This window comes from Argentina silus (genome assembly GCF_951799395.1).
Source record: "Argentina silus genome assembly, chromosome: 10".
NCBI classification, from domain to species: domain Eukaryota; kingdom Metazoa; phylum Chordata; class Actinopteri; order Argentiniformes; family Argentinidae; genus Argentina; species Argentina silus.
Genome location: NC_139664.1, coordinates 22610128 through 22682216, shown reverse-complemented (window position 1 = coordinate 22682216; position 72089 = coordinate 22610128). Strand labels below are relative to the sequence as shown.

Genomic DNA, 72089 nt, shown 5'->3' with positions numbered 1-72089 from the left:
AGGTCCTTGAAGCACCGTTTATTGTCTGTGTCAATAAATGTATAGAGATGTGCAGGATAGGCTACACATATACATGTATGAACATAGATATCATACATAGTTTGTGCATGTGGGTGAACAATTAACATGATGATGATTTTTATTTATTACGGTAATACTTATTACAGTACATTTGCCATTTACATTTTTGACATTTAGCAGATGCTTTTATCCAAAGCAACTTACAAAAAATCTATGCTAGGATCATGGGCCATTGGCAGTCACAATGCTAGAAGAAGGGGTAGTGGGGGTGAAGAGGTCTTTAGGAGGGACAGTTAAGATGTAGCCTGAAGAGATGGGTCTTCAATCTACCACGGAAGAGAGGTCCTGACTCTGCAGTCCTGACAGCAGTGGGAAGCTCATTCCACCAGCGGGGCGCCAAGACAGTGAAAAGCTGTGACCGAGTAGCGCGACTGCTGCATCCATGTAGAGGTGGCGGTGCCAGGCGGCCAGCCGAGGTGGAAGAACAGAGTTATCGGGCAGGGGTTTGGGGGCTGACCATCACTTGCAAGTAGGGAGGGGCTGTTCCCTTTGCCGCTCGGTAGGCGAGCACCAGGGTCTTGAATCTGATGCGAGCTGCTACCGGGAGCCATTGAAGGGAGCAAAGGAAGGGGACATGGGAGAAATTGGGGAGATTGAACACCAGACGGGCGGCAGCATTCTGGATGAGCTGCAGAGGTCTGATGGCGGAGGTGAGGAGCCCGGCCAAGAGTGCATTGCAGTAGTCAAGGTGACAGATCACAAGTGTCTGAGCCAAGAGTTGTGCTGCTTCTCTGGTGAGGAATGGACATATCCTTCTGATGTTGTGGAGGAAGAATCTACAGTAGCGTGCTGTCGCTGTGATGTTCGCCGCACACGATAAGTGGTTGTCAAGGATCACCCCAAGGTTCTTAGCTGTCTGGGAGGAGGTCATAGTAGAGTTCTCTCTAATGGAGAAGTCTTGGAGAGGGTAGGCTTTCCTCAGGAGGAAGAGCAGCTCAGACTTGTTAAGATTGAGCTAGAGGTGGTGGGCTGACATCAAAGCAGAAATGTCTGCAAGACACGCAGAGACACGTGTTGTCACCTGTGAGTCAGAGGGGGGGAAGGAGAGAAAGAGTTGAGTGTCATCTGCGTAGCAGTGGTGGGAGAAACCATGTGAGGAAATTACAGAGCCAAGAGATTTGGTATAGAGGGAGAACAGTAAGGGCCCTAGGACAGAGCCCTGGGGGACCCCAGTGGTGAGGGCTCGTGGACAGCAATGCTCTCCACGTCACCTGGTAAGAGCGATCGGCCAGGTAATGTACTTATGTAGTTCTGATAAAGTTAACAGCACTGATGCTAAATGCCTTTGTAGATCTGATCTGCGTTTATACAGTAGGCTACAGATCTGATATGGGTTGATGGGTATGGATGAGAACTGTCTTATGGTATTATAACACCATTCACTCGTTCCACTGCCCTGATAAGATGGCACAGCGCATTCAAGTCGCAACATGCTCTCTTCTCTAGTGTTGCATCTCCTGGCAGCATCGCTCCACTGGTTTTACGACATCATATCCCAGAGTCTACCTTTAAGGCTTTTCACATGAGAGGCAGCATGTGCTGCACTCAGTGTGGAGTCCAGCGCAGCAGCTGCTCAAAGTTAAATGTTATTGAACTCTGACCCATACCCCAAACGTCTGCAGAGCGCACCACCTAGTAGGGCGCAGCCATTTAGAAGAACAGAAGCCCCTCCATTGAAGAACGGCTTGCCCAGCACAATGCCATTCTGGCCGCAGCTTAGTGCTGTTTATTCAACCAACTATGATACGGGTATATACATACAGTATTAATAAAATATATGGTTTACATTATGAATTATTGCTCAATTTCATTATCACATATTCATAGGGCATAGATGCAAACTGCACAGGAGCAACTTTCCTACAGTGTTATAAGAACAAACCCAGAAAACTGATCTTTAATTCACATTAAACAACGGGTTGACCAAATTATGCATTGTGATTGGCCAGGAAGCATTTCAGCCATTCTGATATCCACAATACAGCACACACTCTCTTCTCCTGTGTTATTGCTTAGAGAATGAATGAATTTGTGAATGTGTCTACTATTGAATAATGAAAACAACAAATCCACTGGATTACAGGTTAAAATTCTGCTTTAAAATAGAAAATTGAACAGTGACAGTTGCAGCACAGTTTACACCAGAATGTAATAATTATGAATACGAATTAGGAAACAACATAACCCAAACCATAATTACATAACTATATTCCAGACATAGGTTCAAATAGTATTTTAAATCATTTCAAATACTTTGCAGTGCTTGATTGAGTTTGTCTTGCCTATATTTCCTCCATGGAACCAATGGAATTGCCCCACAAGTGCAAACCAGCTGGACCTCCAGGTAGACTGAAGTAGTCTATAGGGAGATTTAAGCAGTCTACTCCAGGCTCAAGCAGGCTACAGGGAGACTCAAGCAGGCTACTCCAGACTCAAGCAGGCTACAGGGAGACTCAAGCAGGCTACTCCAGGCTCAAGCAGGCTACTCCAGACTCAAGCAGGCTACTCCAGGCTCAAGCAGGCTACTTCAGACTCAAGCAGGCTACTCCAGGCTACTCCAGACTCAAGCAGGCTACTCCAGACTCAAGCAGGCTACTCCAGGCTCAATGCAGGCTACTCCAGGCTCAAGCAGGCTACTCCAGGCTCAAGCAGGCTACTCTAGACTGCATCAAATGCTCAAATACTATTTGACCCAGGTCTGCTACACTGATGGCAAAGACAGAATGAGTGAAAAACAAATGAACACACCTGTCAAATAACTTCATTAATATATACAGTTAGGTCCGGAAATATTTGGACAGTGACACAATTTTCATAATTTTGGCTCTGTACGCCACCACAATGGATTTGAAATGAAACAATCGAGATGCAATTGAAGGGCAGACTTTCAGCTTTAATTCAAGGGGTTGAACAAAAATATTGTATGAAACATTTAGGAATTGCAACCATTTTTATACACAGTCCTCCATTTTCAGGGACTCAAATGTAATTGGACAAATTAACATAATTATAAATAAAATGTTCATTTTTAATATTTTGTCGAGAACCCTTTGCAGGCAATGACTGCCTGAAGTCTGGAACCCATGGACACCACCAAATGCTGGGTTTCCTCCTTTGTGATGCTTTGCCAGGCCTTTACTGCAGCTGTCTTCAGTTGTTGTTTGTTCGTGGGTCTTTCTGCCTTTAGTTTTGTCTTCAGCAAGTGAAATGCATGCTCGATCGGGTTGAGATCAGGTGATTGACTCGGCCATTGCAGAGTATTCCACTTCTTTGCCTTAAAAAACTCATTTTCAAAAAAGTTCAATCTTAGTCTCGTCTGACCATAAAACCTTTTTCCACATGGCAACAGAATCTTCCAGGTGTGTTTTTGCATAGCACAAACGAGAGTGTGGCACTTTTTCAGAAAAGTCTTCTTTCTTGCTACCCTGCCATACAGGCCAGCTTTGTGTAAAGCTTGTGAGATTGTTGTCACATGCACAGACAGACCAGTCCCAGCCATAAAGACTTGTAAGTCCTTCAAAGTTGCCTTTGGCCTCTTGGTAGCTTCTCTGATCAATGTCCTCCTGGCTCGGTCATCCAGTTTGGACAGACGGCCTGATCTAGGCAAGGTGTTGGTGGTGCCATATGCCTTCCACTTCTTAATGATGCTCTGAACGGTACTCAGAGGGATAGCTAAAGCCTTCGAAATCTTTTTGTAGCCTTCATCTAACTTGTGCCTTCCTACAACTTTATCCCGGAGGCCTTTTGAAAGTACTTTTCCAACCATGGTGAATTCTTTGCAGAACCATGCACTTCTAGTAGTGGAATCTAGTGATGGCAGTGCGACACTGAAGCTTCGATACGTACTTCAAACCCTGAACAACAATTCCATAGAACCACTGCTTCAAAGCTTGCTTTGGTGCGAAAAAAATCACGTGACATATGACGTCCGAAGCAGCAACTGCTTCATTGCCTGAATGAATCACCTGACTGGTTCTGGCCTCGTCTCAATTCTGACAGGTGACAGGTTGCGACAGTTTTGAATTTGAGCGCCTCAACACTTTATAACCGCTCTAAACAATGCACAATTTGTGGGTTGTCGTAGTAGGTGCGTTGTTGCTGTTGTTGGTATTGCGTTTGTATTCTCTGAGTGTTCTTCTTGTAATCTTTCAGTGTTCCCCATCCCACATAATCACCCCCTGCCATAGTTACACAAGCACACCCAACCTATGCCATATTTTCCCCAGCACTCTCTCCTCAATAACACAATCCACACATTCATCAATCTTTATTTGTAAATAGAACATGATATTCAGTCTTAGTGTGTGTGTGCATCAAAGAATTTTCAAAGCAAAGATACTTTAAATCCAAGGGTGATCAAAGCAAAGATGCTTCAGAACAAAAGATCTTTTCTACAAAAGTAAAGTAGTTTCTCCAACACTGCTCATTGAGGTGTGTGTGTGTGTGTGTGTGTGTGTGTGTGTGTGTGTGTGCGTGCGTGCGTGCGTGTAATTAAAAGCCTTGTCCACCAACTAGCCTGCCTAATTTGACTGCAGCCTTGCACTTCACCAGGAGAGGTCACTGAAGCTTCGAGTAATGAACCCATTTTCGAAACAATTGGCTCAAGTGGTTCAGTGCTTCACAAAAGCTTAATTTGCCCATCAGTGGTGGAATCCTCAAGAAACAGCTGGTTTTATTCTGAAGTAATCAAAACCACTTCATTTGATGTCAGGTGGGGGGCAATTAGCCTGGTGTTCGATCTGGAAGTTGATTGGTTGCACCTGAGCAAGTTTATAATGATATACTCTAAGGGGCTGATCAATTAACCAAACCAGGTATTTAATTAATTAATTTTTAATAATTGTCCAGAATTTTTTAAATGTTTATTTTCACTTTGATGATGAGGGTTATAATGTGTACATACAGCTCAAAAAAGCTATATTTGATTTATTTTAATTTCCAATGTAATGTGACAAAAGGTAAAGATTTCACAGGGTATGATGACTTTCTATAGGCACTGCATATGGACCTAACTGTATGTAATGTAGGCTTACATTGTTTACACCTGAATTTCACAAAAAAACTCAAATAATAATAATAATAATAATAATAATAATAAATAATTTATCTGCTAAACACAAAATATGCACTTTGATCACAGACAAACATGTCTGGTGAGTAGTGTTTAAAGATGGAAACCTTTCTTTAACGTAATAGTTTCATTACATAGCCATGACATTTAGACATTATATTTAGATTACCTGAGTCGTAATGGTAACAAGTAGATTTCAGAAAGAGAGACCAGTTGACTTCACCAAAAAAATCCTGTGTATCATACCATACTGGAGCAAGGACCTGTGACACATACTGTATCTTCTCCCAGACATCTGATATGGTAAGATCAGTTCAGACAAAGAAAAGTTCTGCGGTGCATGGTTCATAGCCATAGACTGACATTTAATAATAATAAGACCACAACACACAAAATCTAAATACAACCCTGTATGTTTCCAGTGATGATCCTCTGGACTTCTTCTCCCATTTCAGAGCAAACAACACATGCAGTTTTTGAGCAAACATCTCAAGCCAGTCCAAGTGCATCAAGTTGTTACATGGATTCAATCTGCCTGCGGACCTTCTCAGAAGCATGCCGGTCCAGGGCTCGCTGCCGGACAGTGACCAGCAGGACAAATAGAACCATCAGACCCATCATGACACCTTCAAATCTCCAGAAGTGGCTTTTCTCCAGTTGAGAAGCGCGGCAACTAAAGTAAACATGGAATGAGAAAGTCTGATTTTATTATTGTACTCCTGTGAGCTTGCTTAACATATGTTAGATTACAATATTAAGATGAACAATGATTTAATAATGTATTGGCCTGGACCGGAAACCAAACCAAGCCCCTATCCCCGGCCCTGGGCACTTCATGTGGCCTAGATCTGAAAGAATCACATTTCAACTCATCCATGGCAGCAAGTGTATTTACTCTTTACAACTGAACTAAACACTTTGGTATCATGGGTACCTTTTGTATTCAATTGTGTTGGACATGGAGCAGTTGATCTTCTCAATGAATCCAGTTAGGTGGCATGTTGCCCGTGATTTCTAAAGGAGAGAACACTTGAAACATGACAGTGACACTAGGTTGTTGAAGAATCGTACAGGAAAATCAATCTGTGTAGAATATATGGGAGTGTATATGATGCATACAGTACCATGTGAAAGGGAGTGCACTGAGCACACTCTTCCAAAATAAAAAATTCCTCCTCTTGCCAGCAATGGATGGCTGTGGATCTCATTGCTGTAATTTAAGATGATGAAAATAAATTATTAAATATGACTATGTGCAAGTAACACAATACATCAATAGTAGGTTATTTGTACTTTATTTGCAGTTGAATAATCTAGGATCAACTGCTTAATTATATATTATATATATTTTTTGTATTGCATGCAGGATTATTTTAGCCTACCTGTGGCATAATTTTTTCCTGAAACTGCAGCACCATAGACACTGGAAGAAACGATCGTTTAGTTTGGCAGTTGGACACATTAATACATTTGCAGTACGAGGTATGGCTGTGTTTACCTGACTAGATCTACTAGGGAGAACAGTGCGTAGACTGGGAGTGCGGCTAGTCGGACAGCTGTACAACAGCGCATCCTGCTGGGTGAGGGCTCCAAAATTCGAGCTCCAAAATTCAACTTTGAATGAGATGACACGTACAATGCTATGTTACATAACTTCTGAACTAGTTACAGAGCGAATTACTTGGATATAACTGGCTAGACAACTTTATTAGTACATGCACCTTAACGCATCCTGGCTCTTACGTCGCTCAGCTAGCAAGTTGGCAGACTTTCAGGTACGCTGGAAGATGTAGTAACTGTAGTACTTACCCGAAAATTAAATTTGTCACTGAATCATTCTTTGGTTAGTATGGTAGATAATTCAAACACGTGTAACTATTTGGGTCGTTGATCCACTTAGTAAAAATTGCTCCAATGCAAGTGTGAAGTAGTGACAGTATCGTATCAGCCATCTTGAATTCCCACCTTAGGTCAGCTGACTATTTAGCATTTCAGGAACGTGGAAGTCTCAAGCGAGTATGTCAGGCCAGTTATTAAAGGTATTTGGTCATGTTATCCTTACAATTGCGTTAAGGCCACAACAAATCCTCCTTACACTACTGATACTTGCTCCAAACATGGCAGAAGGAATGCAGGTGGATCCCCAGAGTTAAAGATGAGCAGCCAATGGCGTTATTAAACCAGTGAATGAATGATTGCAGCATTCCATCAAGATACAGAAACGTTTGGGATAGGCTACTGGTAATAAGAACTGATTTGAGTAAACACCAATGACACGACCACTTTTAAAATTATGGTTTTATTACAATACAGAACTCGCATTAGCAAATCTTTGTAAACAAAAATAAGGCAAACCTATTAAGTATATTCAAAACAGTTGTCACTTTTCTTTCCAAAACATTCACTTACTCTCACTAGAAGAATGGCAAAACCAGGCAATTATTTCCCAGCTAAAACAAATGTATAGAGAAATGGTAAACCGACACAATATTTCCCTCAATCAAATGTCCAAAACTGCTGGCAAAAGACTGTTGTCTTGCACAAACAAAAACATGACAAAAACATAACATTTAATGCATCCTATAAAAAACCTCTATAATCTAATAACAAATTGACAAAATGTCTTTGGTCTGAAATAGCCCTTTATAACATTTTCATCCTGAAATTATATCTAATATCTTCTTATGAAAGTCTTCTTGGATGAGTAAAGCATTAGACAGTGCTGCCCATGACTGACAGCATAAATCAATAAATAAGGAAGAAATAAACAACTCAAAGTCATGTAAATAATATGATGAAAAGAATGTGATTAAATCACACAATTTCTAGTTTTTTGGTTGACAGTCTCTTATGAGAGTATTTCTTTTCAAAGTCACATTTACAAATTGTACACAATATACTGTTCAAAAAGTTATTATCTTCAAACAGCCCTGAGTAAGTCAAAGACCCTTGGTGGTATGTCACATGGTACACGTGAACGCTGTCGCGATAATCTGCTATTGTTAAACAGTTCATATGTTAAACAGTGACCTACTGGAGAAACAATTAACTAGCCAGCAAACTTTGATAAACTTACAGAAAAAACTCTTAACAAACCCATTTTGAGTTTCTTTTTTTAAATGGGAAATAACTTAAACTAGGGAAGTGCTCAGGGTATTTTGGACAGTTAATCAATTGGGTTGGTAAAATACCTCCCTGGTATTTAAGCTGGAAGTGCAGTCAGTCAGTTTGTATGTCAATCAGTCAACCTCTCCATACAATCAAGTTAATTTCCAGTGAGGGGCAATTCTACCTATTAATGGTCCCTGGATAGTCTCAGTGTCTCTTCCCCCCTCATCTTGCAGAGATCCTAGTACACCATGTAGTCCGACCCTGCCATCGCCATGTAAGCATCTAGCTCTGCATCTAGTTGTCTCTTGGACTTGGACATGTAGTCGTCCAGCTGGTTGTCCAGCTCCTCTTTGGTGACTGTGATGGGAGGACTCCTGCCCCAGAAAGATCCTCTGGTGCTCAGGCCCAGAGCTACTCCTCTCCTGCCTGGCGAGGGACAGCAGCATGAGGGCAGGGGGAGAGTGTGTACACAGAGTTAAGAGTGGAAACTAAATAAATAAATTTATTTTTTTAAATAAAAAAATAAATAAAAAAACTATGCCAATTCCCTTATATAACTTATTTGTAAACGTACAAATTAAAGAAACTAATCTTGTTGAAACTAAAGTGCTGTAGCTCTATGAAACATGTAATTCGATAATAGGCCCACGTCAGTGAAAATCATGCATCCTATCAAAAGCTTAGAGCGCAGATACAGTATATATCTACAGTAATAGAGCAGACAAATTGTTTCCAAATTGTTTAAGTGAACAATACCATAAAGCCTTCTTTATGCTACTGAACATTTCTATCCCCATCTTCTGAACTCTTCACCCCAGTCAAGTCCCAGTTCCAGGTTGAAGCTCTAAAGAGCTGTTTTACCAGTCCTGGTGCCCTCACCTCTCCCTCCTCCCAGTCCGTTCCTGGCCCCATGGCTGACCAGACCTCCAGACCTGTTGGCCTCGCCGCCGTACATCCTCAGGCCCCAGCGCTGGCCCAGCCTGGCTACACTTCCCCGGCCTCGCATCTGACCCAGCCCTGAAAGGACAGGACACTTCAATGAACTCATGAAAAAACACACTTCATTTAGCTTAAGCTTCCTATGTTGTTTTACATCCTAAATGCAGTGCACTCCTTTTTAGACGGACCACATTCATGTCAGACTATTTGATTCTAATAACCAATAGGTTCATGGAGGGAATGTTGGCCTATATTAAAAGCATACTTTTTTTGTTGTCGTATAGGCCAACACATACGCCGTTCTGTTCGGCCGTTACTACTATTTTGATATTTGTGATTCTACAACAAACTGATAGATCCCAAAACTCACTTCTAAAAGCAAAGCGTGTCCTATGGAAGCCCCCTCTGGCTCGATGCACACAGAATCCTCTTCTGATTGTCCCTCTTAGCCCCCCAGCCACCAAGCCTCTGCCGCCGCGCTGCATCATCGCTCCCCTGGGCCGGCCAAGACGGGCCAGGACCCCCAGGCGCTGTTTCAAGCTCTGTACAGAACACACCATTAAAGAGGATACAGAGAGGTGTTACAACTGTAGCAGTTCCTCAAAATACTGTACATACATGCTCAATTGCTAATAGAAATGTAAAGTGAGACGTTTTGAGAAAGATGTCCTCAAATGGTGCAAACTAACGAATGCCCAGCTGATGGCGCTCTTGCATTTGAATAATGTAAACTTTTCAGCAGTTCTAAATCAACCTCCATCCAATATGTGTCGTAATATCTTAAAATATTGAATAGGCTTATTATATGGCCAAGCAATATGGATGAGGATCTGACTGTTATTGGTGTCAAAAATGTCACATTCAGAAAGGTATACGAAATCTATTGGTGCTGTAGCCAGATAATGACATCACTAATTTATGGGAAAGGCCAGCAGTCATGCTATAATTTCTGCATTTATTAGCAGCAGACACATTTGGGGTATAGACCATTCAGAATGCTGATGATGGCTCTATCATTTACTGCTATTTATGCCAAATTTGTTATTGCCAAATGCCCAAAATTCCACTCAGCCTACAAGGGCACAAGGTAAAGCTATTACCATATTGCTTATACCATACAACCCTTTCACAACTGTAGTCTCAGGGTGGCTAGTAGGCCAGGGGTGGAAGCTAGTAGGCCAGGGGTGGAAGCTAGTAGTCTAGGGGTGGAGGCTAGTAGGCCTGGGGGGGAGGCTAGTAGTCTAGGGGTGGAGGCTAGTAGGCCTGGGGGGGAGGCTAGTAGTCTAGGGGTGGAGGCTAGTAGTCTAGGGGTGGAGGCTACTAGATCAGGGGTGGAGGCTAGTAGGCAAGGGGTGGAGGCTAGCAGGCCAGGGGTGGAGGCTAGCAGGCCAGGGGTGGAGGCTAGTAGTCTAGGGGTGGAGGCTAGCAGGCCAGGGGTGGAGGCTAGCAGGCCTGGGGTGGAGGCTAGTAGTCTTGGGGTGGAGGCTAGTAGTCTAGGGGTGGAGGCTACTAGGTCAGGGGTGGAGGCTAGTAATCTAGGGGTGGAGGCTACTTGGTCAGGGGTGGAGGCTAGTAGGCAAGGGGTGGAGACAAGTAATCTAGGGGTGGAGGCTACTAGGTCAGGGGTGGAGGCTAGTAGGCAAGGGGTGGAGGCTAGTAGGCCAGGGGTCAAATTGGGGTTTTCCAGAAGGGTGTGCAGGCTTATGAATGAAATTGTGAGCACATTCTCCCATCACACCTATTTCAACCCAAGCCAGATTGGCTAATCTAAAATTCTCCAGACCGCCAAAGGTGGCGTGAGAACAACATGATTTGGAGGTGTGCTACAGGAGACAAAGGTATGGGTTCAGGTTAGAGTATGGGTTAAGACTAGGGGATGGGTTAAGGTTAGGATCGTCACAAGGATCCCTGTTGTATCTACAACAGCAGAAGCCTGCATACCCTGTAGGCCTAGCTCTCCAGGACTAGTTACCCAACCTTCTGCTTCAAAGTACATTTGTTTCCCCCTTTTGAACCCCCCCTTACCCTCCTGGGTACCAGGGCATCCTGCACAGAAGGCCTGTCTTCCATCTGGAGGGCCAGGATCCTGCTGCCGACGCTGGCCTCGTGCTGCTGCTCCATGACCTCCACTGGCTCTGGCTGCTGGGTCTTCAGCATGATGGTGAAGCTATAGAGGGTGGGGGGGTGGGAGGCAGTAGGAGGGTAAGGGGTTTAAAAAGCAGTGCTTAGCGGCCCTAACTAACCCACACAGCCGACTACTCAAGAGACAGTCTTGCTAAGTGACTGCCCCTTAAACAATTAGTTCAGTAAAGTCATAGTAAGGTTTGAGGTTGCTTCTACACACCTATAGGACTGCGAAGCATCAAAGAAGATGCATACTGCACTCAGGTAACTTCTTCCAAAAGATTTCCTATAAACCTAAACTTTTCAGAGGTTGTCTTGTTGATAAACTGTCAACCCGGTGACTTTTACGACACACAATGCCATGTTCCCCACATTTTACAGAAAGCAGCTTTAACAAATGTTCCTCTGGATTCACAACTACACAAAGTAATTTCAGACGACCAGGGTTCGAGACCGGAATTTAACCCAATGCAAATGGAACAATTCCTCACCTTAACAGGTGAGTGAGAACCTACACTCCAACATATGATCCTAGTGTACTGCACTAGGGCTCGAATTAGGGGTACAGCGTTTTGCATTGAAACCATTGACAGATTGAGTGGGTGAGTGATACCGACAGCAAATGATAAGCGTTTAGAAAGCGAGAGAGGGTGTAAGTGAGAAGTGGGAAGCCATTCTCTGGCAAGTGACGAAGAAGAGTACGTATTTATACTGTTTTCATAATCGTACCTTATTCTTACAATCATGAAATCAACAGTATAAATACATTCTCTTTTAGATACTTGGCAACATAAATGTGTATCAGCCATCGTCAGCTAGTACATATGTCGTGGTCTTCTCACCGCTCGTTGAGGGACACTGCTGAAGTGCTCCTCAGCACGATTTTCTCTGACATTGGAGACGTCATTGTGTTCTCGGTATGATCTGTACAGCTGGATAACATATGAACAGTTAGCCACTTGAATTAATGAATAAACACTGAAATACTACCGTTAGCGCTAGCATAGCTGAACTATTGGTAAACGGCTAGCTAAGCAGTCAGGTGAAGTGTGCTGGCTAGCCGTGTTGGTTGCACGGTGCTGGCTTGGCAGCTAGCTAGCTAACGTTGTTGGTTTTATCGAGTGACAACGTTCGCTAACGTTACACAACCCTTCATACCTTTTTTGTGAACAACGCTTGAATGTGGAAGCCGTTGCTTGCTGGTAGTTAGCTGCTGCACACGGCAAATTCTATGGAATCTCTGAAGGTTCAAATTGAAGTTCTAGGCCTAATAGGCTAATGTACGCAAGGCATTTATCTCATCCGAACTTCTGCCTTCTTAGATATTTGTTGCATAATTGATTAATTCATGGTTATATTCATATCATTAATCATATCATGATTTATATAAAGAATGAGTGGAGAAAATATGTCAAGGAGGTCAATTTAACACATTAATGACAAGTTTACAGTAAACTTGTCCCCCACGAATGATGTAGCACCTCTCCTTGTGTAAATTGGTGACAATTATTCAGATGTATGATTGAAAAGTTGCCGGAACGTGTCGTGCTTATTTGAGTAATTTCCAATGATTTTGCAGTATTTGAAAACACTCTGAGGTGCGCTGTCCTTGACTCTTTGCACCCTATTATGACGTTTTTAATGATAACCTATTACTTTAGCCGCGCCATCACGAGATGGTGGCGTCACCACGAAACTCCTAACAATCTCTATGGCAAGACGCATCATTTACGTTTTAATTTAATTTTCATCAAAATTGTCCCAGTGGTGTCAGAGAAAAAGCCTGTGACATACGAACTGACAGAGACCGATCCATACTCCCCTCCTCGATTTCATGGTGGGGGACAACAAACTCACCATGTACAAAAGCAGAAAACCATCTGATTAACTTTCCATTGTCCATAGGAATCGGGAGGATTATGATTCGGTCTCTGTCACACGCGTTTTCACCGACACCACTGGGACCATTTTGATGAAACTTGGGTGAATGACGAGTTTAGCCATACATATGCGGCTTTTACGAAATTACACTGATTGGCCCAATTTTGAAGGAACTATTGTGAAAGATTGGAGATGACGACGATTCATCATGAAAAACGTCATAATAGGGTGCAAAATGGAGTGTAGCCTACTGCAGTAGGCATTGAGCCTTATGTATTTAGGAATACTATTTTGAGAAATCAACGCAAAGCTGTAAAAAACATGATAATGAATCAAATATGCACGGCACGCTCTTTTCAGTGTGACTACGAATGCAGCTCTAGGAGTGTAGCCTAATGCAGTAGCCATATAGCCTAACGACTTTGGGAACAATGTTTAAGTGAAGTCTGTTATGCAGCATAATTTAATACTGACACTTGGCCTATATCAATATGGAAACCATAGTTGTGTAACCTAGGTTTGTAGCCAGTCGCATTTGTAACCAAGTACAATAATTTGGCTGTGCAAATATTGTCTTAGCCTATTGGTGAAATTTGTGTTGGGAGTAAAGGCGTCTTATATTAATACAGAGTAGCCTATTTTTCTCTTTGGTCAAAGAAGGTGTTTGCAACAAATTGAGATATGTTTCCTAACAAGAAATTAGAATTGAGAAAATATTACAATGGAACTTGTGGAAATCTGTAGAAATTGTAGAAATAAGCAATATCAAGTTAGAAAAAAAAAAGAAATATTTTGCTAAAATAACAATTCAGTTTTTACAGGCAAATGTAATAGGTGGGTTCAAACTTGGGTCTCCCACTTGGAAAACCAAAGTGTCTACCATTGGGCCAAGAGGACATCCACAAGGTGTGAGGGTGACAGACAAGAGAGCCTGGTTCCAAACCACCTCTGCTACTTGTCTCATTAATCACACCAATCACACTAATGCTCCAGACATTTCACTTTTGGAGACAATCTGAGATTTTATTTCAGAAAAAAAAAATCAAAGTGCAAGTCTTGTTTTGCAGCTGGAAGAGTTGACATGTCACTGGAGTGGGCCTTTAAATGCCATAGTGGTCCTTGAACTTGTGGCTATGCAGATGCTCATGTAACAAGTCATTGTTGAAATGATGATCTCAACACTTTGCTATACTGGGCCCTACACTGAGGGAGTTCACTCCCAAAGGCAGCTAAATGTCTAAAAACACAATTTGGACAGCGAACACAAAACAAATAAACTACAGCTCATCGAACAAAAGCTGTGCCATTTGTTTAGTGTCTTTCGAAGAAGAATACTGCATTTGAATGCAAACTATTGACACAATAAAACTTGTACAGTCTTAAATCTTACAGAGAGGAATTACATAACACAGTATTTGAAAAACAAGAACACTTGCATTAACACATGTTCACAGACCTTGGGACACATTAATATTCATCCTATACTTTTAATGTGACTTATTAGTGGAGAAGATACTCCTTTTTTCACAACAAGAGCATTTGAGAGTGAGAACTACTGTGTGGTTCCATCCAGCACTGTCACCCAGCCAGCCGTGAGTGGGTGGGGCTAGACAGGGGAGGGGAGGGGGCGGAGGCGGAGTAACCTCACCGGCGCCACCTTAAAAAAACAACCGCGCCGACCTGTCAATCAGCGGCAGCCCAGACAGACACGAGCCCCCGGCGGGGCGGCTGGCGGGGAGAGAGCCGCGTCATCGTTGGCCGAGCGCCCCTCTGTCTGGGATGAGACGGCCGCGCTGATTGGCCAGACGCTATGCCCCAGACAACTCACGCGCACGATGTTCCCTTTCCCCTTTTGTTATTGCAAGCAGCGAGAGAGGGGAAAGGAGGGAGGCAGCAGGATGTACGGAGGGAGACAGACAAGCTGATAGACTGATAACAGTCGAGGTAGACAGTACCGCAGAGAGAAGGAGGAAGGGGGAAACACACTTGGAATACTTCTCCAGAATCTCCCCCCAGCTTATTTTGAACAGTATTCCTGTTGATTTGTAAGTATGTTATACGATACTTGACTAGAATATCATTGGGGGGGTTTTCTGGTTAGTCTCTGTGTGGATTGCTGACAGATAACCTGTAGGATCCCTACAGTCTATTGGTCGGTCAGTGTGTAGTCAGACAGACAGCGTGGCTGAGGCTAATCCTCAACAGTCTCCTCGCATCAACCTGTCCGTTCAGTGACAGTGTATTATGACGTCGATGTGCATCTGGAGTTGATTATTATTTTTTCCAAGAGTGCCATTGCTTTTGTAAACCTGTGTAATAACAAGCTATTTGGACATGTCCTTAAATCGTATTGGAAGGCTACACTGGAGGCTACACTGCTCTGGATATGTTAAGAGTTTTTCTTAAAGTCCTAAACTGTCGTCTTCAACATTGTAGTTGTTTTGGAATACTTTAAAATACTTTGGCTTCACATTGCAAAACCTGTTCGTCTTCATTGTTGTTTCAGTTGACATCTCTGTAACTTAACAGTGTGGCACACATGGAGAGATGTTGGTAAATACATATACATCACAGCATCCTCAGTCTACATATCTATCAGCCATGACGACCACACACTTGAATGAGTGTGTTTCATATGTTTGGATAAAGTTAATGTACTTTCAGATGAGTCATGTCAAAACATTCCTATTTCAGAGTAAAGTAAGTAAATTTAAATTATGTGTTTTCACATCCCCCACATGTTGTCTTGAGCTTTTCTAAGGTTCCCTACATTATGTGTTGAAGTTGTTGCAACAACATTATAACCACCTCAGTAGGTCAAACTATGGGATTGATATAATCCCATATATATAATATCAGCACACCAATCAATAAAACTGTATTTGGTGGCCTGGGGTGGTCCAGTGGTCTAGCACCACGGCCTACAGTGCACACATACGCCCATGTCAGCATGGGTTTGAATCCGGCCCTGCTGACATACCCTCTCCTCCTTACTTTTCTGTCTTTCTTCACTATCTCTGTCCAATAAAAATATAAATGCGGGACTGCCCCACTCCAAAAAAAACAACCAAAAAAACAACTGTATTTAGTATTTTGTAGCTACTGGTTATGATGCTTCCTTGATTCACTGTCATCTTAAGATGCCATGATAAACACATTTTGCTTCTACCTACCTCCCCCCATCTCTCTCTCCCTCTGTCTCTGTCTCTCTCATCACCACCCTGCCCTCTCCCAATCTCCAGGGAGAGATGTCTGTGAACCCCCCCAGCAGCAACGATGCCTGCCTGAGCATCGTCCACAGCCTGATGTGCCACCGGCAGGGTGGCGAGAATGAGGGCTTTGCCAAGCGGGCGATCGAGAGCCTGGTGAAGAAGCTGAAGGAGAAGAAGGAGGAGCTGGACTCACTCATCACGGCCATCACCACCAACGGAGTCCACCCCAGCAAGTGTGTCACCATCCAACGCACCCTGGACGGACGCCTACAGGTCAGTCACGACTCACTGTTCATTTCTATGTTCTGTAGGTCGACCATCGTGAAACTAGTTCAGTTAGGTCCATTGTGACATCAGAACGGCAGGTTCTTTGTGACATCATGATCTTGATTTTTTATTCTTGAAGTATGTTGTGACAAAATAGTTTTATATGAGGTCACAATATTGGTGATTGAATGAACCGAATTGTTACATCACAACAACATGTTCAATATGACATCATCACGTCCTTGATTTTAATGAGGTATTTTGTGACATCACTACAACAAGTTCTATGGGTTGTTATTAACAATAGGCAGTGAAACTCATTGTTTTAATTTATTTTTATTACATTTTATTACATTTATTTAGGCAATGGGGGTCCTTTTAGAGGAACCCTGCTTACAGACATGAAACAATTCTAAATGTACATTCAAAATTACAAAGTACATAATACAGTAATACACAATATAATTAATTAAAACACATGTACATTCCTTGGATGACAGATCTGTTATCAAGGTCTTAAACTGACCGATAGACACAAGAGACGTTGAGTACATTTTGAAGGTCATTCCAAGTACTTGGGGCACAGACACTAAAGGCCGATTTACCTAGTTCAGACGAAACACGTGGAACTTTGAGACTGCTGTTCCTCTGCTACCTCTCTCTGGCTCTATCCCTCCTCCAGAGCCTGTGTGTTATCCTGCAGCTTAGTCCTAACTTGCTGCTGACTACAGTGATTTAATGGTGCCACATTCAAAATCACTTTAATTGTATTTAATATATGTTGATTATAAAAATACGTAAAACTGGTAAATAGTAAAACTGGTATTATTCAATTTATGTGTATTTTCAAGGCTACTCTTCACCTTGCTTTATCAAGCCTGGCTCTTTTGCGAAACCAATTCAAAAATGAATTGAGTATGGACACTAATGGTATATGTACACCTCCAGCTGTGTATATGTACACCTCCAACCTAACCTTTTAATTTGTAGCGTTCAGATTATCCACTGCAACCCTCAACACTCACCACCAACCACAGTTGTATCTTACCATTTGCTAGAGCATTTGTCAAGACTTCTTCTTCTGTTTTTTCTAATACTAGGCTGCAGATACACTCCAACTATGCGCTCTACCACCAATCGGCCCCTGCTGGTTATATAACTGCATTGCATGAAAATGCATCTAAGGGAGTAAATAGGGAGTGTTTATATAGTTTTATATAGTTTTTTAAGCTATTTTAGGCATTTTCCTTAGGCGGGGCAAAAAAATGTTAAGGCGGGCCGCCCAGAGATTCCCTGTAAATATTCACCCCTTTCCTGTAACACTCCAAGAATTACACAGCTCAAATGCAGACATTTCTTCAACAAGTTCCGTAATAAGTTGAATTGACTCCATTTGAGTGCAATAATGATAGTCCATACAATTTCAGAATAAATACCCTTGTTTTTGTAGGGTCCCTCATTTAAATACGGAACCAATTACACACTGTGTTGATCAGACCGTCACTACAAACAGCCCAATGCTAAATGTTCTATTGCTGACAAACTCCCATACCCTAACCCTAGTTCCTGCCTGATCACAAGCACATCCATAATATGATGAAACTATCACCATGCTTGAAACTAGGAATGGTGAAGATGGGGCGATGCGTGTTCTGGATTTGTGCTGGACTTGCTTCAAAGTTATACCAGATTTTTTTTCATTAAGGAATTCCTTCTGGTCACTCTCTTCTGTAGATCAGTTTTGTAGAGTGCCTGGGGATGTTCCATCAACAGTTTTTTTCACCTCAGCCATTGAACTTTGTGGCTCTTTCTGCCTTAAGGAAGGGTAGCATTCCTAACCAGTTTTGTTGCTCTCCATTAGCTCAGATTGCAGTGACAGACCGATCAACTCAGTGTGTTATTGATTCCCTATTCGACTGGGACTCCACAAAGACAAGGTTATTCATTTTAAAATCCTGTGAACTATTGTTGCACTCAGACTTAACTCAACTTACAAACTTATCGAATACTTATGCAAACAGTTTTTTTTAAATTTTTAATGAATTAAAAAAACTTTTCTGGAATTTTTCTTTCACTTTGAAAATGTCCAGTAAACTGTGTAGACTTTGTTTATGGAGTAAATACTTTTGCAAGTCACTGTAAGTTCTTTTTGACAAATAGGACTACTAAGTTACAGTTAGACTTTGGTGACTGGCAGGCTAACCACACAATTGCATGCACACTTTGCTAGTAAGGGACAACTAACTATAACATTAAATGATCTAGCAGCATGCCGGTATGTATGGTAGATAGCTAGTTACAGTTATAAGTTACTGTTATTTAGTTATTAGTTACAGTTATTTAGTTACTGTGAAACTAAACGTCATGCTAGCTGGTTTAGGTAGCTAGCCAGAAAGCGTTGCAGCGTTGCATTGAAAATGAGTCTCTCTGCTGTTTGTCACGTGATGAGTCACTAATATGTCCGATTTGTCAGTTATCACTGGATGGTATAATTCTATTTCATGTCACCCAAATATAATAATAATAATAATAATAATAATAATAATAATAATAATAATAATAATAATAGTAATAATGTATTTATATTGTATAGAGATTTTTTCAATACTCAAAGACACTACATTTTATGGAGAGAACAAGAATAGATAGATCAATAAAAAGTAAAACAAAAGCACAGTCAGTAAAAAGAACAATAAAAATAGTTCAAAGTTAAAAAATATGGGTTTTGAGGGATCGTTTGAAGGAGGAGAGTGTGCTGGATTTTTTGATGTGGTTTGGGAACGAGTTCCAAAGAGTGAGGGCTGCAGCAGAGAAAGCCCGGTCCCGGGTCCGGTGTTTAGTCCTGGTGATGGGGACAAGGAGGTTGGCATCAGCTGACGAGAGACTATGGGTAGGGGTTTGCTGGAGGAGGTCAGAGAGGTAGGAGAGTGCCATATTGCTGAGGGCTTTGTAGGTGGTGAGGACAATCCTAAACTGAATCCTAAATTGGACTGGGAGCCAGTGGAGGTTTTGGTGGACTGGAGTGATGTGGTCTCTGGAGTGGGTTCTAGTGAGCAGACGGGCAGCTGAGTTTTGAACGTGTTGGAGTCTGTTGAGGACTCTGTTGGTGGCCCCAAATACGCATGGATCACTGAATGAGGTTCAAATGGGAGAGTCCAGGATGACGCTGAGGTTACGGACCTGGCTTGATGTGACAGTAAAGCCATCAATGTTGAGGGTGAAGTCTTGGGCAGAGTGGTAGAGGGACAAGCATGATTTCTGTTTTGTTGCAGTTCTGTTTGAGGAAGATGCATCCAGGACTTGATGTCAGCAAGACAGTTAGCAAGGATGGAGTGAGTGCCTGGAGTGATAGTTTTGGTGGTGAGGTACAGAGGGTTGTCGGCATAGCAATGGAACTGGAGACCATGGTGACAGCTAATCTGTCTGAGAGGGAACACATACCAAATGAAGAGGAGTGGACCAAGCACGGAACCTTGAGGCACTCCTTGGGTGACGGTGGCCTTGGACTTGCAGTTGTTGATGAATATCAAATCATATCGCCAAATATGTTTGACTGAGCAGGGTTTTATATTGTAAGTAGACTAGAGAGGGCTGTTCATATTGCCTGTGATGTTATTATTGATGATAACAACCTATATGATTTGTGATTGTCTATTGAGACTTCACAAAAAAGTTCTATAATACAACCAGATATTGATGTCTGATTGATTGAGGCCTAGTGACATCACAACACAAAGTTCTACTGCAGTGATAATCAAATAGCAGCTCTGGGGCCTTTGAAAGAAAGTCATTTGGCATTCACAAAAATCTAATTTGAAGTGAACTGATGTTTACTGACTCAGAGTTTACTGACTCAGCCCACACCGCATCTACAACCTACAGTAATCAGTATTATGATATAATTTAGACAGTTTTGTAACATTACTATAAATATCTTATTTAATTGGTGAAGTCACCACAGAACTGTTTCTAACAAGTAGAACGATCTCATATAGAACTTGTCAAGCTGTTTTCAGACTGGATTCACTTCTTTTCGTTTAATTTCTTTTTAATTTGTTCGAAAATATTTAATTGTTCAGAATTGTAGCATTATGAAGTGCACTTCATTTATGTTGTTCGGTGAAGCATCCATTGATTCCTTTATTGTTAGGAAAGAACCGAGTACCCTTTATGTTCACAGCTATAGTAGCAGGATGGAATTGGACTTAACTGTGCACAGTTTGTTTAGCAAACACGGTGAGACCACCTCCTTTGGTTCACTTTGTTTCACTTGATTTATAAAATTCAATGTTAAGATGACTCTCAAACTAAACCACTCTGAACACATTCTGCAGTCTGAGCAGGCCCTAAATTGCCATGTGATGGGCTCCCCATCCACTGTGACTTTCCACATCTCCAACAACCACATCTACCCTCCATCTGTCCTTGCTAACTTATGCAGTTACCTTTTCCAAGACATTATACTGTCCTATGTCGAGACTGACAACTGTATCTGTATTTCTTTCTTACTTGAGGCCTCTTTCATCTCATAAGGCCTACATAACAATGTCATTGTAACAATGACATAACAGATTATAGCAACTGACTTAGCCATGAACCTTGAATCTTAGTCATGAATCAGAAACATATCGGTTGTGATATACTAATACGTTACTTACGGTATGCTGTCATGACTGTTAATTAAATTTGTTATATCATTGTTACGACACAGTATATATGTGTTATGATTGAGAATTCAAGTAAAGTGTAACCTCAAGTTGGTAGTCAACACATTGGGTACTGACAATTGTCAGAACAGTAAAATAAAAAAGTTAGATAGCAAGACTCTACACAGTAGGTCACATTTCAGAGATTGAGGATAGCATTAAAGAATGAGAGGTTGAGAAATGTAGCCCATGAATCGTTCTAAGGGAGAGAGCAAGGGAATGAGAGAGAAGGAGACCAGAGGGAGTTCCCTGCCCCTCCCCCAATTTCTTGAGAGAGAGAGAGAGAGAGGGAGGGAGGGAGGGGTGGTGAGGCAGCACGGGTTGTTTTGTCTGAGACACAGGAAAGGGGCAGGGTTAAGTTAAGCCTGTGTGTGTGTGTGTGTGTGTGTGTGTGTGTGTGTGAGAGAGAGAGAGAGAGAGAGTATGTGTGTATGTCTTGAATTTTTAGGTGTTTTTAAATGAGGATCATTAACTATATTTGTTATCACATAAATACCTCAGTGTGTTTGTATGTGAAAGAGAGAGAGAAAGAGTGAGTGTGTGTATTTGCAAATGAGTGTGTGTATGTTTTGACTTATGTCAAATACGCTACCTTTTAAACTGTCTGTGGATATGCTTATGTCAGTGACTCAACTGCTTCTCTGTGTTAGAAATACAATTTAGTGTGTTAGCATGTACTGTAATTGCAGTTCAAGACTGGAGGCTGTGTGTGTGTGTGTGTGTGTGTGTGTGTGTGTGTGTGTGTGTGTGTGTGTGTGTGTGTGTGTGTGTGTGTGTCAGTCTGTTGGATGTAATGGGGCTGGCATTCCTCCAGCTCTGACTCTGTCTTTGGAAGGTCACTTGGCTGGGTGGGGGTTTTCAAGTTGAAAGAATAATAGGAAAGAAAATATAAGAGAACAAGTTTACAGTCCCTTCTTCTAGTAAATGTAGGTGTATATTGATCATAAAATGCTTGAAAACATCCAACTTTACCTTTTCGTCTTGTCTGTGTATATGTATACATTCTCTCTCTCTTTCTCTCATTCCCATGTGGTTCAGAAAAGCTGAGACATGATGTCACTCCTCTAGCTCAGCTTGTTCAGTTAACTCTATATCATATATCTCTTTTGTCACACACTTTTCCCTGACAGCAATTACTCACATAAAGACAGAGCAACAGATTGAATCACTCACGCACGCACGCACGCACGCACGCATGCACACAGACACACTGTGAATAAGCCTGATTCACCATTCACTTCATATACTAGTGACTCAGATCTCTATTTGCTACTCGGCTGAATCTCATCTGTCTGAGATGTTTTAAAGGCTTCAAGGCTATTGCTCCCGGACCCTGTGTATGCGTGTATGTGTGTTTTTAACATTGATGTAAGTTTCCATTCATGACCTGTTTCCTCAACCCCTCCCTGTCTACCAACTCCCTCTTGCTCTTTCTCTCCTTCCCTCTTTCTCTCTCCCTCTCTATCTCTTTCTTCCCCGTACTCAAATTCCCCAAGTACCTCTACACTCGAATTTCAATCCCATGTATGCTACACCCCTATAATGCAGCCTATCAGTTGGTTGCTTCTCCTCTTGCGACCAAACAACCGTTTGTATAACGTAGCAAACCCCAACACCATGTCTCTGTGTCTCTAGGTGGCCGGGAGGAAAGGTTTTCCCCACGTGATCTATGCCCGTCTCTGGCGCTGGCCGGACCTCCACAAGAATGAACTGAAGCACGTCAAGTTCTGCCAGTTTGCCTTCGACCTGAAGTACGACAACGTGTGTGTGAACCCCTACCACTATGAGAGGGTGGTGTCGCCTGGCATTGGTGCGTTCAGGGTGTCACTTACTCCTGTGTGTGTTTGTGTGTGTGTGTGTGTGTGTGCATGCGTGCATATGTTTTATGTCTGTTGGAGGTAATGGGTGTGCCATCATTTACATGGCTGTGTTCCCTCATTCTCTCACTTGCATTGTTTACATGTTAGTGCATACTTGAACAAACACATACACAGATTTAGCAGAATAGGCTTCTTTAGGCTTGTCTCTGTCAGAGCTGGTCTGTTGTTAGCCACCTACTAGTGTTTGAAGCCTCTCTTGTGACCCACTAAAACAATGTCTCTGTCCAGGACACAGTCTTATGCCACAGGCCACGCCATGCCCACCACTGTGGAAATTAAAGTGTGAGGTCAATCCTTTCACAACAGCGACTTAATTTGCCCTCCGAGCTCCTGGTTGTTGATGCCACATTTAGACGCGCTTCCAATGATTAAACAAAAGTTCTGAGGAAAAAATATTTATTTTGAAAAGCAAAAGGATTCCAAAAACACAATAGATTGTTAACTGGTTCAGTAAATAAAACATCCAAGTTCGTCAATGCGTCAGAACAATGCGTGAGATACTTGCAGTCAAAAAACTATATGGTACCGCCAAGCCAAGAACTACCTGTCCATTGTCTAAGCTAGGCCTATATTAAATGGGCAAGGAGACATGGGGGGGGGGGGAAAGAAAAGGGGAGTGTCACTAAAAGTGACTCCATGTTGCTCCACATAGCCTACCATACTATCAACACACCAATAAAGTCATAATGCAATCTAATAAAGAAATAATTGACTCATTAATTCAATAATACTAATAATTACAATTGTAAATTCAGGGAGTAAATAAAGCATATTATTTTCCGGCCCCTAATTGTTCCTGTGGGGACACAGAATAATTACCGTTCTACATAAATGGAGCCAATTATACAGTAAATGTCCATTAAAAAAAAAAAGAAGTCCTTCAAAAACAAAGAAAGAGTCCATGCATGTGTGTGCATGGGTGTATGTGTTTTCAACAGTCCATCATAATGTGTAAGTGTGTGTGTGTGTGTGTGTGTGTGTGTGTGTGTCTGTGTTTTATACTGGGGCCTCCAGCAGCAGACGGAGCTTAGTAATGGGCCTACAAAGTGTGGTAGTTGTTCTAACCTGCACTTGCCTAACCAACCCTCTAGTGTCTGTCGTAGCTTGAGTGACTTGGCCCAGTATCCAAGAATTCCGTGGGGCTGAATCATCAATGATGAGAACTATGTCCCCATGGACAAAGTTTCTTCGTTTGTGTGTCCACCTTTGACGCTCCTGAAGTTCTGGAAGATATTCCTTGGTCCATCTCTTCCAAAAAAAAGTCCACCATATATTGAATCTGTCGCCATCTTTGTCAGACATAAATGTCATCAGTCTTGAATACTCCAGGAGGTATGGAAGCTTGGTGTTGAGCAAAAGAAGGTGGTTTTGGGTGAGAGGCTCCAAATCATTGGGGTCATCGGACGCTTTGGTGATAGGCCTATCGTTAATGATTGATTCCACCTCACAGAGCAAGGTCTTGAGTCCTTCATCATCTAGCGTCTGCTGGTCCAAAATAGCACTGAGAACCCATCTGATGGTTCTAATTTCCCTTTCCCAAATGCCTCCTTGGTGCGATCCTGTGGGAGGGTTAAAAATCCAGGTGATGCCTTTTTTGAGTAGGGTGTTGTACTTGTGCTTCATCAAGGCTCTGAATAGCTTCCGTTAGCTCATGCTCAGATCAGACGAGGTTGGTCCCATTATGAGAGCGTATAACCTTGACTGGCCCTCTTCTAGTGGTGAACCGTCGTATAGCATTTATGCATGAATCTGTGTCCAAAGAATGTGTAACTTTTATGTGCACGGCTCTGATGTTCAGACATGTAAATATGACACCATACCTTTTGACTGTTGACTGTTGACCACTTAATCTTCGGCAAACAACACATTTGGACATTATCTTCCGGATGGCTGCATTGGCGCTGGGTATCCAGTAACCTTGTCTGAGTCGAGAGAGTGTGTGGTTTCGGCCACTGTGTTCAATAGTTTCATGCACATGCGTGATGATGAGTTGTGTTACATGATCAGTCTTGGGTAAGATAGCTGGATGTTTGGCTTGAGTGGGCATAGCTGATCTATTTAATCTACCACCTACTCTTAACAGACCATCTTGAAGCATTGGAGACAGTTTACAAAGACAGCTTTTCTTCATCACTGAACTACTCCTCAACGATATAATGTCATCTGAAAACACACTCTTCTGACAGAAATGCACATCTCCTCTTCTACTTCCACCAAGTCATCCACAGAGAGGGACCATTTGATCAGTGTTCCCTTGAAGGCCTTTAACTGTTTTTCAATGAGATCTGTGCTCTTTTGTCCATCCATTAGACCTTTTCTTTTTTCACTTTTGCCTTGAGAATCCATGCAACTGCTCTTTTAAGGCAGTGAGAATAATGGGAAATGATCTTGGAGAATGGATCCATATTTTGCTCCACAGCCACAACATTCACCACAGTTTCTCTCTTCACTTCAGGGTCCTCAGGAGTTCATTTACATTTTTACATTTATGGCATTTAGCACGCCTTTATCCAAAGCGACTTACAACAACTGTTTTTATTAACAGTAGAGAAACTTGTACAGGGGGGTAGTGGGGGTGAAGAGGTCTTTAGGAGGGACCGTTAAGATGTAGCCTGAAGAGATGGGTCTTCAATATACAGTGGAAGACTGTACTGTAGTGACTCTGCAGTCATGACAGCAGTGGGAAGCTCGTTCCACCAGCGGGGCGCCAGGACAGTGAAAAGCCATGACCGAGTAGTGCGGTTGCTGCATCCATGGTGCCAGGCGGCCAGCCGAGGTGGAAGAGCAGAGTGATCGGGCAGGGGTTTGGGGGCTGACCATTGCTTGCAAGTAAGGAGGGGCTGTTCCCTTTGCCGCCCGGTAAGCGAGCACCAGCGTCTTGAATCTGATGCAAGCTACTACCGGGAGCCAGTGAAGGGTGCGGAGGAGGGGAGTGACATGGGAGAATTTGGGGAGATTGAACACTAGACGGGCGGCACTGTTCTGGATGACCTGCAGAGGCCTGATGGTGGAGTAGTAGTCAAGGCGAGAGATCACAAGTGTTTGGACCAAAGGTTGTGCTGCTTCTCTGGTGAGGAATTGACGTATCCTTCTGATGTTGTAGAGTAAGAATCTACAGGAGTGTGCTGCCGCTGTGATGTTCGCCACACAGGATAAGTCGTTGTCAAGGATCACCCCAAGGTTCTTGGCTGTATGGGAGGAGGTCACAGTAGAGTTCTCTACTGTGATGGAGAAGTCTTGGAGAGGGCAGGCTTTCCCTGGAAGGAAGAGCAGCTCAGTCTTGTTAAGGTTGAGCTTGAGGTGGTGTTTTGATCCAAGCAGAAATGTCTGCAAGACATGCAGAGACACGTGTTGCCATCTGTGAGTCAGAAGGGGGGAAAGAGAGAAAGCGTTGAGTGTCATCTGCGTAGCTGTGGTAGGAGAAACCATGTGAGGAAATTACCGAACCAAGAGATTTGGTATAGAGGGAGAACAGTAAGGGCCCTAGGACAGAGCCCTGGGGGACCCCAGTGGTGAGGGCTCATGGAGAGGACAGCGTTGGTTGGTTTCTTGAGAAGAGGCTTGACTCTGGCTGTCTTGAAGGCAGCTGGGACAGGTCCTGTGGATAGAGAGGAATTGATTAAGGTGGTAAGGAACAGAAGGAGGTCTTTGGAGATGGATTGGAGAAAGGGGGAGGGGATAGAATCGAGGGATGTGACTAGTTTTAGAACATCATCAGGGGAGAGGGGGGGGGGGGAAATTATAAACCAGAGACCGGGTGTAGCGCAGTGGGTTTGGGAGGAGAGGTAGCAGTGTTGGTGAGAGGTAGAGGGAAAGAGCTGCTAATGTCATCAACCTTCTTTTCAAAGTAGGTGACAGTCATCTGCAGACAGGGAGGAGGGAGAGGAGGTGGGTTGAGGAGTGAGGAAAATGTGGAGAATAGTTTCCTTGGGTCAGAGGCAGAGGATTGAATTTTGGAATGGTAGTAAGAAACGTGTAGTTGAGGAGGAGAGAGCTGCCTGGAACCCTATTCTACAAGCTTGCTGGGTTTCAGACAGCCAGGGAGCGCGTGGAGGGGATCGTGCCGGCCTTGAGGTCTGTGAACAGAGAGAGTTGAAGGATGAGGAAAGAGTGGAGGAGGCTGCATCAGTGGATAGAAGGGAGAAGGATTCAACAGAGGGTAGGGCGGATAAGACAGAGGAAGAGAGAGCGGTGGGTACGCAGGTTGCTATAAGAGGATACAGTGTGGGTAGAGACTGACTGTGAGGGGGAGGATTGGAGAGGAAGGGAGAAGGATACAAAATGATGATCAGAAACCGGAAGAGGGTAACAGTAAGGTTGCGAGGTATGGGAGGATCTGGTGAAGACAAGGTCGAGCTGATGGCCCGCCTTATGAGTCGGAGCAGAGTGGGACAGGGTAAGGCTGAAGGAGGAGAGAAGGTCAAGTGCTCCAGATGAGTGAAGCTTCTCCGACTGGATGTTGAAGTCACCCAGTAGTGTGAGCGGTGTGCCGTCCTCAGGGAAGAAGCTGAGAAGAACATCCATTTCGTTTAAGAAGTGGCCAAGCTGACCTGGTGGACGATAGATAACAAAAATGTAAGGTTTGACAGGGGAGGTGACAGAAACATGGAATTCGAAGGTGGATATGGACAGGTGTGACTGGGGAAGGACATTATGTGACCACTTAGGCGAGATGAGGAGTCCTGTTCCTCCCCCTTGACCAGAGAGTCTAGGGGACTGAGAAAAGGAGTAGGCATCAGAGAGGCCTGCCGGAGCAGCTGTGATTTCCGGTGTAATCCATGTCTCTGTGAGAGCAAGGAAGTGGAGGGACATGAAGCAGGCATAGGCTCTGGACCTCTGACTGGCAGTTCCAAAGTCCTCCCGTGACAATGAGGTCTTGGTCAGTTGAGCATTGTGGGTATATTAGATTGGAAGGGTTTCAAGTGGGGGTGTAGCATCGATGTGTCCTCCTGAGGGATGAAATAACAGGAATGGGGAGGAAGCACATTGTGATATTTGCCAGTATAGAGATAGAGGGTTTGTGGGAAATACAAGAGTAGTGAAAAAACAAACTAATAAAATAAAAATACTTCATAGTTTGGCTAGTAGCTTTAGAGTTAAGGCTTCGTCTGGCTGATCTGGTCTCACAGGCCATTCCGTCTGAGGCAGTGTAAGGAAGGCCGGTCCTGCAATCCATGTCTGTTTTTTCAGAATCAGGTCCTCTGAAATACCTCTTGAGGTCAAGTCTGCCGATTTCATTGAAGTATTTACATATTTCCATTGTGACACATTCGATGCATTCCTAATGGCAGCGACTCTGTTGGCTACAAAGGTGTGAAATCGTGCAGTCTCGTTTCTGAGATATTTCAACACCGATGTGCTGTCAGTCCAAAAAATGTAGGGTTCCAGTGAGAGTTCAAATTCTGTACTGTAACTGCAGTGAGCTCCATCCTTGGTATTGTGACTGGCTTTAGTGGTGTGACCATGGCATTGCCCATGATGAATCCATAGTGAGCTTGCCTGTCGCTGTTCTTCAGCAGAAGGTAGGTGACAGTGCCGTAACCATTTTCACTGGCATCTGCAAAATAAGTTGGTTCTCCGAAGTCATTGGACTTGATGCATCTCCTTACCTCATAATTGGATAACTGATTCAAATCCATTAACCAGTTCAACCATTTCTAACCTCAGGGATGCTTTCGTCCCATCCAAGCTTCATTCTGCACAGTTCTTGCAAAATTTGTTTTGCAGGCAGAATGATAGGAGCAAGAATGCCAAGTGGGTCATAAACAGAACTCACCATAGAATGGATCCCACGTCTGGTAAGTGGTCGATCTTTGATTGTTATTTTGAACTTCAATGAGTCTGGGAGTGCAGTGGTGCATAGAATCAATGCCCTTTCAACTGGTAGTATGTCTTGGTCTAAGTCCAGGTCCTTGATTTCTTTGGCTTTCTCTCCTTCAGGAATTGATGCAAGCACGACTCTGCTATTGCTGATCCATTTATTCAGCTTGAAGCCTCCTTTGGCACACAAAGTTATGAGGTCTTGAATAAGTGGTAAGGCTTGCGCCACACTGGGTACTGACTTTAGACAGTCGTCCACATAAAAGTTTCTCAACACTGTACTTACTGTTTCTGGCTTGAAACAGTCCTTGTTGTCCTTTGCACGTTGTTTGAAAGCAAATTTAGCACAACTTTGTGAAGATGTTGCTCCGAAGATATGCACCACCATTTTGTACTCTTCCAGTTCCTTATTCCAATCTCCATCCGTCCACCAGAGAAATCGCAGCAGGTCTGTGTCCTCTTTGGGCACTCTTACCTGGTGAAACATGGCTTTAACGTCTGCCATGAAGGCAACAGGCTCCTGGCAAAATCTGGTTCAAACACCAATGAGGCTATTTGTAAGATCTGAGCCTTGTAAAAGCTGAGCATTCAGTGATGTTCCTTTATAGCTGGCACCACAGTTGAATACTACTCGCAGTTTGTGCTTTTTAGGATGGTACACTCCATGGTGTGCAATGTACCAAACCCTCTTGCTGTTGTTACCCAGTGAGTCTTTTGGCACTTTTACTGCAAAACCTTTATCTATGATGCCTGCTATGAACTTGTAAAAGTGTAGTCATCACTGAACTGTTGGTTTTTCAGTTTTCTTTTCAGATTGAGAGTGCTGTGTTCTTGTCACTCAGTGGTAGGCTCATACTGTAGTACCCATCAATGAGTTTGACACACTCCATGAACCGGTGATCTTTTTGGGACATTTCAAGCTTCTCTTAATGAAGACGCTCTGGAAAGTCATACTTATTTTGTTGATGCAGTAGCTCCTCCAACCTTGAAACAGAGATTCTATGTGCCATTACAGAAGACTGTCCATTGGTGTTAGTGTTGTCCTTCCTCAGAGGCCCATTAATAATCCAACCCAACATGGTTTTAACATCATATGGACCATTCCCTTGGCTGTGTATGACCATCCATTGTTCCGTGGCCTTAGGCACATTGGTCCCGATTAACAATTCAATATTGCTATCAATTTCAGTGAGACGTACCTTTTCAAAGTCAAAGTCAAAGTGGCTTTATTGTCAATTCTTCACATGTCAAGACATACAAAGGAATCGAGAGGACGTTTCTCACTCTCCCACGGTGAAACAGATAAAGTGCCCAGGCACAACAGATAACACATACTAAAAGTAAAACATTCAATAAAAATAATTTAAACAGTGCAAAAAGAGCAGTCAGTAAAGACAGTAAATAGCAGCCAAATACTGTGTATTCTGTATAAAAAAAATAATAGTGCAATAGTGCATTGTAGCAATAGAATAGTGGATTGTCCAGAGTCCGTAGTTTTTTTGGGGGGGGGGGCTGAAGGGTTGGGAGGGGGGGGGTGGTTGGGAGGGGGGGTGGTGGTTTCAGCTTCCTGACAACTTGGAGGATGTGGCTGGGGGAAGTGAGGGGAGAGAATTTAGCTTCCTGACAGCTTGGGGTATGAAGCTTTTCGTGAGTCTGGTGGTGTGGGCACGGAGGCTCCTATACCTTCTTCCAGAAGGCAGGAGGCTGAACAGACTGTGTGCGGGGTGGCTTGCGTCGCTCACAATCGAGGTAGCTTTGCGGGTGAGGCGGGTGGAGTAAGTCTCTTGCAGGGAAGGGAGTGGGGCACCAATGATCTTAGCAGCTGTGTTCACAATGCGTTGCAGTGCTTTCCTACTGTGTTCGGTGCAGCTACCGCCCCACACAGTGATGCAGCTGGACAGGATGCTTTCAATGGTGCCTCGGTAGAATGTTGTCAGGATCGGTGTGGGAGCTTTCGCTCGCTTCAGCTTGCGGAGGAAGTAGAGGCGCCGCTGGGCTGTCTTCACCAGTGATGCGGTGTTGGTGGTCCAGGAGAGGTCCTCACTGATGTGCACCCCCAGGAATTTGGTGCTGCTCACTCTCTCCACAGCAGCACCATCGATGGTCAGTGGTGGGTGTTCGGTGTGCCCTCTCCGGAAGTCGACCACAATCTCCTTCGTTTTGCTGACATTCAGCAGGAGGTTGTTGTCTCTGCACCACGTGGTCAGAAGGTTGACCTCCTTTCTATAGTGGGTCTCGTCGTTCTTGGAGATGAGACCCACCAGAGTTGTGTTGTCCGCAAACTTCACCATGTGATTGGTGCTGTGGGTTGATGTGCAGTCGTGAGTCAGCAGGGTGAAGAGCAGGGGACTGAGCACACAGCCTTGGGGGGCCCCTGTGCTGAGTGTGATGCTGCTTGAGGTGTTGTTGCCGACTCGTACTGCTTGTGGTCTCTCGCTGAGGAAGTCCAGCAGCCAGTTGCAGAGGGAGGTGTTGAGCCCCAGCTGGTCCAGTTTACAGATCAGTTGTTGCGGGATTATGGTGTTAAATGCTGAGCTAAAGTCTATGAAAAGCATTCTCACATATGAGTCTGCTTTTTCCAGGTGGGTGAGGGTGGGTGGAGAGCAGAGCAGATTGCGTCCTCTGTGGAACGTTTTGCTCGGTATGCAAACTGAAAGGGGTCCAGGGTGGGGGGGAGGATGGACTTAATGTGAGACATGACTAGCCGTTCAAAGCACTTCATGATGATGGGGGTCAGTGCTACAGGGCGATAGTCATTGAAGCAGGATGGAGCGGATTTCTTTGGCACAGGTATGATGATGGAGGTCTTGAAATGTGATGGGACAGCAGCTTGACGCAAAGAAGTGTTAAAGATGTCCGTGAAGACATCCTTAAGCTCCTCTGCGCAGTCCCTCAGCACACGGCCTGGGATGTTGTCTGGGCCTGTTGCTTTGCGGGGGTTGATGGTAGAGAGTGTCCTCTTCACACTGGCAGCAGACAGGCACAGGACCTGATCGTGGGGGGGGGGTGGAGTTTTCTGTGGGCTTGTAGTGTTTGTTGCTTCAAACCGTGCAAAGAAGCTGTTGAGGTTGTTGAGCAGAGAGATGTTGTTGTCGCAGGTCTGTGGCGCGGGCTTGTAGTCCGTTATGGTCTGAATGCCCTGCCACAGGCTCCGCGTGTCTCTGCTGTCCTTGAAGTGGCAGGTAATCTTATTTGTGTAGTCCAGTTTTGCTTTCTTGATGCCACAGGACAGGCTGGCTCTCGCTGTTCTTAGGCCATTTTCATCCCCGGCTCTGAAGGCTTTGTCTCTGGCCCTCAGCAGCCGATGGATTGCCCCTGTCAGCCATGGCTTCTGGTTAGCCCGAGTGATGATGGTCTTTTTGTGGGTCACATCATCAGAGCACTTACGGATGTAGGAGAGGACAGTGTCTGTAAGCTCCTCATTGTCCGTATGGTTGTTCTGTGTGGCTGCTTGCTTGAACATGTCCCAGTCTGTTGTTGCAAGACAGTCCTTGAGAGCAGACCTGGACCCCTCCGGCCACACAGTTATCTCTTTCCGGACCGGTTTTCCGACTTTCACTCTGGGCCTATATGCTGGCATTAGCATGACAGTGATGTGATCAGAGAGTCCGATGTGGGGGAGGGGGGAGGCCTTGTATGCTCCTTTGTGAGAAGTGTAGACCAAGTCCAAGGTGTTTTCCCCTCTTGTTGGGAAATTGACATGCTGATGGAGTTTTGGTAGGACAGTCTTAAGGTCAGCATGATTAAAATCTCCAGCGAGGATGGTAAATCCATCTGGGTGTGCTGTCTGTTGTTCACTGATGGCCTGGTACAGTTCACAAAGTGCCGCATTCCTGTCACTGTTGCTGGAGGTTGGAGGGATGTATACTGCGGCTAGCAAGACCGCAGTAAACTCCCTCGGCAGATAGAAAGGACGGCACTTTATGATCATAAACTCCGCCAGTGGTGAACAGTGTCTGCATACTACCACAGCGTCCCGGCACCACGCATCACGAATGTAAACACAAACTCCGCCGCCACGCTGTTTACCTCCGTTGACGAGGGCTCTGTCCGCTCGATAGCATGTCAGCTGCTCAAGTTGTACAGCGGAGTCGGGGATGTTGTCGTTAAGCCATGTTTCAGTGAAAACAAGTACACAGCATATACCTCCGCGCTTGGCCCTTGCTAGCCGCAGTATGCCCCTCTTCTGCTTCCTCGCGCACCGCTTCCGACCTCTCCTTTCCGGGGGAGTGGTGGCAGTCGAGTTGAGTCGAGTCGGGTCGGGTCGAGTAGTCGCGGGCCGGCGAGGTAATCCGAGCTCTTTGAGTGTCTCTGTTGTGGTGTCCAAAACGTTGTAAATCTTGCTCTCGCAGATGTCTAGCAGAGCCTGTCGACTGTACTTGTATTTCGACGCAGACAGACGAGATGAACACGACAAACTTTCGGGCAAACACTTATTAAACAAACAAAACACCGCATTCTCTGGAGCGCGAGTGGTCGCTGCGTGTGCGCGCGCCGCCATCTTACAATGTCCGCCAAATACGGCCATGGGTCCATGTCCTTCTGAGTAGGAATATTTTCCTTCTTCACAGGAATTTCCCTCTGGGAGAAGATATCTGGTAGCTCAACAAAACCATTATTATCCAAACTGCTGATCTCCAGGCCAGAGACAACAAAGGTGCTGACAGACTGCTCGTTGTTCATGGTACGAAGAAGAATGTCTCTTTTTCTTCCAGTAACCTTGAGATCTTTGAGCAATTCTGTACAAAGGTATTTGGACTTCCCGGATCCAAAAAAGCGTAGGTTTCTGCTTTTCAGCTTATTACTCTTCTTTGTCTTCACCTTCACAGGGACGATAGCCAGGATGCATTCAGGAGCATGGCCCCAGTGGAACTCCCAGCATCACCTTCCATGTTAACAAGTGCACTAGTAACTTGTTGTCCCTTGTTTTCTTTGATTTTACTACTGCTTACTTCCTTGTTGATGATATGCAACATGGTAGGATGCTTAAGTGAGTACACTCGACAGGTAAGCCTTTTCCCACAGCCTTTGCTCATATGTCCGGGTGACGGAAAACCAAAGGACACTCTCTTGGTCTTAAGAAAATCCAACTTCTTTTTATGTGGTTTCTTATCAACACTGTGCAGTCATCTAAACTGTGGTCTTCTTGACAGAAGAGACACTGTTTGGTGGTCACAGTGAGAGAATTCCCAGCAGAGCCCTTTACTGCTTTCTTGAGAGTTGTCACACTGGTGACAAACCCACTTTTTTTCTCCTTGAGAATGCTAGGCCTGTTCAGTCCTGGTCCATGGCCTCCTCTTACAGTAACTCTTGAAGTTTCCTGTAGACTTCCAAACAAAGGGTGTGAGATGATTCTAGCTTGGTGACTAATGAAGTTAACAAGATCAGAGAACTTGGCTGTCCTTCCATTCCATTGCTGTAGATCGTAAGCAACCCCTCTCCATTTCTCTTTCAGCTTGTATGGAAGCTTGGAGATGATGGCTCGCATGTTGGTTGGACTGTCCATTTCTTCCGTGTATTCCATGCTGTCTATCATTTCACAGCATCCAGTAAGGAAGACTGCATAAGCTTGTAGAGATTCTGCATCTTCAACCTTTATTGTTGACCAATTGAGTGCTTTGTCAATATAGGCAGAGGCAATTTTGCACTCATTTCCAAAATACTTCTTAAGAAGTTTCTTGGCTTCTGTGAAACCTGTGAGAGGATACATATATTGACAGCTACGGACCAGCTCTCTAGGCTGCCCTGCAGTAAATTGCTCTAGAAAGTACAGCTGGTCTTTGTTGTTTTCAGTTTTATCTCCGATTCCATGCTTGAAAGCCTGTAAGAAAAAGTTGTAATCTAGAGGGTCACCTTTAAACACAGCTATGGTAAGGAGAGGTAGAGATGACGATCACTGCTGCTTTACCACTATTTCAGTAATGGTATTTTGATGTTCCATGATGCTGACAATACTGCCTAGGCGAACAGATCCACCCTGCCTGTCAGATATAGTGGCCATGTTAGGACCAGTGGGATGTTGTTGTGGCCTAACATCACGTGGAAAGACTTCAGGTGTTCTGCTTTCAAGAGGTGTTCTGCTTTCAAGAGGTGAACTGATGTCAGGTGGTCTGATGTCACGTGATCTGGCGTCAGGTCGTCTGATGTCACGTGATCTGACATCAGGTGGTCTGTCTTCATACAGTCTTACATCACGATGCTCTGATTTTGCAGCCATTGATCTATGCAGAGCAAAGGAGTGTGTGGTCAGAGAACTTTGCTTTACCAAGTCATGTTGTTCCTGAGGCTGACCCTGTGCTGAGAAAGTGAAAGGTGGGGTTACCACAGCAGACATGTGAGGTGCTGTGTAAGGAGTGGTCCTGTGATGGCCTGAGTGGGAGTGGTTATCAGTTTAGCCTGAATATCCTGCAAGGTCTGCTCAGACATTCCTATGGCATCCAACAGGTAATCATTCATTCCATCACCAAATATGAGTTTCTGTCTTGCAACTTGTAATGACTCATACTCCTTAAACACATGCAGCTTAGTGTTGGTAGCTGTTATTTGGGCATCAAGATCCAATTCCTCCCTCATTGCTTTAAGCTCAGCTTCCTGCTTAACCAAAGCTTGCTTCCTTTTCAGTGTTTCAACTCGCACCACCAATGCTGCCTTTTCCGCTTCCAATTTCAATTGTGCAGAACGTGTGGAGGGTTAGATTTTGAAGATCCTGAGCGTGTTGATTTGCTTCCATTCCATGCATTATAATTTAAAGCATGTTAATCGGAGTGCTGTCCATTTTTCATTTGTCATTCACAATTTTGAGAATCAATAATATTCTAAAACAATATTTCTAAATGCATTTCTAGTGGTCATGCCTTTTACACTGTTAGTGACACAGCAATGAAATTACTATTATTGTGCCTGTGGTTGTGATTCAGAATGCAGCTAACCGTTTCTACTGTTTCCACTCTCTCCCTCACCATGAAGTTGGTCTCAGCATTCAAAATGCAGGTGAGAAAACATTCCAATAACATCAGAATCTGTTGCTTTACTTCATGAATTGCATGCTAAGGAACTAGTTGATCATATTTCACAAAAGTCATGATGAGAACATAAAAAAAATAGTGTTTTGTATTGTTGTTGTTGTTTTCTGCATTTCTCATGTGTTTGTTTCAAATTGCAGGCACCACGTGTTTTGATACAGGTATGCTGTATGTCTGCTCTTGTCGTCAACTCAAAGTATGGAATGCCAATGCTTCGACACACCTGCCAGACGTGTACCTGTCTGAGCTGGTCTATTACCACAGCAGGACGCTTCATTTAAACATCCAACACACTTCACATTGGAAAATGCAGTCAAATATCAGTCAAAATCCCCGCGCACACACACACAAAAACACAATATATACTTTACATACCATGGTTAGGGATGCGTTATCCCACCTCAATTCTAGATCATTCATTGAGTAAAATTCAGAGTGAAAACTTGATCTCTCTCTCTCTCTCCCTCCCTTGCAGGCCGACTGATCAAAGAGGAGTACATCCACGACTGCATCCAGATGGAGGTTCCTCCCAGAATGCCCCTGCAGCCTGAGTGCTATAGCCAGCCCCTCCCCCCGCTGCAGCTGCCCCCGGAGCCCCCCCGCGCCCCCCCTCCCATCACCCTGTACCCCAGCATGCCCCTCTCCCCACCAGGTGAGGTGTCCTGTGGGTATACGTGTGGACAGGCAGATGCAGGCAGAGGGATGGACAAAGGATCCCAGAATCTCATCTCTCTGTGGCTGTGCTCCATCTGACCCTCCTCTTCTCTTGTTTACAAGCCCATTTCCATATTTGTGCATTCAAATATGTTTGAAAAAAAATAGAATTTGTGGCACTGGTTAAATTCACCGGATGCAACTGCCTCCCATCCCCACATTACACTGGCTGCGCCGTCACACTCTCCATTTAAATGGAGAGTCTGACTTAGTGAGACTACAGGTAGAAATACAGTGTAGGCAGCCATGTAGACCGGCAGACAGACAGACAGACAGACAGACAGACAGACAGACTGACAGCTAGGCAGCCATGTAGACAGACAGACAGACAGACTGACAGGTAGGCAGCCATGTAGACCGGCAGACAGACAGACTGACAGCTAGGCAGCCATGTAGACAGACAGACAGACTGACTGACAGCTAGGCAGCCAGGTAGACCGGCAGGCAGGCAGACAGACAGCTAGGCAGCCATGTAGGCAGACAGACAGACTGACAGGTAGGCAGCCGTGTAGACCGACAGACAGACAGACCGGCAGGTAGGCAGCCATGTAGACAGACAGACTGACAGCTAGGCAGCCATGTAGACCGACAGACAGACAGACTGACAGGTAGGCAGCCATGTAGACAGACAGACAGACTGTCAGGTAGGCAGCCATGTCGACAAACAGACAGACAGACTGACAATTAACAATCAACAATCTTGCATATATCTGGCTGAGATGCATGACGCACAAGAATTCCGGCTTTACTGCACTAATAACCCCCCCCCCCCTTCCAGTGAGCAGCTCCATGATGGGGCCCATGTCGGGGGGCCATGGGGGCGAGGGCCTCCTCCAGATCGCCTCCCCTCAGAGCCAGGGCGTGCCCCCCACGCCACCCCCCAGCACGCCCACACACGGACCACCGCTGACCCCCCAGCCCCTGACCCCACACAGCCAGACTGACTACAGTAGCAGCTCCAAACACACACAGACACAGGGCTCCTACCACAGTGAGTAACACACACACAAGCGCACACACACACACACACACACAAACACGACTCCTACCAGTGAGTCGCTAACACACACAGGACTCCTACCACAGTCACTAACAGGAAATGCTGTTCAATCAAAATCTGCATCCAGTAGTTTCCAGAATGAGGCAGAAGGAAAGTCTAGCCTTGGATTGATACAGTATGTGGTCTTGTTTGCTTTTTATTATATTGATCGTATATTCTGGCAAAAATGTCACTTTTATCCTACAAATCAGGATACTAGATTTGATTGAATAGTCCCCTAATCCACACTGATGCAGTCAGATGTAGTGTACCTGTTTCCATTCAGCTGACTATGATACATGCATGTTGCTCATTTGTAAAAGCAGATTGTACAACCCCTTCTGTTTCCAGCCACCTGGACAGGCACCAGCACGGCCTCCTACACCCCCGTAGGACCCCAGCAGAATGGGCGGGGCCACCAGCAGCCTCCACTGCACCACCCCAACCACTTTTGTATGTCAATCACCTGTCCAACCGGCCAATCAAAAACATATCTCACTGCCCATAGAGCTCTGAAGCGTGCTGTCAGATTGTCATTTGTTGAATTCCGGCTCAAGCTGAAAATCCCCAAATTTTCCCATCCATATTGTTCAAAAACGCTAGTATCAGCGTTGTGTAACATGTAGGCTTACAGTTTATTGTCTGTTTTCTTGTCCGATTGACTAGCATTTGATTAGTCCTTGTATTAGCTATTTTTAATTTCTAAATTAGTTTGTTGATTTTCAAGATTTGACTTAGAAACAAAATCATTGAGAAACAGTCACCAGAGCCAAATTCTAGTTAATGGGAAAAGAAAACATAGAAGAAACTGTACGCCTATGTGTAACACAACGCTTATATTAGCTATTTGAAAGAATCCCGATGGAAAAAATTAATGGGATTTTGGACTTGATCGGTTCACAGACTACATTTTGATGAAACCACTTTGCCCCTCTATTGACAATGTTAATTAAGTTTTTCAATAACATTAGCCTGATGAATATATTCTGTATATTTCGATTATTATATGTGGGGGGCACCAGTATGGAAATCTTATTTATATAACAATAAAGTAATATTGCAATATTACTATTTTATTATTGCAAAGTTCCACACTCATATCGATATCTACCAATATTGTATACATTTATCGATACTGGTGCTCACAACAAGTTATACAATTAATATGGCAAGTCAATTGGACGTGTTAGATGTTAATGTTCATGGATTAAAAAATGCTGGTGGTTAAAAAATTACATATGGTTAGGATAACTATTGGTAGGGAGGTAAATATATGGAAGAGGTTATGGACCAGTGTGAATTGACTGTGCTCATTTCTTCCTAAAGGGTCTCAACAGCATCATAGTGCCCCTGCATTTCCCCAGCCTGTCTCCAACCATCCAGGTACTGTACACACACAAACACACACACACATGTGCGCATGCGCGCATATACACAGAGCATGCACGCACACAGCACACAGTACACACAAACAAAGCTGATACAGTTCCCATTGCAGACACTTTGTGTTGCATTCCCCCATATCAGCTGCAGTTCAGTAGATGTAACAAACACTGTTGCAGCAGGTTGATGCGAAGTTGGAGTCTGCCATTGGTGTCTCTCAAGAGACGTCAATGAAAGTCAAGGAAGCCATTATGAGGCTTAAATATCAGATAAATCAATCAGAAACATAGCCAAAACCATAGACTTGCCAAAATCAAGAATTTGTAACGTCATTAAAAAGGAAAGAAAGCACAGGTGAGCTCAGCAATCGCAAACGGGCTGGTAAGCCCGTAGACTTCTACAGAGGATGACGAAGAATGCTCACCATAATTAAGAAAAAAAAAAAAAGACTGTCCCACAAATCAGGAACGCTCTCCAGGAGGTAGATGTGAATGTATCAAAGACTATCATCCACAGAATACGTCACCAGCCGAACTACAGAGGCAAGGTGCACACCACTAGTTATCCTCAAAAAGGATGGTCAGGTTACAGTTTGCTAAAAAAGTACCTAAAAAGCCTGCAGAGGTCTGGAAAATGGTCCTGTGGACAGACAAATATTATCATGCACCAGTGATTGCAAGAGGAAAGTTTGGAGAAAAAAGAATCTGCCCTAAGATTTACAGCTATACCACCTCATCTGTGAAACATGGTGGAGGGGGTGTTATGGTTTGGCCATGTGTAGCTGCCACAAGAACTGGCTAACTTGTCTTAATTGATGATATAACACAGCAGAATGTATTCTGAAGTGTACAGAAACATCTTGTCTGCTCGAGTACAAGTAAATGCCTCCAAATTTATTAGATGGCGCTACATCATACAGTAAGACAATGACCCCAAACATACTGCCATAGCAACTAGGAGTTTTTCAGGGTCAAAAAGTATAACCTTTTTGACTGAAGTCAACTTTCTGATTTATATCCAGCTGAACATGCATTTCATTTCATGATAATAAGATTAAGAAACCTAAAAAACAGCTGAAGATGTCTGCAGTACATGCCGGGCAGAGCATCACCAGAGAAGATACCCACCGTCTGAATGGTGAAACCAATATGTACACAAATACCATCAAATAAACAAAAAATACTTTAAACTCATATACTGTGGGGGAAATAATTATTTGATCCCCTGCTGATTTTGTTAGTTTGCCCGATTACAATTCCGATTATAATTACATTCAAAGGACATCAGGGTAAGAGTTGTAGACCTGCACAAGGCTGGAATGGGCTACAAGACCATCAGCAAGAAGCTTGGTGAGAAGGAGACAACTGTTGGTGCAATTATTAGAAAATGGAAGAAATACAAAATAACCATCAATCGCCCTCGGCCTGGAGCTCCATGCAAGATCTCGCCTCGTGGGGTAAGGATGATCATGAGAAGGGTGAGGGATCAGCCCAGAACTACACGGGAGGAGCTTGGTAATGATCTCAAGGCAGCTGGGACCACAGTCACCAAGAAAACCATTGGTAACACACTACACCGTAACAGATTGAAATCCTGCAGTGCCCGCAAGGTCCCCCTGCTCAAGAAGGCACATGTACAGGCCCATCTGAAGTTTGCCAATGAACACCTAAATGATTCAGAGAAGGCTTGGGAGAAGGTGATGTGGTCAGATGAGACCAAAATTGAACTCTTTGGCATAAATTCGACTCGTCGTGTTTGGAGCGAGAGAAATGCTGAATGCTACAACCCCAAGAACACCATCCCCACCGTCAAACACGGAGGTGGAAACATTATGCTTTGGGGTTGTTTCTCTGCTAAGGGTACAGGACGACTTCACTGCATTGAGGGGCCAATGGACGGGCCATTTTACCGTAAGATCTCGGACGAGAACCTCCTTCCCTCAGCCAGAGCACTGAGGATGGGTCGTGGATGGGTCTTCCAGCATGACAATGACCCAAAACATACAGCCATGGCAACAAAGGAGTGGCTCAAGAAGAAGCACACTAAGGTCATGGAGTGGCCTAGCTAGTCTCCAGACCGTAATCCTATAGAAAATTTGTGGAGGGAGCTGAAGCCAAGCAAAAGCCTTGAAACCTTCAGGATTTGGAGAGATCTGTAAAGAGGAGTGGACCAAAATCCCTCCTGAGATGTGTGCAAACCTGGTGACCAACTACAAGAAACGTCTGACTTCTGTGCTTGCCAAAAAGGGTTTCTCCACCAAGTACTAAGTCATGTTTTGCTTGGGGATCAAATACTTATTTCCTTCGATCAAATGCAAATTAATTTATAACTTTATATAATGTGTTTTTTCTGGACTTCTTTGTTGATATTCTGTTTCTATTTGTTAAAATAAAAGTACCATAAAAATTATAGACCGCTCATTTCTTTGTAATCGGGCAAACTAACAAAATCAGCAGGGGATCAAATAATTATTTCCCCCACTGTAACTGTTGTGACAAACCCCCGGGGAGGACGGTGTTGCCACGAAACCAAGCCATATAATAAAAAAGGTCCACAACCAAAGGAATGCAAAATCAATCAGGGTTTTATTGAGGTTCCAAGGGAAAAGGGGAGGGGGAGAGAGAGTCGATGGTAGGTTCCAGTTGATCCGTATTCCTTGAGAATCGTCAGGGGTCAAGAGCGGGGGTCGGTACATGGGCAGATTCTCTTACGGTCCAGGTTGGGTCTTTCAGCGGAGTAGTCACACGGCCGAGGTTCGGTACACAAGCGGGTTCTCCTACTCAAACAAAGATCACAATGATGAATGGCACAGAGCACAGTAACTTGACTTCTCATACTACTCACTCTTCTCCGGGTGGATTTCTCTTGCAGTACTCTGCCTGCGCTGAGTGCCGCGCCTCTCCTTGTAGCACCACCACTCAGCCCGGTGATTCCACTTAGGTGTCGCTCGTTGAGGAGGAAACCCTAATATAGGCATGGATTGGAGCCATCGCGCTAGCACATATCTGCCCTCTATTACCATACCCCTTCTTACTCCCATCCAGCTGCCACACTGTGTAGAGACAAAAAAAGAAAAAATGCTTCACTGTCCGATTACTACGCAGGGCACTGTAGATCTAGGTCTTTTTCGACTATAAAATATTTTTTTGCATTTCAAGATTCAAGATTCAAGATGGTTTTATTGTCATATGCAATTAATTGTATATATTGTAATGCATTGTACGTATATTATGTTTCATTTTTGCCTGATTGTGCATTTTAATGAATGATTAGCTGCAAATCCAATTTCCCATTGGTGATCATAAAGTTTTCTACTACTACTAAAGAAGCTTTCTCAACTGTGTTTTCCCTTTCCCCCTCCCCCCCTCTCTCTGTCTCCTCATCAGGCCCAGAGTTCTGGTGCTCCATCTCATACTTTGAGATGGACATCCAGGTGGGGGAGATGTTCAAGGTGCTGGCCAACTGTCCCGTGGTGACAGTGGACGGCTACGTGGACCCCTCTGGCGGAGACCGCTTCTGCCTGGGCCAGCTGAGCAACGTGCACCGTACAGACACCAGCGAGAGGGCCAGGTCAGTACTGTACCGTCCATCACATACACTGACACCAGAGAGACGGCCGGTCAGTATTGTACCCTCCATCACATACACTGACACCAGAGAGAGGGCCGGTCAGTATTGTACCCTCCATCACATACACTGACACCAGAGAGAGGGCCGGTCAGTATTGTACCCTCCATCACATACACTGACACCAGAGAGACGGCCGGTCAGTACTGTACCCTCCATCACATACAACGTCATTCTGTGGTGAAGTCGTGGTGTGGTAGTTACGCTCCTGGCATTAGCACACATAAACTTTCTCTCTCCCGATGACACACACACACACACAAGAAAAAAGACAACTTCATGTGATTAGACCTGGGTCAAATAGAAGTGTCATATACTATTTCTAATATTTGAGTTGCGCTTGATTTAATTTGCCCCGTTTGACCTTGAACGATAACAGTTTAAATGCACACTGAGGTACTTTTTTTCCACCGTAGCTCACTTTCACATGATCAGATTGATTTAATTTCTCCTTTATTTCAGTGCGTCCCATTGAGATATGAATGTCTTTTTCTAACCCTAACCCAAGATGCACAGAAGCATCTTAACAGTCACGCAAAGCAAATAAAAGCACAGTGTTGTTTTGGGGTACTGTTCTACGACCACTTACAGACTCCTAAATGGTCTCCTACATGTGGTCATGGCCAGCAGTAGTTTATCAACACTGTGTGAACATCTCTATGGGATACTCCATTGGAATGTTGGCCATACAGTAGATCAGAGTTGAAACGTGACCTGGTGTCTCTCTTTTCCTCCATCTCGTATATATGATGATCTCTGTCCTTTTGCCAGGTTGCACATCGGGAAGGGGGTGCAGCTGGAGTGTCGGGGGGAGGGGGACGTGTGGATGCGTTGCCTTAGTGACCACGCCGTGTTCGTCCAGAGCTACTACCTGGACCGAGAGGCAGGGCGGGCGCCAGGGGATGCTGTCCACAAGATCTACCCCGGGGCCTACATCAAGGTAAACACCTCTACCTCTCTACCCCTCTACCTCTACCCTGGGGCCTACATCAAGGTAAACAGATCTACCCCGGGGCCTACATTAAGGTAAACAGATAAGAATAAGGAAGAAGAGGAAAGGGGTAGGAGCAGAGAGGGAGGGGAGAGCACTATTGCTGACTGTGGGTTCTCCTCACCGATCCATCCGTTCTGGAAATGGACACATTATTAACACGTTCCATTTGCATTCAAATATGTTTGAATTGTTGAACAATGCTGACACAATAAATGCATTTTCAACTGTTTTTCAACATGTAAATGCAGAGCAATTCATACGTTTCATACGTTCATTCAAATTGTATTGTAATGTAATTGTTCAATTAACATGTTGTGCACAGATGTTTAACCTGCGTCAGTATCTCTGTATGTGTTCTCCAGGTGTTTGACCTGCGTCAGTGTCACAGACAGATGCAGCAGCAGGCAGCTACGGCCCAGGCTGCGGCCGCTGCTCAGGCAGCTGCCGTGGCGGGAAACATCCCTGGACCCGGGAGTGTGGGAGGGATCGCACCTGCAGTCAGTGAGTGATCTCTTTTCTCTCTGTCTCTCCCTCTCTCTCTGTCTGTCTGTCTGTGTCTCTCTCTCTCTCTCTCTCTCTGTGTCTGTGTGCCTTCCTGCCTGTCTGATTTTCTTTTATCTCTCTTTTCCCTCTATGTCTCTCACTTCCCCTTTTGTTACTAGCCTACCTGCCTGGCTTAGTCTCGGGTTTCTACCGAGGCTAGCAACCCAGCTGTACCCTACTCTCAGTGTGGTGCAATTGATAGCAGCATACGGCAGTGCATGTCTGTACCATCCAGTCTGAACCCAAATGCTGATTCAGTGTTCAATATTTTGGGATAAGGTTCAACAAAAGAAGCAACCAAATGAACACAAAAGCCCATGACAAAACTAATCCGACAGCGGGGGTAGAGCCATGCATGCCCACTCCCTTCAGCATCCCAGCCTCTGCTCCACTTTCATCATTTCATACTTCCTGTTGTTCCCCCTCTGTGTGTTGTCTCACTTGTGCCCTCTACACGACCTTACCTGTCACACCTTCTTCACACGTTTAATCCCTCTTCTCTTCTTCTTTGACCCTCATGTTTTGAAGGTTATTTTTTGGAGTGTGGTAGTCCATCCCACTCTCGTATTTTTTTCTGTTTTTATTGGACAGAGACAGTAGAGAAAGACAGGAAATAAGGAGGAGATGTATGTCAGCAGGGAATGTGCTGGATTCGAACCCATGCCGATATAGGCATATGTGTGCACTGTAGGTCGTGGTGCTAGACAACCCCAGGCCATGACCCTCGTGTTTAAGCTCAAGCCCCTAACCCTTAGGCACTGGAAATCTGAGAGGGGACAAATTGGGGATTCAGGGTATCTATTGTATCCTCCATCTGACCTTCTGCTTTATCTCTGACATGCATGTATATACATGTGCACACAGTCACACGCAATGCATTTTTCTTCCACCACTTAAAATTTCTCTCTCTGTCTCTCTCTCTCCCAGGTCTCTCGGCGGCGGCGGGCATCGGTGTGGACGACCTGCGGAGATTGTGTATCCTGCGTCTGAGTTTTGTGAAGGGCTGGGGGCCGGACTACCCCCGCCAGAGCATCAAACACACCCCCTGCTGGGTGGAGGTCCACCTGCACCGTGCCCTGCAGCTACTGGACGAGGTCCTCCACACCATGCCACTAGCGGACCCAGGTCACATCAACTGAGCAGTTTGTGTGTGTGTGTGTGTGTGTGTGTGTGTGTGTCTTTGTGAGAGGGAGAGGTGGAGAGGGTACCTTAGTGGTTTTGCTTAGAACCAGCCTAACAAGTAAAATAAACTGATAATTGCCCTCCTAACACTTTCAGTTTTATATTGGATATATTTTCCCCACCAGTGGAGCAGTGAAGAGAGAGACTGTTGGCTTATCAAAGCACTTTTGATGGCTTCATATGGCTTCATGAATGTCTGATATGAATTCTCTGTTGGTGGAGCAGTATTTTCAGCAATGGACTCATGCCACCCACAGTACGTCACAAAAATGTCATGCTGGAAGACCAGAGTCTGCATGGAAAACTAGAATTGCCTGTTGGGAGGCTGGCTGAGATTTGTCTGGGCCAGAGACAAAGATGTTCTTGACAGAGTCAAATTAGAATGAAGTCAGAGTTTCTCAAACAGTAAGAAAAATCACAGCTTTTTTAAATGGCCAAAGACTTGCCCGAGTTTTGCCCTCTGAGTGTGGCTATTGTCAGTGGCTGTCAATACCATTAGATAAACCATTGCCCTTGGTAGGAATATTTCAAAGAATTTCTGTGTGTGCCTTTTCTGTAGTTTTGGTCAATTGCATCCCATTAGTTTCTCTGTTCAACCAAAGCTTATTTTTGTGAAATGCATAAAATACAACAACTATAAAAGACTTCTGGAAAAGATTTAGTTTCATTTAAGACTTTTCAACAAGTTAAAATTTAATTAGTGCCTTAACTGTGAGTACAATGAAACAGTATGCCTCTGTACTATAACAAACTGCCTTCATTTCTCGGTTCTCTCACCTCTCTCCTCCTGCTTCAATATAGTCATGCTTCTTTTCAACCAGAATGATGTGTTTCCTGGACCATGTGTTGCTGTCTTGACCACTAACAGCTCTATCTGTTTTCCACCTTCCATCTCAGCCCATATAGACTTTATGCTACGGAAGGAAAATCATCACTTCCTTTGAAACCATATTTCAATGCAATCAAGTTATGTTGAGAAGTATTGTCTTCAAGATTCAAGACAGTCATGCATACACATTGTTCCGATGGTGAAATTGCAAATCTAAGTGTGACCGTTGAACTACATTTGAATGTGAATGTCAAGCTAACCAACCTATTAAAGCACTAGTCTCACTCATAGAGTGCCCCCACTTGCTCTCTGTTGCTATGTAGATTGAGGGCAAGAAAGGCGGGGTGACACTTCCTTTCCTAGCATCATGAACATGTGTAGGAGGACTCCTAGTGGCCCTTCTAGGTAATAGCACAGCATAGTGACAGAAAACAAGATGACTTCAACTGTGTCATATTTATTGTGTATATCAACTCTGATAGAAAAAAAACACAATAATTTTGAACAGTTTTTTCCAAAGACATGTTGGCCTCTGCTTCTGTCAAAGCTTGTACTGATAATCATGTGAGGGTCGATAACAAACACATCAATAAAATGTGTGTGATGTTAAATTATTTATTGTAATATTAAACAGTTCTCTTAATCATTGGGCCAATTGTTCAGTTGTTTGTATTCTCTCTGTACCCGGTACAAATGTAGTGTAAGCCTAACTATTCTTGTAAATCTAATTATTAGATAGCAAGCTACCAGTGTTTTTATAATACATATTTCATCAGCTGGCATATGTGTATGTCAGTATTCAGCCTTATTCTGTCTACTTATTATTTGTTTGATTTTGAAGAAATGCTATATTTGCCTTTCTCTAGTATAATTGTTATTTTTAGCCCTATTTTATGATGTAAAATGAATTGCTTTCCAATGCTGTATGTAGGTTATAACTACTCCAAAGTTGATCAATAATTAAACTGTTTTTGATAATATCTGGTATGGTCCTCAGTCCTTCATAAGTTGTGTCATATTGCCACTTATTTCTCAAACTGAATTTGTTCCTACCTCCAATTTCACATATGTACATTGAGTCAGAGGACTACCTTACAGTTTATTTAAAGCAGCTTCATATAAATCATAATCAAGAATATTTCTTTTTTTTAAATAACAGCATAGTTCAAAATACTGTGGTTTATTGTATGGGCAACCGATATTCGATATTTAGCTTAAATGCCTGAAGTATGCTTCCCATCTTTGGGCATTTGATTAAACGGATAACAAGCAAACGTCCGACGAGATATTGGTATGACAACAATAATGTCATACCATTAATAATGTCATACATAACACTAACGTCATACACGACAATAATGTCATACACAACAATAACGTCATACAAAGTAAGCACAGTAAACATGTGACAGTGTGACGCCACTAGAGGGCGGGTCTGGGTACCAGGTCGAGCCCAGTCTCTGCATCCGCCAGAGCATCACTGAGCTGGAGCTCGCTCGACCCCGTACAGACACATAATAAAACACAGCAAGGCAGGCCAAATTTGGAAACAATTGAGCTATTTGAGAAAAGAATTACCTTAATATTGATCATTTTATCCTTACCCGCTCTCTATGGATATACAATAAGGATACAACGTCCTCATATTCCTTCATTTTTAATTTTTTATCGGGGCGGCAAGGAACAGCATCTGCGCTAATAATCAAAATGGCTGAGATGACTGAATTACGACCTGCATATGGTAAGCAGCTGTAGTTTGTAGTTTATGCTACTGTGTGTTATTTATTGAGAATAATCAATGTATTTATTTCTGGATAATGTTTAGAATGATTCCTTCTGTTTTAGCTATATGCCTATAGCCTAGTGGTATCGAGTCTGAACACACCTTAATATTACTAGGCTTCTAGGCTAAACCGTCCTTACTTACATTTGTGAAATGTCTTTGGTTTTGTATTCAGTTTCATTATTTATTTTAGCGTATATGGCTTGAGTGCCATCTAGAAAACGAAGAGAAACTGCGAAGATGATAACCTACACAACTAGATTCAACCTAGATTGTTTAATTGTCTATCATCAAATTCACTATTGTATCAATGACCTTTAATAGGTCTATTGGGATCGTACGCATGATTATCTTATCAAAATATATAAAAACAATTATACTGCGGCCCGTGTTGCTCCCCCATGGCCTTCCATATGCTGGTGAGATGGGTGGATGGTAATGACGTGATGTCTATTCCCGGATAAGCATCGACAGTCCCTTTGTTTTTGTCAAAGTAAACATCCCGCCACTAGGAGCCCAGCCAAAAAGCTGCCTGTGTTCCAACACCATTTCAAGTTGAGTAAAACCTCCAGAATTTAAGTAAGCCCCCTTAATCTCCCTCAACCTATGTGTTTTTCTTGTTTTTATGTGTTCTAAAGGCAGGACAGGGAAGAGAACATGTGTGTTGGTTAGTTAGTGACCTAAAGAGATGCAAGGTGCTCTCAGCACGCTGCATGAGAAAGCTGTGAATACAGTGATGGATATTACCATAAGTACAATATGACCACTTGTGGAATATGATGACACAAGTGAATAAACATACACAGATAGTTGACAAGCCTCTTTTTGGAAGCCAGAAAACCATTATACGGTATAATCATACAGTGTATACTGTCATGTTACTGTACGTTGTGGACAGGGCCAGCAGGATTTTTCATGGACAAGAGGATGTGGTTGACTGGATTCAGCATGAAACAGTCCAGTTCATCTATGCCTTGAACTACTTGAAGACCTCATTTCCTCAAGCCTTTTATTGAAGGCATTGAATGTGCATAGGCCTACATGTAATAGCGTAGCAGAGGTGATTTGGCCTTCGTACCACAAGAACGTCCTCTTTGTCTAACAGCAACTGGGTCAGCCATGCGAGGTCCCTAGGTTCAAACCCAGCTGGATGTTGGCTCTGAGCCTGTGGATGCACTGTAGCAAACACAACTACCTTCAGAGTTAGATTCCATAAAATATTTGTTTCGACTACATTTTGTTTTGAAGAAAACTACATACAATTAACATACACATTTGGCTTGGCTTTAAAATCCACCTTTGATCAAATAAAGCTATTTAAATTGTATTGAAATCAATACATATTAAGTCCTGTAACACCTGTATATGGGTCTGAGGGACTTTAAGTTCCCCATCACTAGTTCAGGTCAATCAAGGTCAAATTATGCCATCTTATGCCAGCAATTACTCTACAACTACTTTGGCAAGCAATACATAGTTACTGTACTTAATTGTACATGATAAGCAGATAAGATAGCAAAATGTTTAAACGGTAATGCAAGGAAGGACGCTGGCCAGTTTTAGTTGCATAAGTAATGGGACAGTAAAGCATTTTTCCTTCTTTTTGGCTTTATACTCCAAAACTTTGGATTTGGACAATTACCATGAGGTTAAATTAAAGATTTTCTGCTTTTATTCAATGGTATTAGTGTATATATTGATCTTTGAAATGAACACTTTAGTTTTACCTTTACTTTTTAATGTCAGTGCACCAAAAGTAAAGGGACAGATTCATCTAATGTCCAAATTAAGCACTCATGTTTAGTATTTGGTCGACAAACCCACTATATCTTCTCTGGTGATGCTCTGCCAGGCCTTTACTGTAGTCATCTTCAGTTGTTGTTTGCTTTGAGGTCTTCTGGCCTAAAATCTTATCATCATGAAATTAAATGCATGTTCAATTGAATTTAAATCTGAAGATTGACTTGGCAATTCCTGAAAAACTCCCTAGTTTTTATTTTTGGGTCATTGTATGAACTTGGAGGCATTTGCTTGTACTCGAGCAGACAAGATGTTTCTGCACACTTCAGAATACATTCTGCTGCTGCCGTCAGCAGTTACATCATAAATTAAGACAAGTTAGACTGTTCTAGTGGCAGCTATACATGCCCAAACCGTAACACCCCTCCACCATGTTTCACAGATGAGGTGGTATGCTGTAAATCTTGGGCAGATCTTCTCCAAACTTTTCTCTTGTGATCAAAATGATCATATTCATCTTATATGTTCACAAGATCTTTTTCCAGACATCTGCAGGCTTTTTAGGTAGTTTTTAGCTAACTGTAACCTGACCATCCTTTTTGAGGATAATTAATGATTTGCATGTGCAGTGAAGCCTCTGTAGTTCGGCTGGTGACATATTCTGCAGATGGTAGACACATTTACACCTTCATCCTGGAGATTGTTTCTGATCTGTGGGACAGTTGTTTTAGAGTTTTTCTTAATTATGGTGAGCATTCTTCGGTCATCCACTGTAGAAGTCTTCTTTGGCCTACAAGCCCGTTTGCCATTGCTGAGCTCACCAGTGCTTTTTTTCTTTTAAATGACTTTTGAATTTACGTCTCTTTGGTCCTCATGTTGACAAACACCAATAGCAGACTCCAAAGGCAAACACAACGCCTAGAATCAATACTAGACATTACAATCTCTTATATGCCTACACAATGTGATGTGACAGAACACACCTAATTTACCAGAAATACCTGTCAAACCAATTGTCCCATTACTTTTACTGCCCTGAAATAGGGGCACAAGTATAAAAAGTATTGTCATTTCTAAATGAAATACTCACAAATACCCTCAAATAAAAGCTAATAATCTCTTATTTAACTGCATAGTAATTGTTTGATTTCAAATCCAAACTTCTGGAGTATAGACCCAAAAGAAGACAAAATGCGTCACTGTCCAATTACTTACGCAGGGCACTGTATTTACAGTAGTTACATGCAAATTAATGGAACATGGAATAAAATTCCATCATTATGCAGTATCTGTGCAACTTCATCTTAAAGTCTTATCCAGTAATGCACTGGAGTTAGTTGTCTACAATCTAACAGGCTTCACAAACCCAGATTGCATTTTGGCCGACCATCTTTCATCTAGGTCACTTGTCCAACTCTGGGATTACGCTGCGACACAGCTGGTCCATAGAATCAGTGGTTCGGCAAATGAACTGCATCTTGTGCTTACAGTTAAGCCGTCAGTAAGATGCAGCGCCAATGCAGACAGACTGCCTCTCAGTGCTGCTGTGTGCAGAGGCCATGGTCACTCACCCGCTCCAGTCCCCAGGCTGCTGGTGAGGGATGGGATTCAAGCGGTATCAACCGGTTCCAGGAACCAAGGCACAGGCCCTCCTACAGCCGTGATTGTCATGATTCGAGTGTCAGTCTATCTAACTTTCCTGTTTCTGAATGGAGTCTTTGCTCAGATCCAATACAGCATTGATAAGATTCAAATACTTTAAAATTAGAGTCTTTGCCAAGTTGCCAGTGATTAACGACATATAGGGACTTATATATATGGATTGTTCTGATGGGCCAATCAGGGAAGGAGATACGGATCTTGTGATGGAAATCTTTCAGTGAACAACAATAAACAATGTTTGGTCTCAGTTGAGAGTTTTAATGCATATACAAAGTTTTAACAATTCTGCTTACGGCCGGATCAGCATTCCTTCACAACAGTGTGGATTCAGATACTGATGCTGTGGCTGAGGAGAGGACCGTCCTTAACTCCAATGCTTGTACGTCATAGGTCTAGGGGTAAACATATCTTGCACCTGTTTGCTGATAAAGAAGCTGGGAAAGAAGCGTAGGCGTTATGAGCTACTATCTCAAACCTCAGCCTGCAGTTAGGAGTGTTCCAAGGTCATATAACATCTTTGATACAAGAGAAGGAGCAGTCAGTTTTGGTTCTTCCTCAGTCACATAATTCAAAATAACAAAGTACATTGGGTCACAGAGAGGTCAATACATTTCATATATGACTTAATCAAAATAGTAAAAATATATTTTTTGCCATTACAATCCCCCCTTAGATCCTTTAAAGATCTCAAAGTATATTACAAAATGTATTCATTTGCATCCATCCATAATTACCTTTCTGGAAAACAGTTTTCGGCAATTACTTCATAGTCGAACAAACAGAAAAACTTATCTCAGAGTTGGCTGTTTTTGTGAGTTGAAGAAACTCTATGTTGTAGCAAGCATTTTATACTGGGGTTGGCAAAAGGGATCACATTTTATACTGTTTATTTATACTGTATCAGTGTCATCATAGTAATCATCATCGTCATGATAGGGAGGAATCCACTCAGGGATGGGTTACGTCCTCGGACACGTTGACTAGTCTAGCAGTGCTGTGGGAAAAATTAGGTACAGACACATTAAGCCTGTTCAATTGGTTAGTCACATTTTTTACTGTGTGGTTCTGGGTAAACGTCAGAGCTATCATTGTTCCCATTACCTCTGAGGCATTCAATGGATATGGCAAAAGGGGCATTGAAGAGGCAGTGCTATGTGGTAGTTGGGTACAAACGTAACAACTTGTGTTGGTTAGTCGTCTCGTTGATATGTATATGGTTTGATACCACAGATTCTGAGTCTGATCGGACATAGATGTATTTAAAACACTTCGCCGAGATCCAATTGTTTTACAGGCTTCTGGACCTGCTGTTGGGCTGACCGTGGAGTGGTTTTGTGTCGAGCGGTTTTGTTTATCATTAGCATCACTACCATTTATGTCAGTTCTATGCTCTAGGAGCCACAATATAGGTCCCACTATCACACGTCATTAATAGTAGGAAAAGAATGGTGCCCCTGGCACCACAAAACCTGGGTGTCTGAATGGATGCCATGGTCTTTGTTGTTCGCTTCATGTTGGTATTCAGGGTTTTTGATGATCTGGATTGTCCTTTGTTGCTGCAGGGAGTTCCCTACGGTTGGTGGATTGGCACTCCACTTGTTGGGACCAGGGCACGACCGTTTGTCTCCCTGTCCTGTTGGCTTGAGAGCGTCGTTATTCTGGTCTGGCGTCCTCTGGTGTCGTCTTGATTCGTCTGCAGTGGTCGCAATGGATCCACGTAGCTCTCTCTGCAACTTTTACTGCGGTGTGGATGGTCAGGAGCACTTGGAATGGTCCTTGCCAATGACATGTAGCCCAATTCTTTCGTCTGAAGTCTTTCACCATCATGTGATCACCTGGCTTGAGGTCATGGAGTGGACTCTCAGCTGATCTGGGTAGGCCGTCTCCTACCTGCTTGTGAATGTCTCTAAGGGTAGAAGAGAGGTTAGCACAGTATCTTAACATTTCATCTTCACATTGGTCTGTGGATGGGACCTGTCTCTGGCATGGTCCAATGCCTGTTTCTATTGGTCTCCCAAATAGAATTTCAAATGGGCTTAGCCCATATTTTGAGTGCCTTCATCCAGGTTAATCCTGTCTCAGCACAACATTTTGCCAATTTGTTTTTCAAGATTCCGTTCTGTCTTTCAACTGCTCCGCCACTGGCAGGGTGATACGCACAGTGTTGTCTCATATCAATGCCAAAGTATTTTTCCCACCTCCCTTAATGTTGCATTCACAAAATGTGAGCCGTTATCACTAGAAATCTTTGTTGGAATACCCCATCTTCACCTCTCTTATCAGAGCCTTGGCAACTGCTGCTGCATCAGCTTTACTTGTTGGGAAGGCCTCTGTCCATTTTGAGAACATGTCACACATTACCAAACAATACTTTTTACCTTCGCTTGGGGTGAGTTCAATGAAGTCCATTTGAAGATGGTCAAATGGTCTGTCTGGAGGTGGGTGTGCTGCTTGCAGGGTGGAAACCCCTCTCTTGTGAGCTGCACAAATTATACATGCTTCACAGAATGTTTGTGAGAATATTGCGAACCCTTTTGTGTACCAGTGTTGGTTAATGGATGCTAACATCCCCCCTTTTGACCATGTGTCAATTTAGCAAAATGGGGAAACATATACTTAGGCAGACATGGTTTGTTGTCAGGACCATACCAGACACCCTCTGTTACCACACAGCCATTCTTCCTCCAGGTGGACTTTTCATCTGGTAGAGCCTTCCTCTGGATTTCCTGTAAGTCAAGGAAGGGTGTGGCAGGTGTGCTGTCATTTAGGAGAGAGAAAAAAGAGTCATCATATGGTTTTTGGGCTGCAGCCTTTGCTTGTTTGTCAGCATGAGTGTTACCCAATGACACTTCATCAGTGTTCTGTGTGTGAGCTTCACATTTGACCACAGCAATTGATAAGGGAAGCAGAACAGCATCAAGGAGAGCAGACACAAGTTTGTGATGAGCTGTGGGTTTCCCTGTGGAGGTTAAGAACTGTCTATGTTTCCACAGGGCGCCAAAATCGTGTACTACGCCAAATGCGTATCTATTGTCTGTATAGATGTTGACAGTTTTGTTTTCAGCCAATTTACATGCTTCTGTGAGCGCAATTAGTTCTGCAGCTTGCGCTGAGAGGTTTGATGGTAAGGAGTCAGATTTTAATGTGTCATGTGATGTTACCACAGCATACCCAACTCTATTGATGCCTGTGTCTGGGTCACGTGATGCAGATCCGTCCACAAACAGGTCTAGATCGGCGTTAGGGATGGGCGTTTCCCTAAGGTCCGTCCTTGGGGAACAGATCTGTGAAATGGAAGCAACACAGTTATGTGGTTCGCCGTCGTCTTCTGTTGGGAGAAGGGTAGCAGGGTTAAGAACAGTATACCTTTTTACTGAAATGTTAGGCATGTCTAGTAAGGTTGTTGTGTATCTCAGCCAAAGTGCTGCCGAGAGATGGGATGTTTTCTGTTCAAGCAAGATCATAGACACAGCATGTGGGACAAAAAGGGTTAGATCTGAATATCCTACAATGTCCCTTGAAGCCATCACAGCTTTTTCTGCAGCTGCCACTGCCCTTAAGCATGCAGGGAGTCCAGCTGCCACGGGGTCAAGTTTGGCTGAGAAATAAGCCACTGGCCTAAGTCTCCCACCATGTTCCTGTAGGAGCACAGATGTCATACAACCTCTCCTTTCGTCCACAGTCTGTGTGAATGGTCTGTCAGAATTAGGTAGTCCCAGTGTGGGAGTCGTCTGTAAGGTCAGTTTCAAGTCGTTAAATGATTGCTCAGCTTCAGAAGTCCAAACAATTCTGCTGCTAGCTGTTAGGCCTTAACCGTGGATCATAGCATTGAGTGGTGCCTCCATAACAGAATAGTGGGGAATGAATGCTCTGCAATAAGAGCACATACCTAAGAACGACATAACCTGTTTCTTAGTTTGTGGTTTCGGAATGTCTTGGATTGCTTGAACTCTTTTAGGGGAGAGGGATTTGCCCTCTGCTGTGATCACATGCCCTAGGAAAACAACCTTTTCTTTGACAAACTGTAATTTTGATATGCTAGCCTTTTGACCTTCCGCTGCTAAGTGTTTTAATAGTTTAACAGTGTCAGCCTCGCATTGTTCCTGTGTTGGACTACAAATCATCAGGTCATCAAAGTATTGTAGGAGTGCACTTCCTGGCGATAGAGTGAGTGTTGACAAGCTGTCTTTTAAACATCCATTGTAGATTGTTGGAGACTCACAATAGCCTTGGCACAAACGTGTGAATGTGTTTGTTCATTAAATGTAAAAGCAAAACAAAACTGGCTGTCCGGATGGACGGGTATGCTGAAAAATGCATTTGCCAAATCTACCACGGAGAACCATTTACTCTTAGGAGGTACCTGTGAGAGGATGGTATAAGGGTTTGGCACATTTGGTGCCCTCTGCTGAACAGTTTCATTTACTGCTTGAAGGTCTTGCACAAATCTCCATTCATCAGGTTGACCCTTGTCTCTAATTTTCTTTACAGGAAAGATTGGAGTTCTGACTGGTGAGGCTTTGCAGGGAACAATTACCCCAGAGTTGAAGACAGGTGTAATTCCATCAATTGCGTCTTTCCTAAGCAGATATTGTTTCTGACATGGCCTGTAGTCTGATTTGGGAATAATCACTACTGGTTCTGCATTTTTTATTAGGCCCACATCATGTTTACCCTGTGCCCATAGGGAATTTGGAACTTCCTTGAGGGCCGGCAAGTCTGATGGGTTTAGATCTGGTTTGGTTGTGACGTCACTTTTTACCTGTTGAAACATATCTGAGCTCTCTGGTACCAGTTCTACAGTTCTACTTGCATGCACTATAGAACAGACACTTTGTTTGAAAACCTTCAAGTCATGGTTCCATTTGACTTTTGCATTTGCTGTATTTTCCCACTTACATGAGTCCTGAACACATTGTCTTACCCATGGACCCAGATCCTCCCAGTCATCCTTTTTGTGTTTGGCAAGTGACACATGTGGGTGAGAGCCAGGTACATGGAACGGTGCAGGATACTCTGGACAGTGTGCATGAGAGAGAGATGGTGATGTTGAATTCACATTACCCTGTTTCTTTTCTAGGAGCTTGACAGAAATTGCACATCTATGGTTATTCCAATACATACAACTTAACATTAGCTTTTCATGCTCATAACCTGTCCGATACCATTGTTTCTCATATGCTGTGTCTTGTCCTCTGCTTACATATGCTGTGCAGTGTAAGTCTTCTGGTTGCATGTACTGTGTGTCCTTCTCTTGTGTAAATGTTTTTGCTTGCTGCACTAGCGTGTCATTTACTGTCCTACCAAGCTTCCATTCATACACATACAGCAGTGAGTCGTGGCTGTGTTGTACAAAAGTGTGGCAGTCTAGTGTGTGGTTACCGTTTGTTCTGGTTACAACTACCCCTTCAGGTGTGGAAACGAGGGTGATCCCTAATCTACACATCAGCTCTCTTCCCATAAGATTAATGGGACAACAGTGTGATAGTAGAAATGAATGTTTAAAGTGACCCTGAACTGTGTCATGACATGTCAGTGGAGTTGTGTAATGTTCTTATACAGACTCGCCTGACGCACCAACAGAGTGTGCATATCTACCACAGAGTTTGTTGCTCCTGAATCGACTAAAAATGTGATGTATGTTAATGTTAATGTAAGTGTTGGCATTTTTAAGTAGGCCTTTGAGTCATACTTGATATATGTGCCGTGGTTTAATGACTGTTCCTTTTTTACCTTAGCCTCTATGTTAGCAACAATCTCAGCTATCATTTCCTTGCTAATGTTGTTGTGTGTCATGTGTGTTTGTGTTGTGCAATTACCTTCCTGACGTGTAGGGTGGTTGGTCTCATCTTTGTCGTACGTCAGTGATGTCAGTGGCTTGGACTCCTCCCCCTCCCGCACGCCCGCCGCCTGGATAGAGTCTGAATTGGATACAGCTGCTGTTTGGTTCCTCTTGGGGCATTCGTTTGTCCAATGTCCCTTTTCTCCGCATTTGAAACACGTATCGCGATCCACATCTGAATCGTTGTCTGAAGTCTGGGTGGCCTGGGAGTCCTCTGAACTGGCCCCTGCCTGCCCCTCTGCCTCTCCCTCTGCCTTTTCCTCCCCTGCTCTGTCCTCCTCTGCCGTCTCACCGGCTAGGTGTTGTAGGGTAAGAGATGGAGTCATGCAGGTACGGCTGGAGCCTTGGGTCGTTGCTTTGACCTCACCACTGGTCCCTTCACGGGCGGCAGATTCTGGTTGACCTGTGGTTGGACGTTCTGCAGGGGTGGTTGTCGCTGTTGTCTTCTGGGCGGGGTGCAGTCGAGGTCGGTGTCCTGTAACTGAACACACTGAGGCACACATGATGTTTTCCCTGCCTGACTTTTCCTATCCTTTATCATAGCCTCTTTCTGCCAACACCTCTATTCTTTCCCTTGCTCTTCCTTTCCCTTTCCTCCATTTTTAGTTTTAGTTGATCTAGTTGTATTAGGTTAAAACTACCATCTGCTGGAAAACCAAGACGTTGTACCCAGACATGATATTGAGTAATTGATTCGTCACCATAGTTCTTTCTCATGAAATTGACATTAGGGCCAGTATAGGCCTGATTCGGATCTTGTTTACAAAGTTTTGGCCCATTTTGTTTTATTTAAATTTCCCTTTTGACTTGAGGTGTTCATACAAGAGTGTTGGGCAATTAAACACAATGTATAACAATTATTATTACTCAAAGTATTATAAAAGACAGTGTTACTTTTTCTTTATTTTCTTTTTTTTTTATATAAATGATCTTTTTGTAGTTTAGGTTCGTATTGGTGGACAGTATTATATTTTAGTTTGTTTTTCTTTTTATTACCCAAAGTATTATAAAGGACAGTATTCTGTTTTAGTTTTTTCTATAAATAAAATCTTTTAGTAGTTTAGATTGGTGTTGGCGATCTAACAATAGGAACATGATTTATACCTTGCGCGCTTTTCAGCCCTGTCTGCACTTGCTTTATCTGGAGTCTCGTCCGATCTCCTAGCTCATATACTTTCTGGTATATTTTATGCAAACACTTAAACAGTCTGTAAGTTGAACTCGTCAGTACAACTCCAGGTTTTACTAAACCTTGGTTAAAAATACTCAGGAGCCTCGTCCGGTCTCCTGTAATACCTTGGAGCCTCGTCCGGTCTCCAAAAAACCCCGCTCCTATGTTATCTCACACAACACCTTCGCTCTTTTACTCTTAAAACCAATAATACATTTTTATCAGTAAAACTTCATGAGAGACACATCAAAACATTTTTGTCTCGTGATGTCATGTGTTTTGGTCAATTTAAATTGTTGCCAAAAGAATAAACCAGGTTCAAGGGATCGCAGCGCTGAGTGAAGTCTGTCCCAGGGCTCTTGGTCCTTGTCACTTGGTTCTAATGAGGTTTAAGGCTGAAGACTGTTTCTTCAGGACGGTTGGTCACCGCCGGCGCCTGGTCAGAGTCCCCTCAGTCGAGCGATCCCCGGCGAGCCCCCAAGATTGTGATGGAAATCTTCTGACATAAATCTTATCTGACATAATCTGATCCATGTCAAATGATTTATATCTGATATGATTGATAGAACACATGCTATTTTCTCAACTTTCATAAAAACACATGTATAAACTATATCACTAAATTCCCCAAATTGTCCTGAAAAAGAAAATGTATTATACTTGATAGCTCATGAATATGAGCTAGATGAATTTAGATGAATTTATGAAAAGGGAGAGAATTCAGAAAAATTGAAAATAGGGCTTAGACTAATGAGGGTTAGAGGACTTTCATGATAGTCCGATGATTCCTTACCCTGAACGTAATCTATGGGCCTGGAGAAACGTTACCGTTCAGATTTGTTGAAATAGCCAATACAATTGTAGCCACCACAAAACAAAGTTCTATGGAAATACTGACGAAGTTTAAAATTTGTGGCCAAATCACCACAAATTCACATCAAGTATTTAATTTGATGCAATTTGAGTCGATTTGGTTGTGCAGTTTAAAATTTGGTTGAATGCCCCTAGCACATTTCTTTGTTAGCTGGGGCTAAAATTAGGTGATGTTAGCAGTAGGTGATTTAAACAAATCCAAACCATGGATAATGCAGAAACTCTGAACCTTAAGAGCTTTCAATTGGTTGGTTCTGATACTCTCCAAGTAGGAAATGAGTTTCCAAGTTGGAAATATCAGAGTATCCTAGTTCCTCACACGTCCTGTACGTATCACAAACTTCTCATTTAAGGCAAACAGTTTGAGCACTTAGGAGGGCTGTAATGACACAATACAGAGACTCCACACAAAATACAGAGACTCAGGTTGTGCTGAGTGCAGATAAAAAAAACTGAACAAAAATCCATTCTAGATGGAACACTTTGCGAAACAGCTTACAGCACCAGCAACACAGCAATCTAAATAAATACAGTGCCTATAGAAAGTCATCATACCCCTTTGAAATAGTTACTATATTTGTCGTACAGCCTGAAATCAAAACCCTTTAAAAAAAAACTTTTTCCAGCGTTATGTACAAATTTAGCCATACAACATCAAACTAATGAAAAGAAAGGCGACAGTTCTGAAAATTTATAAAAAATGAAAAACAAGAATAACAGGGTTGGAAAAGTCATCAGTCCCCTTATTTAATATTTTGTAGAGCCAGCTTTTGCTGCAATTACAGCCATCAATCTGTTTGGATATGTCTCTACTAGCTTTGCACACCTAGATTGGAGAATATTTGCCCATTCTTCCTTGCAGAATTGTTCAAGTTCAGTCAAATTCTGTGGTGAGCGGCAATGGACTGCTCTCTTCAAGTCCATCCACAGATTTTCTATCGGATTTAAGTCAGGGCTCTGACTTGGCCACTCAAGGACATTCACCTTTCTATCCTTAAGCCACTGCGCTGTTCTTTTGGCGGTATGTTTAGGATCATTGTCGTGTTGGAAGGTGAATGACCTGCCCATCTTCAGCTGTCTAGCAGAGGGACGCAGGTTGTCCTCAAGATTTTGGGTGTACTTGGCAGCATCCATTTTCCCTTCAATCCTGACCAATTGCCCAGTCCTCGCTGAAGAGAAACATCCCCACAACATAATGTTGCCACCACCATGCTTCACAGTAGGTATGGTGTGTTTTGGGTGGTGTGCTGTGTTTGGTTTTCACCAAACATAGCGCTTGGAGTTCAGTCCAAAAAGTTCAATCTTAGTCTCGTCTGACCATAAAACCTTCCACATGGCAACAGAATCTTCCAGGTGTGTTTTTGCATAGCACAAATGAGACTGAGTATGGCACTTTTTCAGAAAAGGCTTCTTTCTTGCTACCCTGCCATACAGGCCAGCTTTGTGTAAAGCTTGTGAGATTGTTGTCACATGCACAGACAGACCAGTCCCAGCCATAAAGACTTGTAAGTCCTTCAAAGTTGCCTTTGGCCTCTTGGTAGCTCCAGTTTGGACGGACGGCCTGATCTAGGCAAGGTGTTGGTGGTGCCATACGCCTTCCACTTCTTAATGATGCTCTGAACGGTACTCAGAGGGATAGCTAAAGCCTTCTAAATCTTTTTGTAGCCTTCACCTAACTTGTGCCTTCCTACAACTTTATCCCGGAGGCCTTTTGAAAGTACTTTTCCAACCATGGTTAATTCTTTGCAGAACCATGCACTTCTAGTAGTGGAATCCTCAAGAAACAGCTGGTTTTATTCTGAAGTAATCAAAACCACTACAATTGATGTCAGGTGGGGGGCAATTAGCCTGGTGTTTGATCTGGAAGTTGATTGGTTGCACCTGAGCAAGTTTATAATGGTATACTCTAAGGGGCTGATCACTTAACCAAACCAGGTATTTCACTAATTAATTTTTAATAATTGTCCAGAATTTTTTTTTTTTTTACTTTCACTTTGATGATGAGGGTTATAATGTGTGCATACAGCTCAAAAAAGTTAGATTTAATTTATTTTAATTTCCAGGGTGTAATGTGACAAAAGGTAAAGATTTCACAGGGGTATGATGACTTTCTATAGGCACTGTACATAAGCAGCTTAGCTTTAGACCTACAAAATAAAATGCCTTAATGAGTGGAGGGGCATCAGGTGTGTTGTGTCTGAATTGGCCACCCCTAATTGGAGTCTAATTGGATGTCTCCTATACATGGAGTATGTGTCAAGTGTTTGGGATGTTTTTAGGAAGTCAGAGGAAACTGATGTGCTACCAGTTTGTATTCTTATCAAATTTCATCAGAAATAAATATGTGTAGATTGTGTTGTCCAGTCATTTGGGTTGGGATGTGACTGGGTTGGGATTGTGTATGAAACAATTTCACAGGTGCTTTGAAACCCCAAACTACCAGTTTATCCATTTCAAGATATATCACAGAATGTATGATTCATCTTCTCATTGGCTAGGACTAAAGCTTTCTGTATTGTTCCCAGCAGTGGATCAACATTCCTCATGTAAGGGTTATGGCTAGTCAAGTAAGGGGAGAGGAGGGAGGAACATAGGGTGGGGAGATGTGGAGTAGCTTTCACAGAATTAACATTTCCATGGCATTTCTTGGCAAATCCAAGTGACCCAACAATTACAGTAATTTATTTGGGCTATATACTGCAAGCCAGAGTTCTCACCCAATTCTCACCCAGTACTGGTACCCACATTCAGACCTACATTGGCCTAGTAACAATCTGAACTTATTATAGCCATATACTACAAACAGTACCGGAGCTGGCCCATGAATAACCTTCAAACTGTCACCCAGTACTGGTACCCCACATAAAGACCAAAAGTGGCCCAGGAGCGACAGGAAGGTATTAGGGCCAGACATCACATCACATCCCAGAGCTGGCCCATGAGCAAAATACCAACTCTCACCCAGTACGAGTCAGCCACACGTAGACCAAAGATGGCCCAGTAACTACAGTAACATATCAAAGCCATATTCCTCATACCAAAGCTGGCTCATGAGCAAAATGCCAACTCTCTCAGGGCTGGCCCCCCACGTTCGGACCAGGTTTGACCCATATAACACTTTGTGGTGGCACTCAGCTTTATGTGCCACCACAATACCAGATCTGGCTCACAATTGGCTGCTGACTGGGTCTTACCCAGAGCGATTTATCATCTTTATTCATCTTAGGTAGGTGAGACAAGACAACCACATATCACAATCACTGCAAGGGGAACCTTCTTCAAAAGAGATGCTAGGAGCTAACAAGTACAGTGCTAGAAAAGGGAAAACAAGAACACCTTCAACTATCCTTTCAACACTTTAAAGATTTGTTCTGAATTGTGAATTGGGTGGCCCACCAGGGTAAATAAAACTGAAAACATTGTGTTGTGCTCTAATAAACAACCATGGAGACAGTTAAGTTACATGTTAGCCTTAAAACATCTAGTCTTTATTGGGAAATAGCAGCATGAAGATATCTGTGCGGTATGCATCTTTCTTTCATCTTTCACCTATACTTTTACCGGGGGAAAAAACTAATTTCTGAGGGCAGTCACTAAGCTAAACTGTCTTGGTTACTTTTACTGAAGCTCATCACCATGTTGTACACATTGGTGACCCAGAGTTGGTGGGCAAGCCAAATCGCAATCACGGATGGCTGTTTTAAAGAAAATGATGTTAACACACTAACAACTCAAGCTTGCTCATTCTTAACACACGTTGTGGATCGTGCCTGGGGCTATTGAGAGGCTTGGTCTCACTAGGGTCCCACCATTCCTCCAGAGAGTGTGTTTCCACAGCAACGAGAGCAGCCGGCTTTTAGCACCGTCCAAAATCTGACATCATCCTACTGGTATTCTTACCCAGAATGCCAATGGCCAATAACAGGAAGGAAGGGCACAGTCTTTTGTTTGAAGACAGACAGTTGAAAGAGGCAGAGGAGACAAAAAGATGGGAGAGAGAGGGAAGGAGAGGTTGTGTGTGTGTGTGTGTGTGCGTGCGTGCGTGCGTGCGTGCATGCATAAATGTGTGTGTGCACGCTGGTACACCAGTGTGGGCACAGTGACATACTCAGCAGGCCAGCACAGCTCTAGAGGGTTGGGAGGGGGCGAGTGAGGCGGGGGTCTAGCAAGGCAACAATGTGTGGTCTCTTTCCAGAGGCTTGGCCAAACAAAGAGGTCTCTCCTCATCCCTCCCTCTCTCCCTTCCTCCCTAGCCCTGGTGCCCATGCCTGGGATCTGTCCCCTGGGTCCCATTACAGCTGGGACCTACACACAGTCACACAATCACACACACACACACACACACACACACACACACACACACACACACTCTGGAGGCTCACCTACACACAGTCACACACTCACAGGCACACACATCACTCCTCCATATTCTCTTCAAGTTAAGACTCATTACAGATACTGTTGCGTGTGTGTGTGTGTGTGCGTGCGTGCGTGGCTGTGTGCGTGTGATTGTCTTCCTGAATGTTATGCTGTTGCTGCATTGCAATACGTTGTCTGGCTTGTGACAATACTATGCTTGGTTGTTGTGTGTAGTTGCTATGTGCTTCTGTCCTTTTGTGGTGATGTTTTGTGTTATTTGTCATTTTCGCTGCACTCGCCACTCGCCAGGCTGTTGTTGTGTCATTGTAAATTTGTTGGGACTAAAGAGGAGAGGTTAAAAACAGGTTAACAGAACTGAAGGGGGGGCGAGGGGATGGTGTGTGTTATTATACCTACAGTATGTTGGTTGCACCTGGGTCGCTGTGAGTTGGACCCAACAGGTGGATGTATTGTGCAACATGAAACCAAGAGTTTCTTACATTTTCAATCAACCTTTCAATCAACTTCTGACCCCCTATGCGTGTATGTCTGAGAGGATTGGGTAGAAGTGGAAGCAATATGGTAAAAAACCTCCTTCCTGCCCTCTGGTGGTCAGATGGAAGTGTGCCCTATGTGCAACCCTCTCAGGTCTACACGTGTCTAGAGGCTCCAGGAGTTAGGATTCAGAGACTGTCTCCCGGTTTGCGCCTACTGCACTAAACTCTGGTGGAATGACATCTGTACTGCTGATGACTCTCACACACACACACCCTGTTCTCAGTGATGCTATTGTGATTGCTGCAGCAATGACCTAATGTCCCAATTGTCCTTCCTCTACAGGGTGACTGACTCCACAGTGAGTCAACACAATGACTGTGTTCCCAATAGTCTTTCCTCTATTCTTCACATGTTCTCTCCCCCTGCTTCCTTCTTAAAACCCATTGGAGGAGAATGTCCCCCCCTCCCCCCTTGATATTCTCCTCCAGTGCGTTTTTTTATGAGAGCAGAACAGATGCGAGGAATAGAGGTAAAGACTATGAGGACACAGTCATTGTGTTGACTCACTGTGGAGTCAGTCAGCCTGTGTGGTGGTGTGATCACAGGCATCCGTATGCCGCGTGGTAATGAGCTCCCTGGAGACCAGATGGATGATATCATGCTTTGCACCCAGTCTTTCACACCTCATTGCATTATTTGAAACTAGACTCTTGGTGTGTGCTGTTTTACATTACATGACACAATACTTAATAATAATATGTAAGACATATTGTAAGGAAAGTGGTAGATGAATGCCTTGTTTAATTTATTTACATAGTTGATGCTTATCATCAATGGTGCTAACAATGCTTAGGTTGTGGGTTTGATTCCTGCTGGTACCATATATACTGAAAAATGTATGCACTCACTGTAACGTAAGTCGCTTTGGATAAAAGCGTCAGCTAGATAGCGTATATTATTAATGTGACATACTGTGTAGGACATGTCATTTCTTGGTCTTGGTCAATGGTAAAGGTAGACTCAGCATTGTAACATAGCCACAAAATAGCGTGGCTAAAAGATACCTTTTTGTCAGTGTGAGGGATTAAGTTGAGGCTTAGGGTTTGGGGCAAGGTTAGAAAACAGCGAAACCTGCTCCATACAGGTATCAAACCCTCATCTCTCACTTACCCTCTACCGCCCCTGACTGCCACTCAATCGTTTTCTAGATGTTTACACTAAACCCAACAATCTCTGTTTACCAAACTATCGATCTTATGTTTTCAAGCTCCCGATCAGGCTCTGTTTTTGTCACACTTTACAGACAAACTGACCACTTTATTTATGACTTATATTTGCCCATCTAACATGTAACTATTAAGCTGTAGAAACACCCTCAGGTTTTCCAGACAAATATTTAATACACCTGATAATAAAAACCTAACATGTTTGCAGTATTATGTTCCCTACTTTCCAGTAGTACGGTAGAGAACTAATTACCTAGATAGAGGCTTTTACTACTGGCCTATGAGGACAACGCAGGGTCAGATGAATTTTCACCTTATCATGAATATAGGTTGAACCATCTATTTCTCTCTCCTCTCTCTCTCTCTCTCTCTCTCTCTCTCTTTCTCCACTCCCTCCTTTCTCAGAAATGTCGCCAGTGCTGGCTGGCTTCATTGGCGCGGGGGTACTGGTAGTCGTCGTGGCGATCCTGCTCTTCCTGTGGTCTTTCTGCCAGCGCCGCTACCTGCGGGTGACAGGCCGCTACAAGCTCCACGGCGACCAGTACTGCGACTCCACCGAGGACCCGCCCTACAAGTTCATCCACATGCTCAAAGGCATCAGCATCTACCCAGAATCCCTCCACAGCAGTAAGAGGATAGTACGTGTGGCGCGGTGGGCCGGCTGGCAGGGGGAGCGGGACCACGAGCAGGGCGGCGGCAGCAGCAGCAGGCGAGGGTTGGTCCTGGTGGATGCCGAAAACAACATCCTGGATGCCCCCACCACTCAGCTCCAGATGAGCCACCTGGTGCCCCCTGCTGGTGCAGCCCAGTCCAGGCCAGAGCGGGTGCTGCCGGTCCGGGCCGATTACTGCTGCCTGGAGAGCAGCTCGGCTAGCAGCAGTGAGACAGTGTCGCCCTTCACTCCCGCGTCCTCCGACCCCGAGCCAGACCACAGCCTGGGCTCCCTTAGCCTGGCCGTGGACTACAACTTCCCCAAGAAGGCCCTGGTGGTGACCATCATTGGAGCTAAGGGCCTGCGGGCGGTGGACGAGCAGGCGGGCAGCTCCGACCCCTACGTGAAGATGACCATCATGCCTGAGAAGAAGCACCGGGTCAAGACCAGGGTGCTGCGGAAGACGCTGGAGCCTGTGTTTGACGAGACGTTCACCTTCTACGGCGTGGCCTACAGCACGCTGCCTGAGCTCACTTTGCACTTCTTGGTGTTGAGTTTCGACCGTTTCGCCCGCGATGACGTCATCGGCGAGGTGCTGGTGCCACTGGCTGGGTTGGACCCCAGCACAGGACGGGTGCACATCACTCAACAGATCAGCAAGAGGAACATGCAGGTACAGGAAGAGGAGAAGGGCTTTCAGAACTAGATAGCACACTAGCTAGCACACAACAACCCTTATTCAGTACTCTAGCCACCCCACTATAGGTGCAGAGGTTGACCTTACTGGTGGGTTGTGACTGAAGACTTTGGAGTATCATGATTCAATTGTCTTTATTACTTAAAGGGGCAATCTGGCATTCAAGCAACAACAAAGCAGTCTCCCTGCCACTTTTTTGGTAAGCAGCTGAGGGGATGGGGTTGGAGAAATTTCAATTTCATAGCCGGAGCTATGGATGCAAGAACAGACCATCCATGAAATCTAAATTATAGTTTTACCATGTAGCTATACAGTGCTTGTTTACAATTACATTGTTTACAAACAATGGAGTAAAACACACTTATATTTTGGGTTATGATGGGGTAACACAGTAGAACTAAACTCATGAGACAAGTTATATTCTTCAAGAATCAATGGCTATATATCATTAATTTAAAAATCCAAATATGGATGTGCCAATCCCAGATTGCCCCTTTAAAGTAGAGTTTGAAACAGGCCTACTTTACGAGGTCAGAGGCCGACATTGAAGGCGTTATTTTTTTAAATCATATTTTATTGATTTATTTTTCCCAGAGAAAAGGATGGGAGTGGTCGAGGGCATCACACATTTTACCATTTTTTCTGGTGTTGTATCGTGTATTTTCTTTCTAAACTAGCATGAAAAAAAAGAAAAAAAATTAAACAAGATTCAAATGGAATAGCAGGACAAAAATAAATAAATAAATAATGAGTAATGAGTAAAATTCCCCTTTAATGCGAGCATTTGCAAGCCCTTATAAAAAATGTTTTCCTTTTTTTAAGGAACAAATGTCAACATCATAGTAAATCCTTTTAGTGTGCTGAGTCTAACAATAAAACATTTAATTTGCATATCAACAAATACTGCAATGTACATCAACAATGTGAGAATGACTTCAGAGTCAGTCCAACCAAAACACCTTTCTCAGGTCCAGCCCACTGAACAGATCCAGTAGCTCACTCCTCCAGACCATCTCGAATCAGTCAAGAGAGTCATTGTCAAAGTCTCTAACATATTCAACTTTGGGAGAACATTTATCAAAGAATACCCCTTCCATTGATAATCAAAATGCCAGGTTCTAGATTTCATTTATGTCTACAGTGTTTGCGAAATCAAACACTACTCAGATCAAAGTGTTCATTTTCTGTAGCTGCTTCCATTTCTGATCATTTACTTTATACATTTCAACTGAATACATGTGTCACTTTTGAATATATTTGTAATTCCACAAAAGATGAACACTCACCACTCAACACTCCCTCATCGAAACATTCTCCTTTTCTTGTGATGTGTCAATCTCTATGTATTTCGTCTCCACATAACACACACACACACACACACACACACACACACACACACACACACACACACACACACACACCAGGAGGTCTGACAGGATGGTCAATGTCTCTCTATTGATTCAGGCCCTATGAAAGTCTTACAGTACTGTAACTGCAGCCATGCTGAAGAGACAGATAAAGCCTCCATGTTTATCTCAGTGAGACATCCATCAGGGTACCAAGGTTACCAAAGCCTCCTGGCAATACCATTATCACCACTCCCTTAATCATCCCAACTATGTGTGTGTGTGTGTGTGTGTGTGTGTGTGTGTGTGTGTGTGTGTTTGTGTAAGTTACCATTAGCACCACACCACACCCTTTATCATCATGACAGTTTGTGTGTGTGTGTGTGTGTGTGGGGGGGGGGGGGGGGGGGGGCGGTACAGATGGCTTGCTCACAGGGGGCATGCAGGATTACAGTTTTTGTCGATTGCACATTTCTTGAAACAGCATTCAACTTTTCAAAACAGTTAACATGTTCCTCTAAAAAGGGTCTATTGCAAGCAAAACTTGAAACTGGATGACCATAAGATCTCTTGTTGAATCAGATACAGGTGTGAATAAATAATCCTAATTTCAACCAAGACTCCCCCTGCGACTAGAGCATCAATTACTATACACCTGAGGCTCATGTCCTTATCAGATAATCCAATTGCTTCCAAACATTTTCAGTGGACGCTCTAAGAGGCTCTAACGACAACAAAGCGTGCCTTTCATCATAGTTGGAGAAAATCCTTTGTCCATTTTTGCAGCTGTTTCGTTGAATACAAATAACAATTAAAGATAATTATGATAACGATTTACAATTCCATCTTTATTTTCTCAGTCATTGGAAATAAAAACAATATTTCCACTTATTAGTGGGCTTGCTTCAGCAAGTCGAACTATTGTTCTTTGGCATACTTATTATTAGGTGGGCTTGCTTCTCAATGTAATACATGGAATGGATTTCTGCCTCCCCTGATCAGAGGCATACTCATCAGTTTTCCCAGCAACACCTCATTTTATCAGCATTAGAATATGCCCTTTTAGTGATAGATTAGTCTAAGATTCAACCAATGACTTGGTAGAGAGAAACTGACTTACTTTATACATTTTATGCATATGGATATTATGATGTAAAGGCCAGGCAGAGCTGATCATCTCAGAGTTTAAATTCACTTTCTTTTTATTCTTCCTACTCAGCAAAATGCATTGATTCTGTACTAACAGCTTATGTACGTATTGTCTGAACTTCCTCAATGAAATTCATATCCAAAAGCACCCAACCATGGACATGAATGCTGTACTGTAGTTGTGGAGATTGACACATCACGCATGGCAACATCTGATGGCAGACCCTTATACATGGAGATAGAACACACACACACACACACACACACATACACACACACACACACACACACACACACACAGACATCCGATAAACAGATATTTAAAGACTTTGTGATAGTTAGTGCGCAACAATAGGCCATTCTATAGATTGATGTATAAGGATATATCATCCTTCATACAATACAATACTGGCAGCTCAATGTGCTCACAATAAGTGATTTAATACCAGAACTGAACTATTGAATGTCTAATCTCCTACCCTGTGTGTGTCTCCCCCCACCCCCCTGTAGTGTGAGAGCCGCGGGGAGCTGCTTGTGTCTCTGACCTACCAGCCCATGTCCCACCGCCTCAGCGTGGTGGTGCTGAAGGCCAGGCACCTGCCCAAGATGGACGTCACCGGCCTGTCTGGAAGTGAGTTCATTCTGATGACTACACTGCTTACCAAGCGGAACCACGCTCATGTGGTGATGATGAGGCACCTTGCCAGAGACCTGAAGACATGCGTTAGCTCCCCTGGGCTAATGCTGAGGCTTCAGCTCAGGGATAACACAGTCTGGTGGTGCTGTGCCTGGAGGCCCGGATTCCAACCCAGTCAGCCACACTAACTGTAGTCAAACTGTAGATAAAGGGAGGCTTGAAAAGAGCCAGTCCAGTCTCACTTTTTGCCTGACATTGAACTAGTTCAAGTTCAAGTTTATTTGTCATGGCATCATATACAAGTATACAATGCAACAAAATGCTTGAGGCAGAGCAGCTCTACAACATCAATCAACATCAACAATACAATGTAATAAGTAAAGATGTAAACATAAATATAAGCACTAAGTCACAGTAAATAACAGTAAATAAAAATATACAGAATTATTGTAGCAGCAGTAGGTAGTAGGTAGCAGTAGGCACAAAATGATTACCTGATTGCGCTTATTTCTTTGGGATTCGTAGGGCTCCGAAGCGTGCTGTCAAAATATACTTTGTTAAGTTTGTGCTCTGTTGTAAGCCATGGTGATTTATTTCAAAGTTGCATTAAGGTTCTAGCTAGCTAAGTTACCTATCAGTGTATCAGTCTCTTTTAGGCCTAGTATTGATATTTTAGTTTTTCTCTCAACACCGTGTGTTTAATTTAGGGATTTGTTCTGTATTTAGTGTTCTAATTTAGTTGAAATGTTTACACATGTATGGCCGATTTCATGGACATAGATTAAGCCTAGTCCTAGAATAAAAAGCGTTTTCAATGGAAAATCACCATTGAAAGTGTGATTTAGTCCAAAACTAGATTTAATGTACAGTATGTAGGGAAAACCGGCTCGTAGTGTGTCGCTGTCTAGATGAACCCACCAGCATTACATGTGATGATATTTCACAATGTCACAACTGTTCCTTTTCACTGTCTCCCCCAGACCCCTATGTGAAAGTCAACGTGTTCTACGGCCGCAAGCGCATTGCCAAGAAGAAGACGCACGTAAAGAAGTGCACGCTCAATCCCGTCTTCAACGAGTCCTTCATCTACGACGTGCCCCCCGAGCTGCTGCCTGAGATCTCTGTAGAGTTTGTGGTGGTCGACTTCGACCGCACCACCAAGAACGAGGTGGTGGGCCGCCTGCCCCTGGGGCTGCACAGCCCCTGCCCCTCTGGCGCCTCCCACTGGAGGGAGGTCTGCGAAAACCCCCGCAGGCAGATCTCCAAGTGGCACAACCTCAGTGAATATTAGCGCCTCACACTCACCCCACAATGTACACAGCTATATAGATCATATGCTTGTGTGCGGGTAGGGGATGTGGAGAGGTAGAGAGAGGGACTTCTTGCTGAGAGAATAGCTTTTTCTCATGCTATACGTTCTCTCATGTAAAAAAAAACAACAACAAAAAAAAACAAGAAATGAACAACATTCCTGATGGGACTTGTACAGTGGACTTCATAAATAGGAAGGTTCAATAACAGAATTAATTAAATGTAACAAAACATACAGATTAGCGCACACACGCGCACGCACACACACACACACACACAAATGATCACAAACCTCAAAATACACAAAATAATTCAAACAGTCTCAATCACATAAAGGCTAGGCGTTTGACTTCAAGACTGTTATGAGTTATTGTCTGGCCATGCTGTATGAAGGTCGGGTGAGGGGAGGACACAACACAACTCATGCAAATGCTCCGAAAACAAATCCTCCTCCTTGCTGCTGTTGTCATTCAGTTAATCGCATGTCTGTCTGAACAATTAAACAGAAACATAACCCAATTGACTAAGGGAAAGAAAGATAATTGAGAATTGTTAATATTGATATTAAGAACTCTCTCTCTCTCCTTTAAGATGAGTAAAATGTGTTCAAAATAGATTCAGCTTCTCTTATGGTAGGACAACATACAGCTTTCCTTCCCCATGAAATACATACTTGTTGATGTTATTCTATGATGTTTCAAGGATAGATGTTACCCTA

General features: G+C 43.6%; 3 protein-coding genes across 4 annotated transcripts; 2 read left to right on the top strand and 1 right to left on the bottom strand.

Annotated features, from left to right (window-relative positions):
* Positions 1 to 5380: 5380 nt before the first annotated feature.
* On the bottom strand, positions 5381 to 7110 carry LOC310810847 (protein JTB-like). Its single transcript, XM_083678706.1, has 6 exons — positions 6962 to 7110; positions 6651 to 6766; positions 6535 to 6575; positions 6277 to 6362; positions 6087 to 6166; positions 5381 to 5825 (listed from the first exon to the last, which is right to left on the bottom strand). The coding sequence occupies exons 2-6, from the start codon at positions 6722 to 6724 to the stop codon at positions 5669 to 5671; spliced, it is 438 nt and encodes a 145-aa protein (XP_083534832.1). The 5' UTR covers positions 6725 to 6766; positions 6962 to 7110; the 3' UTR covers positions 5381 to 5668.
* Positions 7111 to 15086: 7976 nt separating this feature from the next.
* smad10b (SMAD family member 10b) lies at positions 15087 to 47397 on the top strand. 2 transcript variants are annotated; one of them, XM_083679543.1, is made up of 13 exons: positions 15087 to 15252; positions 16450 to 16692; positions 23028 to 23202; positions 36059 to 36082; positions 36255 to 36275; positions 36590 to 36766; positions 37607 to 37819; positions 38219 to 38320; positions 39194 to 39250; positions 42637 to 42820; positions 43649 to 43817; positions 44234 to 44372; positions 45342 to 47397. In XM_083679543.1, the coding sequence occupies exons 2-13, from the start codon at positions 16456 to 16458 to the stop codon at positions 45551 to 45553; spliced, it is 1710 nt and encodes a 569-aa protein (XP_083535669.1). In that variant the 5' UTR covers positions 15087 to 15252; positions 16450 to 16455; the 3' UTR covers positions 45554 to 47397. The 2 variants fall into 2 exon arrangements, with proteins under 2 accessions (XP_083535669.1, XP_083535670.1); XM_083679544.1 differs by lacking the exon at positions 45342 to 47397 and having other exon boundaries at positions 44212 to 44339.
* A 735-nt stretch (positions 47398 to 48132) lies between these two features.
* syt11b (synaptotagmin XIb) lies at positions 48133 to 71351 on the top strand (the record flags this gene model as incomplete). The annotated part of the gene is made up of 4 exons (XM_083678233.1): positions 48133 to 48166; positions 65985 to 66904; positions 69934 to 70054; positions 71041 to 71351. The coding sequence occupies 4 exons, from the start codon at positions 48133 to 48135 to the stop codon at positions 71349 to 71351; spliced, it is 1386 nt and encodes a 461-aa protein (XP_083534359.1).
* Between the last annotated feature and the right edge of the window lie 738 nt (positions 71352 to 72089).

Bases quoted from the DNA above. Each gene is read 5' to 3' on its own strand.
- smad10b (XM_083679543.1), top strand. From the start codon at position 16,456: ATGTCTGTGAACCCCCCCAGCAGCAACGATGCCTGCCTGAGCATCGTC. The intron at 43,818-44,233 runs GTAAACACCTCT...TGTGTTCTCCAG, and splicing joins ACCCCGGGGCCTACATCAAG to GTGTTTGACCTGCGTCAGTG. The intron at 44,373-45,341 runs GTGAGTGATCTC...TCTCTCTCCCAG, and splicing joins AGGGATCGCACCTGCAGTCA to GTCTCTCGGCGGCGGCGGGC.
- LOC310810847 (XM_083678706.1), bottom strand. From the start codon at position 6,724: ATGCGCTGTTGTACAGCTGTCCGACTAGCCGCACTCCCAGTCTACGCA. The intron at 6,576-6,650 runs GTAAACACAGCC...CGTTTCTTCCAG, and splicing joins TCCCTAGTAGATCTAGTCAG to TGTCTATGGTGCTGCAGTTT. The intron at 5,826-6,086 runs GTACCCATGATA...TGTTTACTTTAG, and splicing joins AACACAATTGAATACAAAAG to TTGCCGCGCTTCTCAACTGG.